Source organism: Rhynchophorus ferrugineus, unplaced genomic scaffold (genome assembly GCF_030347505.1).
Source record: "Rhynchophorus ferrugineus isolate W39M unplaced genomic scaffold, kcgeb_rfMv2 rfM9, whole genome shotgun sequence".
NCBI classification, from domain to species: Eukaryota; Metazoa; Arthropoda; class Insecta; order Coleoptera; family Curculionidae; genus Rhynchophorus; species Rhynchophorus ferrugineus.
Genome location: NW_027472588.1, coordinates 33,671,110 through 33,743,198, shown reverse-complemented (window position 1 = coordinate 33,743,198; position 72,089 = coordinate 33,671,110). Strand labels below are relative to the sequence as shown.

The following is a 72,089-nucleotide window of genomic DNA, read 5'->3' as shown; positions in this document are numbered from 1 at the left end:
AGCTCAGCAATAACATTATACTCAAATTTTCTGTTTATTTGAGATAAAAAATATGTGAAAACTTTGTACGTGCCTTTGAAATTTGAGGGTTTCCCTCGATTTCCCCCCCTCCCCCAACAGATCCTTACTTGGTTCCAATGGGACCACCTCGGAGGTGCACTTTCTCGAATAAAAAAAGAATTTTGAAAATCGGTCCAAAAAACATAATAATTTTTTTAGTAGTAGTGTCAAGTATGGAATGTATTCGCATGGAATATGATGATCTTTTTTAAAGATTGATGACTAATATTCCTCAACGAAGATATATTGTTTGCTATTTTAAGTTTGAGTTAACAAGAAATCGCCCGTCCATCAATCAAATAAATGCTACAGGTTGCATACAATTAGTCACCCGTCAAAAATAAATCGCTTCTATTAAATATAAGACGTCTGAAAAAAAATCCAACGACAGATGCGCGGAAAAAATCAGCGGCCGACGCTCATTGTCATCCTGTGGCATATAATTCAAACAATACGGGCCGATTCGAAAGCAGAGGCGATTTTTGCGTGAACTTGCAGATCGTCTGAACAATGTATGATTCGATTTACTGGATTCTTTTCAAATGTCATCGACGTACGCGGTGATCTGTTAAAGATCATCGCGATCCGAGAGAATCTGATGTTTCTAGATCACGTCGCGAAAAAAATCCGACCATTGTCATTAGATTTCTGCGCTTTTTTTGCGTGTACTGTATATCTTTCCTTCGATTTGGTTTTTCCGTGAACGGCGGCAGAATAAACGAGTCGGATATTTGTTGGTTCTTTCGCTTTGGTTTCGATTAATCGACTTTAAAACGTAATTAGCGATGCTCTTGATGGAACGAGCCGACGGGATAATTGATTGGATGTGTGCGGCGATGAAATTGATATTTATTAAGTCATCTTGACTTATTGGCGGATTGTTCGTTTCTTATGGTTTATAGTCACCTAAAACATTTAAACGTTGTTTAGTAACTATCCAGATAAATATTAATGACTAACAGGTCAATTGAAAAGTTCCCGGCCTATTATAGTAAAACACATTTTTTACCCCATACCATTTTTGTAGTACGATTTGTCCTTTCCTTCATATAGGCCTCAGTTTCGGCGATTACCTCTTCATTCGACGAACATTTCTTCCCAGCGAGCATTCTTTTGAGATCTGAGAACAGGAAATAGTCGCTGGGGACCAGATCTGGGGACTACGGTGGATGAGGAAACAATTCTCGAAGCCCAACTCATAGATGTTTGCCATCGTTTTCACTGACTTGACGGTGCATTGTCTTGGTGAAGGAGCCCTTTCTTTTCCTTCAAATACCAAGGCCGTTTTTCCGCGATTTCGCCCTTCAAACGGTCCAATAACTTTATGTAATAATCACTATTGATGGTCCTCCCTTTTCAAGGTAGTCAATTAAAATTACTCTATGCGCATCCCAAAATACGGACGCCAAAACCTAGCCAGCCGAATGTTGCGTTTTCCCACTCTTTGGAGCGGGTTTACCGTGTGCAGTCCACTCGGATGACTGTCGATTTCACTTCGAAATAAAATGATGGAACCATGTTTTATCCATTGTCACATATCGACACAAAAATCGGGTTTATTACACTTGATCATCTTCAAACGCTGCTCCGAATCATCAACTCGTCGTTGTTTTTGGTCAAAAGTGAAATCGTGCGGCACCCACTGTGCACAAAACTTTCCCATACCCAAATATTCGTGAATGATATGTTGTAAACGTTCAGTTGATATCTTTAGAGTCTCTGCTATTTCATTCAATTTCAATTAGTGGTCATTCAAAATCATTTTGTGGATTTTTAAATATTTCCCTCGCTAACAACCACTTTTAGGCGTCCACTGCGTTCATTTTTTTCGGTGCTCATTTCACCATGTCTAAACATAGCATACCAATCCTTGATAGTTGATTTTCTTAGGGCAGTGTCCGGAAACTCGGCATCAAGCCAAGTTATTGCTTCAACTGTAATTGTTTTTCTTCAAAAAGCAATACTTTATCAACACGCGAAATTTCTTTTTATCCATTTTTTCCACAATACCGAAAAGTTGCTTCACTCAAAAAGCTATAATTCACAAACTAATGATCCGACAGCTGTCAAATGTATACCCGCATCTTTTGAAGGTTAAGGCTAACTAAAAACTATATTCATTTAATTCTAGTAGCGCCATCTATTTGTCATGCCGGGGACTTTTCTATTCACATTTAAATATCGATCTAAAAATAATTGAGTGGATTTTGTTACTGTTAGGCTGTTTGAAAATTCATGAATGTTTAAACATTTAATTTATGCTTACCAAGTGACAATTTGAAATACTTCATTCTTTAATATGGCTTCAAAACTTAATTTGTTTTGCTGACCAATCCTTAATTACAGCCTTTACTACCACCACTTGAATCTTCTTGTCTTAGCGCGAAGAACAATATATCGGCAATGCATGAATTAACAAATGTAACGATTTACAAAACTTAATCAAATGTTGTTCTAAGATTCTTGCCAAGGGTGGCATAATGTTCCACTTGTAACTTACATTTCTCAAAGAACTGCATATCCCTAAGTTTTCTATGGGTACTTTTCATAACAGTTGCCTCTGAAATAATTGTATTAAATAATTATTATATTAAAAAACTACTCAGCGTTTTTATATATTCCATACATTTTGAATAGTCGTCGTCGGCGTGTCATTTCTCTTTAATTTGTGAGATTTTATTTATAGTGTCCATACTAATATCCAGTGCAGCTGCAATGCAATAAAGATCTTTCCAATAAAAAGCCCAACAGTTTGATATATGATATATAATGGTATCCATACTAACACATTTTATTATTAAGAATGCTAAATTAACGTTTTACGGCCTTATAACCAATGTTTAATTAATGTTTTGAAGAATTTTGTAGACATTAGACCGCCCAACAACTGTTGTAAGCTGATTCGGTTACATATTCGAACATATCAGGCAGCATTGTGTCTCTTTTTAACTGGTTTGTTATTAAAACGAATTTACAAATTGTAATAGGCAATACACAATACATCTTGATGATGTAAGTTCACTGCTACTTTGGATATACTATAATAGAATATTTACAGTAAGTGACCAGAAAATAACTAAATAGTTCTCATTCAGTAGTATACTTTAAATTTCTTTTTCCGGGTCTCCTTTAATATCAATTTTTTCATTTTTTTTTTCGTTTGATTCTGTCGGTACTTTAATGCACTAATTTAACAAACTCATCACCATATTCTAGGATGGTGTATTTACTTGTAGTATCTTCATAGTAATTTTTCAGTTCTTGATATCATCTAAACTTTACTCTGCATTTGTCCTAGTAAACACGGATCTTTCACATAGGGTATACAAACCCATATGTTTATAATTTTTATTGCGAACTAATTCCAAAATGATACGGGCCACAAATCAATGAAAAAATCAACGATCAAAAGAAAGACTCATCTTTGTAGTACGAATTGTTTGGTTATAGGGCATTTTGTTTTAATATTTTGATGGTTCTTAAAACGCTAAAACGTTATTTAGTGACTATCGACTTATTTATTTAATATATAAATACTTTGCATTAAAGATATAATTAATAATATAAGTCTAGAATCGTAAGCCATATTAAATTTGTTTACTATCCATTATGGAGTTATAGTTCTTTGGCTCTCTGAAAAATTAACCCTTTGGCAATTTTTTCCTCCAAATGTGTCCAATGGATTTAAATGAAATTTCAAATCTTTAATGTATTAGATATATTATTATATTTTACGTATTAGATGTGTAATAGACATGTATTCAGATATACAAACATATATTATGACATATAAAAATATTATACAAATGGTAACCGTATTTCTTGTAGATGAGAAAAAGCGGAGTGCTTCCACAACCTATATTAAAAATTACAGTAAATGTAAAATTATAACATATAGAGTGAAAAAACTATAATCAAAGCAACCCGTAGAAGACGTTAGTTAACGATCAGTAGGAGGAGGAATACACAAATGCGGAGATATTATCGTACACTTGGATATTGATTCTGATTAACCATAGTAATACCTTTTTAATGCTATTTCAGCAAAATATTTTAAAGCATAGTTGATATTATAATAAAGTGTATTTTATACTTCAATATGTATTTTAAATATAAATCCACCATTATAAAGTGGATTATTCTCTAAGGTGAAGGATAATTATAAAGCCAGTTCAAAGTTGTAATAAAAACTCCAAAAATATTCATAGTGTCATAAAACTATCAAGGATTTTGATACGGTCACTATTATATATAATTACTAACAAGTACAAGAGCAAATAAAAAACACATCATTATTTTTCAGATTAGTTATTTCCTTTCGGGTGTGATATTTTCATTCTCCAACTTTTCAATGTCTTTTTTGCAAAAAGATTTATATATTGCTTTTATTGCTATTTTGTCATAATCAGACAAAAAAAATTAGAAGTAATCATTCCCGTTACTATAAATTTCAATTGACTTGTATAGCAAGTTGGTCGCCAATTCCAATATTGATGATTTTTCCATCAACAGCACGTGCAACAGGTGCCACTCATCTATTTTCCTCCTCATCTTTTTTAAGGATTTCGTTGATACTATAGAAAGTGTATTCTGTATCATATTTAGAATTATTAAAAAGGGATAATATCAATGCCGAAAATTAGAAAAGATAAGACGAACTGATATCTATAGAGATATTTACGATATAGTTTGAATAATAGAGCCATATGAATAATACTGAAAGTGAAATCTCAACGGCATTCGGATAGATAAAAAATACAAGAGAAGCAAGTAGTATTCACAGATAAAGCAATAAATCAACTAGCGACAGTCTTTTCTTGAACATTTTTCTACAAAAATACGATACTAATCTTTGATACCTAATAGAAAACAATCCGATGAGAAATAAACAAGACATCACATTAATATTAATTAATTATTATTTTAATATTAAAAAAGGATAAAATCAATGCAGAATATTAGAGAAAACAAGCCATGTTTCCTGAAACTGACATTGATCCCGTCCCCTATAAGAGATACGATTTTTTTGTTTTATATAATGAGTTATGTCATTTTGTTTAGCAAAAGTACTCTTAGCTCTTGACCTAAAAGTACCAAGCCCAATTCATTACGACAAACTTTTCCGCTTGTCATCATATATTCTCGATTAGCAAGTACTTCTAAGAACATTTATTTATCGTGCAAGCCATCGAACAAATAGAAGCGATATTTATTGGTCCTTCGAACTGTTCGATTTCAAATTCGACTAATTGAAAAGTATTCGGCGTCGTGCCGTGTCTTCATTCGCCATGGCTTCACCTTACCTATTTCGTCCACTTGACATACCGAAAGACGCCCACCGGATTAAAATATCCTCGTGTAATTTATAAAATTCTTGGCAATTGGATTAACGTAAATGATGATTAAGTTAATCTTCGCAATTTTAGACACATTCATCGTTTTATCAAGGATATATGTCACATAACATTAAAATCATCATTTCACTCCTACGGTTATCTCAATGACTTTTAAAGGATTTCTTGTAGTTTTTACATACATTTTAGACGCGTTTCACTGTCACGTAGGAATTTAACTGATTAGCAAGTACAATGGGATGCACTGACACTCTTTCGAAGTACTTTATACAAACACGTTGAATTACACTAGTTATTGGTACTAGAGGAATATTGTTGTGTTGTATAATATTGTTGTATGTTGAGTATAGATTTATACAATAATATCTTGTTATCAAATGATAACTTGGATTTGCGCCCGATAAGCCAATACATTTGTAGAGTTCAAGTCCAAGTTGTTTCCGTTTGGCGAGTATGTGCTTCTTCCAAGTTAGGTGTCGATCTAGGTGCATATCAAGAAAGGCGGGCGTGTTATTTTCACGTTCATTTTAAAGTCAATGGTTTTTTAACTGAATGTAATATTATAATAGAATCATCTGATTCATTTGTTTTTAACACTTTAAATAGATTCCCCAGTTTACTGAGTTGTTATCTAACCTCCTGTGAATATCTAATTGTAGTACATTAATAAATACTTAAGTACTTCCTTAAAGCCGAACTGAAAAAAATTTAAAGTCATCATAAAAAATATATATACCAGTGAACTAGGTTGTATATTGTATAGAACTAGCATCACACAAAATACTAATGGAACCAAAAGAATGATGCCAAGATCTTGGTGATGTAAATTTTTTGTTGTTGATCAATGTTAAATTTTATAGTTTTTAGGTAAAATGTCAATCCGTTAAATGTTGATGTTCTAAAATGTTTAATATTGATAATTTTGTGATTCAAACACAAATAGACATTCAAATAGCGACAGATATTAATAACTTAATTAACAATATTATTAATAGCTTCCGCTTATAAATTAGCACAAACCAATATCGAATTTCATTTGTATTGCCTAAATCATGGCCGTTTTTCTACCAAGGTATTGACCATTCTCAGCAAGACATCTTGTAAAACACGTTGTACTTTGTGTTAAAAAATTTGCCGATACTAGATCAGATAACGTTAGAAGCGTATTAAATTGTAATCATTAAATATTTAAATATCAGTCCGGTTAGCTAGTTTAGCAACAGAATCGCTAGAAAGAGCTGATGGATCATCTTCACTTTGTTTTGAAACCTTGACCTATACATTTAATTATTTTTATGAACGAAAAAAATTGGAATATTGTTTTTTTTTTCTAGAATCTATTAAGGAAATACATGAAAATTTGCACGCTTTCGTTATTATGTTTGATATTACATAAATATTTTAATAAGGCTAGTTCATTCAAACGTACGTAAGTCAGAACATCTAGAGAGACGTCAGGCCTCTTCAATGGCCATTAATGTAATGTTTTCACGGCACATTTGAAGCTTAAGGAAGATATGTTTATGATTAATATCTCAAGAGATCACTTACTCTCTAGTGGTTATATCATTTTATTTATTACTTCAAATATTATTTAATTTTTAAGATTTTCATCTACCTAAATGGCTTATAAAGACCTTTCCTGATTTAATTGTATATGAATCTATAGGGTGTAGAAATAAGTTTTGTTTGAGCCATTTAATTGATTTGAAATGTTATTGAAAAAAATGTAAGTATTTTTATATTTTGAATCTACCACAGGGTAACTCTAAATGCATCACTGATGCCTTAAAATACCATCTATTGCTGGGCTACTGTAAGGTTTTGAGCCAACTGCGTCATTTAGTTTGTATTTGACAGTCATTAAAGCAAATAACCAGAGGATTCAAAAAAAAGTGGGAAAAAGTGATTATCGTATATTGAGTATTATTATTGCGCAAAAAAATCAAGTCAAGGCTCGATAAGTACCAATGGAGACTCAGCGCATTCAATTATAAAGGCCAAGAACTATTTGCTATAAGAATAACTTGCTGAGTTGCTTTGTTGTCAAAACAGCACAAGTGACGCCAAATGTTCAGATCGTCCAAAAGAGGTCGTCAGAAGTGATCATTCATATTAAATATGCAGAAATGGGTAAAACGATCACCGGTCAATATTATTCCGAAATTTTAGACTAATTTTATGTCGATCTTAAGCAAAAACGACTGCATTTGGCAAAGAAAATAGTGATGTTCCATCAAGGTAATGCTTGGTTGCAGACGTGTGCCGTTATCATAGCAAAGATCTATAAATTGGCCAACGAACTGCTATCTTATCGAGCGTATTCCTCATATTAATCTCTAGCGACTATTTTCTGTTTCCAAACCTAAAAGAATTGCAAAATGGTAAGATATTTTGGTGGAATGGAGAGATCATCATTGAAACAAACGCCTAATTTGACAGCTTTTCAGAAAACCTATTATTTGGAAAGAATAAAAAAAATGAAAAAACGCTGGACTACACTTATTGAGTTAAAAAGATATTATGTTGAGAAGTAAAGCGCTTTCTTGTTCCAAAGCATCTAAGTTATTAAAAGATAACTGTCTTTACAAAATTATCCTCGTATTTTAAAATGTAGAAAAAAAATTTTAGGGAAATAGAATTATCGACAGTAAAAATATTAACTAATTATTGTAAAGACCCCATAATTCATATCTGACACTATATATAATACATATATTATCACATCTAATACATTATATTCTATGTGTAACACAAAACATGTTAGTAATAATATTAAAATACCTCAAGATTTAAATAACATTCACGCCAAAGACTGTTCTCAAGACACAATGCTTAACGCCCTTAACTGAAATGTTTACGAAAATTTTTACATAACAAGCATGGAAAGGTATAAAATTTGGTGAATAGTGCGGGTATAAATAAAGCTTTTTATTTCACTATTTCCTTGTTGATTTTCACGGATTTTGATATATTCCCACATTGGAAACATATTTAATCGAATGGTTAAATCCAATAAGAACGCTTTCAGCTTGACGCAGTATTACTATATGTGAATCCTAACATTGGTGGCATTATATTTTTTAAAGGGAAGAAACTTTTTCATACAAATATTTGTTTATTTATATAGCTTCCTATAAAAACAACAACAATAATATTCTCAAGTCATTCTCACCCTCAAATCATCAACCTCCAGCAATACCAGCAAGCAAATATGGCTGATATATCAGGCCCACAACAACAAACAAAATTGGATTATACCATATTGGGTTATGGTACCACAGTAACAATAAACCTTTTAGTATGTTTACTATTAAAAATGCTCAAACAATACACAAGATCATAAATCAACAAAATGTTCTGTAACATACATATATACTCTCAATAATATTCTATATAACTAACCCATACTAAGTTTTTAAATACTATGTTAATAATTTTGTTATTTAACAGTTATAAATACTGTTATTTTTCTATTCTTTATCATAAACAAATTTGGGTTTTAAACTGATTAATATTCTGAGGTTTACATTTTTGTTATTTTCACACACTTTTTGAAGAATCCAACAAAATATTATTATTAACGTATTAAGATAACTAATTATTTATTTTGTTGCATATTGATGATTATATTATAACTCATTCATTGACCGTTAATATATTAAAACTATGTATCTGATATTGCTAAAATAGGATTAACGTCATATTATGGTTGGTTCCTAATTAATTAGACTAATTTTAAAAGATCTGCACCTTATCCTTAAGAACGATCCGTTAAAATATTTAAATGTTAAATATGTTGAACTGATTATAACTCTCTCTTTCTATTCGTATCTCGATCTCTCTTAAATAGAACTGTACTAAGCGATGTCGTTAAATATACAAAAATTTAACATATTCACTATTGTGCTAAGGACTGTACCTAAAGACTTATGTTTAATCTTTATTTGTATTTTAACACATAAACTTTTTTTGTCAATTAACACATTTATGTCATTTTGAAAGCATCATATTCAATTATGGAGCTGACATTTGAAATTTTTCATAAATTACTTTACTTACACCTAATTATCAATCATATAGACACTTTACTAAACCTGAATACAAAGTTAAACCTCCAACTTCAATTTACCATTATTTTACAATATACGTCTTAAAGCATTGCACTATTACGAACTGAAATGTCATTTAATAATACAAAACAATTATAAACATCAGCGAACACCAATGGCAAACTTGATAGTGCGCAAGTGTTATGTGCCTGATCGTATTGCAGATTAAAAGTTATTAGATTCTTTGATGGAAAAACGTTATATCAAAAATAATTGCAATCACTTAGTAGCGCTGTTATAGCAATTAATAACTTCTCGGCTTCTCTTCTTTTTTTCGATGTTGATATAAGGTTTAACAAAACAATTGTTATTATACAACCCTAAAATTACATTTTTCAAAACCCTATATTCATAAAATAGAGTTGCTAAACTAAGATAATGAACCCTCAACAGTTCATAAACCTTTTAATGTACCAAAAACAAATCTTCAATTATCGAGTAATGTTTTTTGGTGTACATAATTTGTATCAGATGACAAACTGTATCAGGTACCTGCAAAAAAACCATGATTGTACAGGATCTACATTCTTCGGGCTACGGATTATGGTAAAAACCGATAAATAATATAAATACGTCAATATTAACGAGCAGGTATTATGGTTCATTTCTCGAAATAGTTTTGACGCAAGGTCGCTGCGATTTAACACGTAATCTATTTTTATTACCGCCGACAGCTCATTGGCAGGAGAAGAGTACCACCACCACCCGGCTTTCTCGAGAAATAACCAATCTGAGTTTGAGAAATCAGATCAATTAGAATACTTTAACTTACATCCAATTTGCATCTATTAATAATGTCATTTAATGGGTTAGTCATCATTAACAGTATCAATAATTAACAGGAAAAATTATGTATAATGGTAATGATTTGATTATATTTTCCTTTAATAAATAATGACAAGATTGTCAGATCAATATGATATGAAGGTAATGAAGAGATGGCTTTGTCTTATTAAACAGTTTAAAAGTCAAAATTATTTTAATGATTCCCATTTTATATATCTTTGAGTTTCCTAAAAAGCACTTACTTTTATTGTGCTAAATATGTCTGTCAATTGCTTTAATTGGACAAAGTATGACCAGAGCCCATAAAATGCTTGAAGAAGTTATTGGTAACTCCATTCAATTAATAGTCCATTCTTTCTATGATAAATCATCCGGGAAATAGTTTCGACATGTCAATTTTGTGGAGGATAAACTTGGTAAATAAAACAATCACAGGTATTATTCACAGATCGCTGTCGACGTGTAATAGTAGTTACTATTTTCAGTCAAATGTACGGTACGACTTTTTTTCAATTCGTGATGTCAGACGAAGATGTACGAACCCTTTCCTGTATAAATTGTGAGAGAGGAAAGGATGGAGATAAATGCTTGGAACAGTTAACTTTATATGCGTTTATATCTTCCAACGGTAGTATAAACGAAATGTAGATTTACATATTCCTTCACGTACTTTAAACAATAAAAGGAAAACATTAATTACTCAATACTGTTAATATGCAATATATAATTTCATTTTAAAAGAAGTAGAATTACTTTTATATTTGAATGTTGTTGGATCTGTAAAAAGGAATGGAATTTTCCTATGGAATGGATTAATACCCCACAAATGTTTTATCGAATTTAAATGTTAATTGCTATTTTAAAATAAGATACTATAATAAATATAGACAATACAATAGGACTTAAACAAAACCTAAAAATTAAAGATGTACAATAATCACAAATACTAAATAAAATTTAAATATATACCTAATCATAGTAAGAAAAATCCATAACATAATTAAAAATGGTCGCAAAATAACTACTAGAGCATTTTTAAATAAAGTAAATGCTTTACTTATTATTGAACGGAAATATTGTTTAACAAAAATCGAGAGAGTAATGGAAATATTACCTATTATTGCCATAAAAACAGTAAAAACTATTTTACTCTTTATCATTCAGAATTTTAATCTATTTTTCCTCTTACATTAACAATCTTGAAAAATAACGCTCCAAAATGGTACTATTTTATTATACAATATATTATTATTTATAAGCAAACTACCAAGAAAATCATAACACTATATATATTACATATAAGTCTATGTAAGCATCAATTAATCATAAAACAACAAAATGGGTACTTTTTTTGTCAGGGTCGCGGCTAGGACGACAGAGTCAGAACGTTAAAAATCAGTCGAATGAAACTAGTAGAATCAAAAATAGTAACTAAAAATACATGACTGCAACAGTCAATAGCAAATAGTAATAAAATCAGTCGGATTGAACATAGCGACTGAAAATAGTCGATAGTAACAAGTAGTTAATTACTAAACAATCGATAGTTGACAACACGCATCTGTGGAAATATATGACTATCATAGGATGTAGATTATGTCAACTTGGTGTCAACATTATATCTATGACATAGAAATACTATAAATGTTTAATTTTGGCTAGCCTCCTTTTCACTAGCCTCATTCCACTTATTTCAATAAAGGAGAAAATTCCACTCATCCATATTTTATCCATATTACAATCTTATAATGGCATAACGAATTTCCTTCGAAACTGTACTAGAAATTTTACAGATTTGCCCACGCTTTATGAATTCGAATTACATAATCTGACGTCACCAATAATTTCATACATTAGCATACGAATTTCTTCACATAAATATAAATCATATATAGATAATATATTCGGAATATGTAGGCAGTTTCCACACCTAACCGTGAGTGCGTAGAAAACTAAAACAGATGAAAATCTAAAGGTCAAGGACATGTCATCACTTTTATCACGCCGTATTTCTTACGAGTAGAAAAACCGACTATTTTTAACAAAGGATTATGTTTCTACAGCTACGAAACCAGCAATGGTTTGAAGAAGGACGAAACAGGCGAAGAGACTCCATCAATTCATGACGCATCGGAGAACGCGGCGTTCGTTAAAGGATCGTTTTCCTTCACCGGCGCTGATGGTGTGGTGTACAGCGTCAATTATTTTGCTGATGAAGCGGGATTCCATCCAGAGGGAGATCATATCAAGGTGAGTTAAACTTTTACGATATTGTCACCGTAAGCGAAATTTAATTGTTTGGATTTTAGATTCCTCTTTTCACTCCTTGGATTCCCGGACAGCCCATTGATGACGGTCAATATAAAGAAGATAACTCGGGGAACTATAAACCAGATAAATCCGGAAACTATAAGCCTGAAGCTGATGAACAAGATGCCTTTATTCCTAAGCCCAAACAGGTATGCCTAATAATACCAAATTAATGAAGTCACAAGTTAATGATCTCTTGGATAACTAACATGAAAATTTAACACAAAAATTAGTTTATAAGATTTACAAGCTTCAATTAGTAATTCTTAAGTTTAATGACCGATATTTTAAGCAGTATATCTAAAATAATCTCGATCATCTTCGTTTGACATGAGTCACCATTGTTTACTACTAGACATCTTATATTTTTCAGACTCTTCGTTCAGCTAGTTATAACTTTTTACCTAATAAGTTTAACTTTTTCATAAATTTGCTATTATCTATAAAATATGAACATAAACTGATTTATTTTTTACCGGCCTCTTCAAGTATCCTTTTCTTTTTTGATCTTCTCTGGTTCTTAGAGTAATGATTCGGCTTTTCGACGAAATGAAATAATACATAATTAGATTCAATGACAGTAATATTTTATTATTTTTAAACATAAATAGTATGTAATAATACGTAATTTATAAAAGGTAAAATTTGAGTAAATATCTTATGAAATATGAAGTATATTTATTAACAAACGTTTATTAATTTGAAATTCTTAGTAAATTATTTATATTTATGAAAAATTTTTTTTAGCTTCTGAAGAAGTATTTATTATTTTTCCACTATATAGAATAATATACTATACTTAAATTCATATGATTAAGAAATTATGTTTATTAAGATAATATATCAGATAGGCTTAGTACAATGTTAATTATGGGATAGAAGAAGACGAGATTATAGATCAGTTGTATGAATAACTAACTTAAGTTAAAGACAACAATAATATTTTTACATTTTAATATAGATTCTTGTAGTCCGGTTCACTTCAATCATCTGATTTCTTGTGCGTTATCCAGTATTACATCCTCTTTGGCGTGATTTAGTAGCTTTATTTCATGATTTATTGCAAAGCCTTCTGGGTCTATATTATTCAGATTATCATTCAATCATTCAAAAAGAACTTTTTTGCTGATACGCGGCGATATGTATTGGCGATTAATCGAAGAACTTTTTTTGACAATGTGAGATTGCTAGTCGTTTTCATAACTTAATGCAAATTCTATGTTTGCATCCCATAAGTCCAAATAGTTGACTAACCAGTGCAGTTATTTAATTTAGAGCTCTATGTACTGATTTTATAAATGAAACGTGTATTGCGATAATTGTAAGTTTCGCACTGAGCAATATAGCTATCGAACTGCTGATCTCTCAAACTCATATATATATATATATATATATATATATATATATATATATATATATATATATATATATATATATATATATATATATATATATCTAGCTGGCCCAAAAAGAAGGGAATATTCAAATAATAATACGTTTATATTTGAATGGAATATATCAAAAGGAATCTACTTGAGTTTCAACGAACAGAATATTTATACGAGTTTCAAGCTCTTAGCTTTATTTCAATATAAGAACAAGAGAAGTTTCGCCCATGTTGATAATAGGATGCACAAAATAGTTTTAGAATATGTTTCTGTCTTTATTGTGTATTTTATATTTTAAAATCCAAAAGTACCGCACAAAATATTATTCATGCTGCTTAACAAAATATTAAATATATCTATGAACCTATAACTTAATTTTAAAAGATTTTCATTCATAGAAGAATCATCATTTATAGAAGAATCAGTACAATGTCTTTTACATCAGTATATGTCTTCAACATAAAATTGATTTAATTCACAGTATCTGTTGTAAATCCTTCAAAATTAATTTATAGGCCTATATTTAAATCAACAATCTAAAATAAAATAATGAACCTAACAGTACCATTCCTTATCAAACATAAAAAACATGTTTTGATTAATTTGAAACCAACTATATTATTTTAACGTTATCTAGGGCGGCAACAACTTCATCAATGGAGAAAGAATCTTAAACGCATATCAAACTACTCCAAAACCACAAACTCCAGTAACTCCACGGTATCTCCCGACGGTGGAACCCAAGTATATCAGCGGAGAAAGGATCTTGGACACTTTCCTCGCCCCTAAGAAAAAGCCTTCACTCACTACGAAATATTTACCAGCCACGAGCACAGAACCTTACCGTTCCGGAGAATCCATCCTCAGCGATTACCAGAAATCAAACCGCGTCACCCCAAACTATCTGCCATCGTCCATCAGCTCGGGAAACGGAAAGTCCGACAATACTATCAGCAAGGATATCATCCAGAAGGCGTATTTTAATAAACCGACTCCTCATCCGGACATTCTTCTTCATTCGACACCCACAGAACCCAACTTAATAACCAGCGACCAATTACCCAAAGCAAGCGAGAATAGATTGATCCGGTTCGACGGTCTTAAAACGAAAATTAGGGTTACCAATTGAGGAGTAGTACAATTTTAGACGCCTTTGTGATGTATTTTTTATACATATATATTTTTGTTATGTTTTTTCAGAGTTTATTAATTTAGAATAAAATGTTAATTTTTAAAAAAATGTTCGTTTATTTCAGTTCAAGTTCCTAGATGTCTGAGGCAATGGAACACTCATCAAATCCCTTTTATTTTATGGAGCCTTACACCAAATACTTATAGTTCAATGACATTACAATTTTAACCAAAGTTCCTTCAGAGTCACCTAAAACTCAAGAAACATAAACTCAAATGTTGATGAACTCTGAAGTTCATTAAAAGCTTCCCCATTCAGAGCATTTAGCATCACAGGTTTACAACTGATAATAAATATATACTGTACCTATTCGACATCAATAATACTACGAAAATTGATCTGAGATAAATATCACAAGATTTACCAAAGAAAAAGGTATAAAGCATTTGATGTTCTTTACTCGGACAAACCTTTACTTCGGACTTTAGAATAAAATGTTAATTTTTTTTAAAAGATTCGATTATTTCAGCTCAAGTTCCTAGATATTCGAGGCAACGGAACACTCACCAAATCCCTGTTATTTTATGAAGCCTTACAAATACTTATGGGTCAATGACATTACAATTTTAACCAAAATTCATTCAGAGTCACCTAAAACTCAAGAAACATAAACTCAAATGTTGAACTCTGAACTCTGAAGTTCATTAAAAACTTCACCATTTAGAGCATTTAGCATCACAGGTTTACAACTGATAATAAATATATACTGCACCTATTCGACATCAATAACACTGTACGAAAATTTATCTGAGATAAATATCACAAGATTTAAAAAAAAAGGTATAAAACATTTAATGTTGTTCTTTACTCGGACAATCCAAACATGAATTAAAATCGAAAAATGTATTACTCACCTTAAATATTGTTGTTGGTTTTCACTGTAACTAAAAGACCTGTACTATATACCCTTTATATATTTGCTTCGTGAAAATTATTAGATTTCGGTGCTTAGCAAGAATGAAGCATCAAGTACTTCTTTCCATATTCTTTTGAATAATCTTGGCTGAAACGGACAACTTTTAGCAATCTTTACAGCTTTGTCAAAAATGTTATTTAAACAATATCAGATATTAAAAAAGTAAGCAAATTAGACAATGTAATTACATCTGTCTAGGTCTTCTTTAGCTTTTGGTCTCCTTAAGAATTTCATGATTTGAATCAATACTATAATTTAACTAAGGCGTACACCATCAACTCACAAATATATCCATATACACATATAAACTACATAATATATACTAGAAATATCAGCCACTGAGAAAAATATCGATATTTCGATATATCCATATATATTCGATAATTTCAAAAAAAAATCCATATATCGGTATTTTTATATGGAAATATGGATATTTTTATGAAAATTAAAATATTTTAAAACTATAATTAAAATTTATTTAAAATGATTTGAAATTACCAATTTTAAAGCCTTATTAAAAATAATTGAAAGGTTTTTTGTAACGTTTAAGATATATATCTAATTTTGTTTGAAAAAATATCGAAAACATCTGCTAAACAAAGAATATCGATATATCGGTTAAAAAATATCAACCAAAAATCGATATTTCTTTCAAAATAAATATAAATGTATTCATATACTGTTCATTTCATTTCAATCATTATAAAAGTATTTCAAGAATAACGTAATAGATAGTAGAAACTAGTCATAATATTAGTTGTATAATATTATATGTATTTTATCACGAATTATATGTATTATGTGTATTTCTATCAGCGATATCTTTTAAATTCGATTGTTTTAACATTTTTTTATAAAATAACAGCTTTTATTTGGTGTCATTGAATCAGCGAATTCAGTGAACCAAAGACGCTCATCAAATGCTCAAAATTGCATTTCCGTTTTCACACCTTTATTACTTTTGATGTACAATTTGAGAAACTGCTACCACGGTCCTTAAAATGTTTATAAATATACTTTGAGGCAGCACCATAATATAAAAATAATAGCTTTTGATTTAAATGTTTTGAACTGGTGATTTTGATGTCATTGATGACCGTGCTCCAAATATCTTCGAAGACAATGGATGTCCAGATTTATTTGATGAAAACCCATCTCAAATTGCCGAAGAACTTTCAAGGATTTCATCAATCAGCTATTCCGGGCATTGTTTGCGTGCGATGACCTTTCAAGTTTCTTTGCTTTCCAGGCAAAAAAAGAGGAGCTTTCCGAAACGACAAATATCATGGGTTAGTCCAAAAGAATCGTTCATATCGACACCGAAGTGGAATTGTCATAGCCATAAAGAGTATTGCTAAGCATATATCATAAAGTATATTGCGAGGTACTGAAACTGAATGAAATCATTGCCAAAATGTCTATCAACTTATTTGAAGAAATTGAACGACGTATTATTGAAAAAAGGTCAGAGCCACACTCGACCACAGGATGCAAGAGTTGTAAAGAAAACTCTTAAATAATAATAAATAAAATATGCGTTCATTCCGAAGTCCAATCGACAGTCATCCGAGTGGACTGCACAGGATAAACCCGCTTCAAAGCGTGGGAAAACGCAACAGTCGGTTGGCAAAATTATGGCGTCTGTATTTTGGGATGCGCATGGTACAACTTTCATTGTCTACCTGGAAAAAGATCGGATCATCAACAGCGATAATCACATAGAGTTGTAGCGACCGCTACGGCCCTTTAGGCCACCACACATTCACCTACAGTAAGTTCAAAGATTGGCAACGCTGGTGGATTGGTACCATGAGGTTTCCGGCTATAAAAGACCACCATAACGACGTCCCACTCTCTTTTCTTTTCTCTACCCCCTTGTAACAGTACCACTTCCACAGCGCTACCGTACTTCCTTTACCTAACCTAATAGCCTCTCCATTCTCCTGTCGACCACATATATCAATTATAATAGAAATAAACAAATATTTCTTCAACCAGTGTTTTTAGTTCTCGTGCTAATTCTTTCCACAAAATGGTAATGAGTGTTCGGACAAACAATCGCATTGACAGCCACACATTCCGACCGACAAGACTAACATTCCGACAACGTTATTGGACCGTTTGGAGCTGAAATCGCTGAAAAACGTCCGCATTTGAAGAAAAAGAAAGTGCTGCTTCACTAAGATAATGCACCGTGTCACAAGTCAGTGAAAATGATAGCGAAAATCTATGAATTGTGCTTCGAATTGCTTCCTCATCCACCGTATTCTCCAGATTTGGCCGCCAGCGGCTATTTCCTGTTCTCAGATCTCAAAAGAATGCTCGCTGGGAAGAAATTTTCGTCGAATGAAGAGGTGATCGCGAAACTGAGGCCTATTTTGAAGCAAAGGACAAATCGTACTACAAAAATGGTATCATCAGTGTGTCACCCTTGAAAGGAATTTTGCTGAATAAAAAATAATAATTTTGCCAAAAAATGTGTTTTACTATGGTAGGCCGGGGACTTTTCAATTGACCTGTTGGTATGATCAATTTGATGCTGAAACCGAATTTATTTTATAAATATATCTCATTAGCACAACATATGTCGTACATGAATTGGTAATAGTTTACAAAACGCTACCTAAGCACGACCTTGCATTTTTCGACTAATAAACTCCTCTCGAATAATTTTAAATAAATAAATGTGCATGGATACTAAATAAAATGCACCAACATTAACCTTTAGCGAACTTAAGCAGTGATCGATCGAGTATTTTAACCATTAAAATCACAATGAACTGACTAATAGGGGAATCTTTCGATCTGTGTGTAAGATCGTTAGGTCTTTATCTGATGGGAATGTGCAAATGCAACATGATGATTTGCTTTTTTAGTATGATTTAGATGAGGGGTACAGTTGAACTTTTAGGTTTTCTTATGATAGTGTCATGATATTTTTTCCGTTGTTGGTGACTTTCACTGTTAGAGTTAAGATATATAGTAATTTTTTGTGTCAGTCTTTCTTTTATACACAGTTTCTAATTTTTTATTATTGGAAAATCTGAGACTATATCATTTTTAAAAGTATGTAAAGACAAAATTGCTTAAATAATTTGGACCAAATATTAAAATACGTGAAATCTGTGAACTACTTACGTTAACTGGAAACAATACTTTTTTAACCAAATGCACCCATATTTTTCACCGACTTCAAAAAAAGAGGAGGTTCTATGTTCGACTGTATATTTTTTTAATGTATGTTCACCGATTTCTCCGTCCATTATGGACCGATTTTCAAAATTATATTTTTATTCGAAAGAGTGCACTTCCCAGGTAGATTCCCCACCGAAAACATATATTTTTTTTAATCTAAAATAATCAGATATTTGTCTATAATATCATTGCTGAACTGATGCGACGAAAGGCCGAAAGTCGTTCAGTGCAAAAGAGAGAAACCATGAGTGCATATGAGAAACCATAGAAATGGACTCGGCTCACATACGAACGTTCGATTCCCGGCAGGTTAAGTTACATTTTTCAAATCCTTTCCTTGCAATCTTAGTTTCTTTATTCCTATTTTTCGTCATACGGACCTTATACCTTATTAGTTGCCTTGCCCACTGTAATATTAAATAAAATAACTACGTAATTTATTAATTATCTAACACTGAAATGAAATAAACAAAATAATTTAACAAAAAAATTGAACCGACTTCAAAAAATAAATAAGGAGCCCATTAAAAAGTAAAACATAACCAAATTTACATTATTAACATAAAAAAAGTTTTGAAACAAAATATATACAAAATAATCATTGTAACAACTAAATAAAAATAATTAAAACCCTTATTTATACATATTTTATATTCTACTATATATATACAATTTAACTAAATACCCACCTAAACATATTTAACTATTTGCAATATTATTTCAACTACTACCAACTGATCACTTCGAAGTTATTGCCGAGCCCAAACAATACAAAAATAATAATATAAATTATCAACAAATGAAATCTAAATTAATATAACTGTTTGGGTTCATCCACAGCTATACCTAAACTTTGCCCTGTTCAACAACCAGTTGTTGTAAATCTAGCTTCAAAAGAATTGTTATATCTAGGAATCTTAGAAATTCCTGTAAAATGGCCAAAGGTCATCGATCAAAATAGCACATGTATCATAATGAATGTAATCACTTTGAAAACATGAAAAACTAAAACTAGCTTTTTCCCAACTTGCTAGTTTCATCATTACATATATCAACTGTAGTTATATTTATTCAATTATAATTTTGTATATCATTTAATAAAAAATAACACAGAACAGAACCGAAATATATGTCTAACAGTCACGTCTTGGTAGTTGTAATTTTAAATTTTATGTGATATATCATATAGATCAGCAAGAGTTTTTTCAATTACGTTGATGTAATTTGTGTTATACATTATCTCCAGTGTATCTATTATCCTGCTTATAAAACATCACATTACATGATTTCATATCAGCAATTACAGGCAATTTCAAAAGTAAATCTAACCCAGGATAATTATAAAAAAACAATCCGACATGAGAAAATATATAATTAAAATCAGTTAAAACATAAACAAATGTATAGTATATAGATAGTATATAATATTTATTTAGATATAGTATGTACAGTTGATGCCTAATTTTATATATTTTTTCAAGGAATTTACTTCATAAAAGTATAGACCAGAACGGACATAGTCTTGAAAATATTGTCCGGTGTTTTCTATCAAACAAATAACAATAAGATAGAACCAAAGCTGATGGATATCTACAAAAGCCTTATTGGGTGTAATATTCCTCATTTACCATCTCACTAAATTTGAGCAGTTGGTATTAAAGGTACCTCTTATGTCACTTTAAATAGAAAAAAGAACCACCCCACATCCTCATACTTTTGAGAACTAAAGTTGATAATCTCGGCATTTGCAAATCGATTATACCAGTAATTACTTTTATATAATGTGGACATGTGGAGAAGCATGTCCAAATCAAATTTTATCATTAACAATAAGGAAGATAATGTTAAGAGTTTCGTGGGATTGGAAACCAGTTGCTACTAAAACGTAGTCAAACCATCAACTCGCCTGTCTACCGCCAACAATTAATGGAATTGGAAAAAGACTCTGCCCTGTCCAACCACAATTTGTTTCTGTCTCAGCAAACTTCTGTTAATGGTATAGAGCTGGCTTCAAAAAAATTCGAAATTCAATTCAAAAAGAAATATATATGCCGGATATATAGATATATGGTATATCATCAATGAAAGCGTCACATATATCACCGATGAGTGTTAAAAAATAAATAAATTCACTTAAGAAAAATTAGGAAATACACGAAATTATTTTCTCCCAGCCCTTTATAATGAAAAAATAAATTGTACAAACAAGTAGCTGCTCAGAATTAATAGATTAAACTTTATGCGCTATATAAAGAACAAAATAAACCAGATTTGGTAGCGTGTGATCATATTTCATTTCCTAGAATTAGAACAATGAATTCTAAATGAATTACGCCTGAACAATTATTTAAGGTAATAAAGGTACCAAACTGACAGATTTTCAAATTCTAGCTTCATTAATGGTAGGGAAAACAAAATACCTTCAACACCCTCACCAGAGACGTCCCAAGGTCGCGTACGAAAGGTCCATTGATACGTCCCGACGCCGAGCGATCGCCGTTATCGTCGACGATGATCTGCAGGTCAAGAAAAATGTCCGGATTAGATCGAACGTCAGAGAGTGCTGCAGACACCTTGCGAAGGTATATATAAGATACACAGTACCAAAATGAAGCATTGTCAGTTGGTGTTTCGACATCTGCAATGAAGGCGGTGAGTTGAAACGATTTTAATCACATTAGGTTCTCGGTGACGGTGCTTTTTCTAACCACCTGGTTCTGGTTCTGATTACCTTTCAGACTGTGCGTGTTATAGTTTCGATAATGGCTGATAATAACACTGTGGTTTAGTGTAGTGATCTTTATTTGGTGACTACCCTCTAATTACGTATATAAATAAATATTATAGTACATATCAATATCAAACAACAATAGTATCAACATTGTTATATTTAATGTAAATTAAACCACTTAAAATACATGAAACTTTAGCATTTAATTTTATTATCATACTTTATACGTTAAACTTTTTAAACAAACTATATTGAAATCAATACAATTTTAGCCCATTAACAGTTACTACTCAACTAAACACACAACAATATATTAACTTTATTATATTTGAAACCGATGAGGAAAAAGAACAATAATTAAATAATATTTAAATTGTTTTTGATCACAACAATAGAAATAAACTATATTTATTTTATTATTGTTAATGTGTGTATGTTATTTTAGTAATATAATTTACAATTAAAACAAGCAATTCATATATATATATATATATATATATATATATATATATATATATATATATATATGCATATACATCTAACTTTTTCATTTATATCTGAAGACCACAATTTAAATCTTTACAAAAGTGATAGTGTGCTTCAACTAAAATAAGTAATAAAAATTTAATATATAAAATGTCATCATTTAAAATTAGCTTTTTATTTTTTCTTCTATATTTTAAATTATTAATATTCTGTAAATAGTTGTGTCCTAGTCAAATATAAATTAAGTTTATTGTTATGGTTATTTTAAATTGTATTATAACGCTGAAATAAACCATATAAACAATATAGTGTACTTGAACTAAATTAAAAAACAGACAAAAATGAAAAAGAGAATTCAGCATTTTTTTCCTTTTATTACACCCATATATATTTCATAAAAACTTAATCTTATTTTATTTTATAAACTTTGACTATATTTTCAGTTAATTTAAGTATAAATCAGTTAATTTATATCGTGACTTTTTATTAATACCAAAATCTACAAGTATTGTGAACAAAACATTAATTATACAAAGTAAGATTTATTATTTCCCATTATGTTCAGATCAGACTATCTAGTTTTAATCTTATATAAATGGTACATCATTGAAATTATTTTTTAGCAATTCTTGAGTATATGTTATTCAATATTTGCCTTATGGACATCTATTTGTTACATAATTAAATCATGATGGTATTTGCGCAAGGAAATACCATTAATACCATGAATATTGCTTTTCATTAACATTTAATTGGTAGGAAAATTAATTGTATCTACTGTCTTGGCCTAATTCGAACGGCGTCATCATTGGCATAACAAAATTTGTTAAGAAATCATCCGTGTCTCACATATATCTTGTCAAGTTATATATGTATATATATATATATATATATATATATATATATATATATATATTATATTATATTATATATTAAATTACTCTTAAATCAGCGCAGAGCTCAACAAGCACTGCTCCTTTCGAGCTACTATAGATCCTATACATCTCCATTTCAAAAATTGAAATGAGAGTGACTCGAAAATCATTTTTAGAGACATTTTGGTAGAAGTTATGTAACCAACTTATTTAGGTTTTATACATGTATTGGGATCTTTCAAAACGTTCAAGTTGCATTAGATTAGAATCCTGTATTAACTAGAATAATGGTTGATACGCAGTCTTTACGACATATAAAACATCTACAAATTAATCCAGTCTATCTAAAAGAGCCATAAAGTTAAAAAAGTTATAATTGTTATAAATAATTGATTGGTGAATTGCGAATTCCTAAACAACACACATCAATTTTGTTTAATATTTTTAACAGTGCTGATTTTATCTTGTATATCAAAAGTTATCTGGACCGGACAGTTTAGATAGCTAAAAGCCATACGAAAACAAATAGGATCTATGTAAATTTCGTCACAATTGCAACATTTTTGTTTGGTATCCAATACCTGTTTTATATAATTAGATATCATGCGATTGCAAAAGAGCAGCTGATCCATCATCGAACAAACATCCATGAAGGTGTGTCACATTCCATATACTGTTCTTTCTTATCAATATAGGTCAATATGTCGTAATTCCTATTATATCATCGGAATATTAATTAAGTTAGACGCCACAGACTTACTCTTGTTGCTCCGATTGTACACGTCATAGATAGTTTTGTTTACTTATGAATATGTAACAGTTCTAATTATGGAAACTGGATGACAATGAATTTGGCTTTGATTTTGTTGCCTGTTGTAAGATAATTGGCCTTATTATAATTATATAATTAGTATGTCAATCTTGTATATGTACACTAATTAGGAGCAAAAACTCTTACTAAATATCCAGCAATAGTTTGTACAGACATTTCATGACCACTAGGACATTTTTTTAGTGAAAACGTATTCCTAGAGTAATATTACATAAGTTTTAATTAGGCTTCTAAACTTTGTAAATGCCTAGTTAAAGTCATTATATGGAATTTGAAATGATATAATCAAATTTATAATACATATTCATAAGCAATATCAAAATTAATATTAAATTAGTAATTATTAGTTATTTGGCTTATTGGAATCTTTTATAATGAACTAGATGTTTTATTTAAAGGGAATTAAGTATTGTAAGGTAGATATTGCTAGAAGTATTATTCCACTTAACCATTTTAATGTCAATTCAAAGAAATGACCTTTGAGGATATCTCGACTATTTGTTGATGTTGGCTATTATAGGACTCTATATTTTATCCTAATGATGGTTTCATTTAGCTTGAACTTGTCCCCTAATATTTTACAAATAGGATTATGTGAAGCAGGTAAGGGAGCAAACTGTTTATGATAAAATCTTTTTGGTATTGTTAGTGCAACCACCGTGTGACATACGTCTTCAAAGAGCAGTGAACATCCACATTATTATTCGAATATGAAGTTGAATTCACGCATGCAGTCTATCACTTTTATATAGCATCTACGTTAATAAATATTAAATATATTTCTGTCACACTTTAACATTTATATTACATAGTTTGTAGATTCAAATGAAGCAGTTATAGAGATTAAAAAACTATTTAATTACCAATATTTTTGACAATTAAATTACAAATATTAATTAATAGAAATTATCAAATTTTAATCTGCTTCAAATCATTTATGGACAGAAATCATTAGAAGTGAACTCTCTTATAGTTTTCAGAGTTTTCAGTTCTTTTCTCAGTCTAATTTTCACTAGACTATTTCTTTTTAACCTATTTACTTATTATATTAGTCCTGTATTCCATCAATTAAAATCACTAGTTCCTTCATTTTTTCTCCAATATTTCATATATATAAAGTACTAAGCAAATTTCATCATTTAGTCCATCATATTTTTAGCCTAAAATATACAATGGAAACCAATCAACATATTGGCAAAGGACTGACTTTTTTATTTTCGTTTTCTTTATTATATATTTATTGTCATAACTTTGTAAATAGAAAATCTTTCCATATCTTTGTAAACAGTAAAATTAAAATGTTGATTTTTCATTAATTTTTGATTGATTTTTTTGACTTTCGTCATCTTGATATTTCAGCTTTCACAAGAACACAACCAATATTCTAAATTTGAATATTTTATGGACACAGCAAGTACAAAAATCTATGGTATTTACTAACATCTGTCAGTGTCATTTTGAAAAATATTGAGTGCATATCTTATAACGACAATCTGTTATTTTATTTATATTTGTGCAATAATACCTAAATATTTAAAATCGCAACTAACTTTATATTTCATTAAGTACACACCTTAAACCATTCTTATTGAAAAAATTGCTCTTGCTATATAGTTTAAATTAACTATAAAATTATACATTAACATGATCAATGATAATTATCTTATACGTATGTACAACCATTCATTTTAAGACCAATTACAACTTAATGGTAAGCATAAATTACGTGGTCATGTTTTGTACCAACAAAATGTATTTTTTCTCCCGCTATCGATATATGTATTGTAGTTTTTTATTGGCCACTTTAAGAAGGAAGTCTTTTTTCTACACGATCAAAATGTAAGATAAAGGACCTCGTTGACAGTCAATAACTATCTTTAAATAAAAATTAATTATTATTTGACGGTCAAGACATCAGTCTAGATTGTCGGTTATTTTTCGTTTTCTTTCATGGTCATTTTGATGTAATATATATTACACGACTGACAATAGCATAATTAAATTGCTATTGGTCTCATATTAACATATTGACATCATTCAAAATTTAAACCTCGGTCTAGAAAAGCCTTTTAGAGCCTCCATTAAAATAATTTCAATCAAGAAATATCACTATTTCTCCAGTATTTGTATATATTTCTTGTAGAGCAATGAAGCTTTGTTTCCATGACGGTTTCTTTAACTATATAAATCTTTCATATAAGCTAAAATAATTTGCTAGTTATATTTGAAATTCTGTGTGTATATATAGAGTTTTTCAGTAAAGACAGATCGACGTTGAAATATGTGTATGAGATTTACGGAATTTCTGTTTCTATTTGAAGGAATCATGTTTACCATTATATATGGAATATAGGGTAGTACACAAAAAGAGGATTAGCAGGATTAATCACAGTTTTCGTCCACTAACTGACATGTAAAATAACCCTGGTTAAATATCATACGATGCCTATTAAAATAGTTTGGAATATAAAAAGCTTCGAGAGTTTCAGGTATACTATGTCTATCTCGAATAGACTTTAGAGCTTGACATCAGGCATAAGAGTGAGAGTATTTACAAGTCACAGGAGGAGAAGTCAAACATGATGGAGAGGCGTCATTAAGAAAATAATGAGAAAATACACAAGGTTCAATCATAAACCTACTAACCAGGGCCTGTTTATATCTCTTAGAGAACGAGGTTAAAGATGCATGAAAATCTTATTTAATTCTGCTATTTCTTCACTGCCATTTTGAGTTGCAGATTTTTTTACACATGACTGGGTACCAAATATTTCTCACTAATATGTCTCTCATGGTAAATTTAATATATGCGAATATATTTTCAATGTATAGATTGTCATTCGGCATCCGCAGTAGTATAAGAACCAAGTTCTTCAACTTCGTTTCAAACTGAAAAACGTATATAACAATGTTGCAAAAAATGTTTTAACTACTAATTTAGGATAATAAAATTTCCAGGGCCGGCTTGCTAGCCTTTGACTTCTGCGATAGTATTTTAGGATGACCTCCGAATTGATTACTCGCCAGTTGCTAGACCTACGTTAAAAGTAGGTCCAGTCTAGATAAACCCTAGTTGGGGTAAAAAGGAGACTTTAAAATACATTTTTAAAAAACTAAGTCACCAGTAAATTAAATAATGGTCACAAAACAGCACAAATACATTGCCTAATGATTAAAGTGTCAAAATACTGACACATTTTCTCAGACAAAGTCAGGTCGTCATATTTTCAACCGATATTCTACTTCCTAGCAATAAAAATCTAACAACCAAAGTTCTTGACATACTTGATTTTTTCATTTATATCTAGCAACCATCGATTACGTAAAGAAATAAGTGTGTCTGAGAGCATCCGTTTTTGATACAACGCCTGTCATCTCTTTATATTAAAACAATCCCACTTATTTCCACAACAATTACGTACGCGTCACTTACACAGTTGCAGATTTTGAAGCGTGTTAAATAAAGCCTATAATTAATCAATTTACATTAGTTGATTAAAACATAAAAAAACCGATCAATCCTCGAGCGATAAAAGGAAATCGTCTGTCGGCAGACAGTGTTCAAGAACAAAGAATAAAAATTAACGACATATTTTTCTTCGCAGAAATATGTGCTGTGTCATTATTAAAATTAAAAAAAAATTATTAAAATACAAAGACTTCCTTGCATATGTCGCTCTTATTGATTGTTGTATCCTTTATTTTTTGTAACATTATTTTGATCTACCAAGAGTTTAATACTAAAGTTGATTGGCGCTAGTTAATGTAAGTATATGACATTAGAATAAAAATGCTTTTAAAATTTCCGGTAAAAACGATTAGCTTTTTTGTTAGTGTTTATTTTTTCTGTTATTTCTACTTCTTTGGTTAACATTCACCTCTTATATTCAGCAAACAACATAGATTTAATTTGATTGATCCTATTAATAAAAACAACCTTTAATACTGCTGATTAGTTTGACAATATAATTACTTATATGTTGATACCAACGACCAACTCAGAAAAAATACGCAAATGTCATTATATAATATAAGCTCCTATTTTTTTCTTTTCTTCATAATTCAGTCAATAAAAAAACACTGTGTAATATTAATTTCTAAAAATTATTCCTTTTAAAGTAGTTAATGATACATTCTGATAGTTGTCTGACCAACCATGGATCACATTCCATCCTTTATCAAAACTTCTTTTGAACATCCGCCATTTTTCAACATCATTAAACTTCAAGTTACTTAATACTATACTCTATCACTCTATAAGTCCATAATATACCGTAAATATTCTAAAAATTCCCATCCAATTACCGAGTAACTAAAGATATGTGTGGTTTAGTGTTGTCTTGATGGTTCTTTTAATCCCAATTAATCAATAATTTCAATCACATTAGTTGTGAATTGTAGAGTCGAATTAATTAGATTAATCTGGTTCGAACACCTCATGATGAAGAATTTATTTCCACTTTCACCAAACGCATAAAAATCCTGACCAGATTATTAAAAGTTTTTCGCTTCACAAGTGCTGAACTTCTTTTTATATGCAGTCTTATCCAAATAGATCAAAACAATTTTATGGCCCATATGTTTGTCTACCTTGGTATATTTAATAATTTCATTGACATTTCTATTGAGTGAATTTCCGGCACAACAACGAGCATATCATTTGTGACACTAACGTTCATTTCTAAGCACTCACTATCATAAAGACGACCCTTTTCAGAAAAAAATGATGAAAATGGTCTGAAGTATCCATTTTCAAATACTTTTTAAAATGTTTTATGGTCTATTATCTTTCAAATAGCCTATAGTAAGGCTTCAATAAATAAGTATTACTAGAGATAAGCAACTTTAAAGCTAAGGTTAGATTAGGAAGAAAGGAAATTACTTTTATTATTTAAAACATATTTACAACAATATTATGTATATAACTACACTTAAGCAGAGTATAGCAAATTACGTTGATGAATTTTCCTGAAGCAAATATATCTATCAAGATCCCTAGATCCCTAGTTAAAATTAATTTTTGCAATTAAAAATTAGAGTTCACACAAATAAAAGACCTCTAGAATATGAATAATATATATTGTTGTTTCTAATGAAGGTTGTATAACCAGTATCTTCCAAATTTCATTTAGGTCAAGATAAATGCCATGGTACTATTATTGAAATAAACAAATAGTGTCTGTTCATTTAAATCATCAGCATCAGTATTACGTATCAACAATTATATAAAAATAATCTTACATTAAATAGCTAACGGCACTGCTTTTAACAGTCCCAGTTACAAATATTATTAAAGAAATATAAAATATATTCATGAACAATAAACACCTGCACTGTTTAATCTACATTTTAATAATAAAATATTCAGTATTCATACATGATAATGTTTCATAAGATTAACATAAGTTCTAATACCTTAAATCTAAATAACAAAAATAGATACAAACCTAAAATGGGGCAAGACTAACAAGAACTGAACAACTAACACCATATTTCCAAGGTTCTCTGAGGTATCATTGGGAATTCCGCATAAATATCACCCACATATAACCTATAAAATATAATCAAGACATTAAAATGAACAATTAATTTTTTGTGTATTTATCACATTGTTACTAGTCTTTGGCGACCTACAATTTGTCTTTACAGTAACTTAAATTTAAGTATATAGGTAGATATTTAGGGACGACACTTCGGCCTTATCTTAGTTTATAGTGTAATAATGCTTATGTATTAATATTGCTGTTTTTCTATTAAATACACCTCACTACAGTGCACTACACAAGATCAAATAATTTGATTATTTTGAATCTGTGTCCTGTTCTGGTGTTATCCAAGAGTTGTATTACTTCGATATAGAGATAAAAGTCGGTTCTCATGTCTTCTTACAATTCTCTTGATTTCTTGAGTGACAGTCTGTATCTGAAGATCTTGATGCAAGTAATCAGTCTGGTCGTATTTCGATGCACCTACTATAATTCTCAGGAGTATATTGTAGAATATTTGTATTGTATTGAATCATAATTGAATTCCATATGTCTATATAGATTTCAATACTTGCTTGTACCATAGCAATTTATTATGTACTGACTTTAATTCTAGTTCTTTCTTTTTCCTCCTTACATGTTCCTTTCAGCAAAGTTTTGCATCAATATTCATTCCGAGATACTTAACGTTGTTGCTATACGGAATAATATTATTTATTGTTATGGGTGCTTCTTAATAATTATATTGCGGTCTAATTATACTGCACATGCACAGATTTACTTTCAGTAACTTTTATTTTCGAAGTTTGTGTCCGCTATTGTCTGCGACAGCAAGAATCGAAGTCATCAGCAAATGTAACCATCTTGATATTTTCCTTTTGTCGTATATCATATTTGTAGAGTAGGTTATGAACTGTCCCCAATAAACTTCTTTGTGGTATACCTGCTTTAACTTCTTTTATTTGTAGAGTAGGCTTCTTCTTGTTTAACTCTAAGCATTCTAGCTATAACTTTCTTCATCACTAGCCCAATATCAAATAAATACTTTCGAGTAAAATTATCTAAATATAGATTGAAAAATACAAGAGAAAGATAGACAACGTTATAAAAAAGTGGAAACTATTTTTCTTAATGGGTATTACAAATTATCTTGACTTCTATAATAATTATACAATTATAATTATGTTTTTTTTTGCAAAGTTCCTGTGTTTATAAACCAATTTAATGCATGTATAAATACAATAGGTAGCAGAAACCATACCATTAATGACTTAAATAGATTAAGCCATGAATGGATGCTGTTAAAGGTCGAATAAATCGCTGAAAGTGGTTTCACAATTTTTAACGCGAATACAGACTCACCAATAGTCAGACTGGATGCATGTTTTATTCATAATATCGATGTTCCTATTGTTAATAATACGTAATTTATAATTGTACATTGATTTATGTCTATGTGGTTCAAACAGACTCGGTAAATTTAAATAAAAAACATACATTCAATAGCGAATATTTTAATAACAAAAAACTATTTTGCAAATAAGTAATAGAAGTAGAACGACGTTATGTAACGTTTTTTTATGACTTTCTATTTCTACCATTTTATTCTTTTTTAACTGATTGTATTCCTAAAATTTAATATGAAGATATTTTTTAATAATATAAATGATATGTGTTGATGCATTAACTTCTTCAATACATTAGTATAGATTCTTTAAAATGAAGTTTTGTTTGTTTTTTTAGGAAGTTTGTTTACCTTCTTTCTATAAATATTTGTTTATCTAAACCAAACAAGTTTCTATAGAACTCCATTTTTTATAAGTAAATAATAATTGATGAGGACTAGATATGATGTATGTTTGTTTGAAAATATGTTTGAAAGCCAATGGTAATTAATGTAATTTTACTAACGAAACCCTAAATATGTGATACAATGTTTTACTAATAGGATATTTTTCTTACCAATATTTCTCCCAATAAGATTTTGCAGCCGCCTCCCTCTAATAATAGTTATTCAATGAAGCCACACTATATCGCGTTTAAAAGGCAATAGTCCTACTGACTAGTAGTATATCAATAGTAGAAATATCTAGATATAAAAATAGAGTCATTCACTTAATCTGTCAAAACTTATCACCCATAGAAAATACGGACTCCCTAAGATACTTTTTATTATTATAGTAAGTTAATTATTCAGTACATTATAGTTTGCAGTACAGAATAAAATCACTGCCAATGGTTCACAAATCTATGACAATAAGTTATCTTTCCTTTGCTATATGTCATAAAAAAGTATTCCATTACTTAAACGCATTTTTAGACAAATTGTCTTCAGTATAGGGTACGACAATCACGATTGGAACCCTTAGGGCATCGAGGTACTTAATATGAACCATAATACTTTTAAATGTTAATATTGACGACACTCCATAGTTGAAATAACCTCAAAACCATGATATTGTCATCACTATGCTGATTTTGAATAATTAAAATTGATCCTTCCTTCCCTCCAATCGACACAATGTTTAAGGTTTGGCTGGGTTTGGGTACTCGACCACTTGTTTTGATGGCCATAATTCCAATTCACGTATTTTATTATAAATTTGAGTATAGCTTTCATTATATTTTTTTCCTACTTCCGAAAAAGAAACAATAAGATTGTTATAGTGCATATGTACATTATATCAGTGCAAGAATATGAAGAAATTCCCGAAGGAAATTGTGGTTCATATAAATTAACGGTGGAAACACAAATGGATAGAGTTTCATTAGGAATCGCTACTGAATCGAAACGATTTCGAGTAAGTTTTATAACAAATGATTACGGACGGCGAAAGTGAATCACATACGACAATAACCTGCGAAAAATACAATAACTGAAGCCCGAAGAAGCTTCACAAATAATTGCAAAAAACCGCATTGATGACAGGAAAGAAGTTTTGACGCATCCACCATATAGCCCGGATTCCGCCTGGTTTGACTACCATTTGCTTCGATCCAAAGGTCTCAAGGCTTTAAAAGTTCTACATTAGCAGAATTATCATATATCACATATATAATAATAAATATATTCATATATCTTCCTATCGACAATTTTCAGACAATATATTCATATATCGCCTTAGTGGTATGGTAATCAAGACAATGCCTCTTTTACTGATGCTGCAGCTGCTGGTTCAAATCCTATAGGCCGCATTTTTTTAGTCTATGTTTGTGATTGTTAACAAGAACCATGCCATTCAAGCTCTAGTTACTGAACTAGATTACCACATATAAGACCCGATGTCTTCTGAGATATATGCAATAAAATCCTTTTGAATATCTAAAATCTAGAATCTAGAATCCTTATGAATATATAAGAAATTTGTAAAATAAAATAATAAAATGTCATATATCATTCTCCTATTAGATCTGATGTATTATTAAGTAACGTTATGAAGCAACATTTTAATCTGAATAGAGACAATTAATAATCAAGTACAGTATTCATTTAACATTCATGCTATTCAAGCTCTAGTTACTGAACTAGATTACCATATAAGACCCGATGTCTTTTGAGATATATGCAATAAAATCCTTTTGAATATCTATGAATATCTAAGAAATTTGTAAAATAAAATAATAAAATGTCATATCTTTCCATTCTCCAATTAGATCTAATGTATCATTAAGTAATGTTATGAAGTAACATTTTAATCTGAATAGAGACAATTAATAATCAAGTACAGTATTCATTTAACATAAGCTGGACCAGTAGATATTAAATACGCAAGAAAATAACTATAGATTCATTAAGACATTTTTTATTATATTATAAAAGTTAAGGTTATTGCATAATACGAACTAAACGCTCGTTGACGGCCATTAAAATGAATTGCGCTGCCTAGGACCAGAACGGAGTTCAACAATTCGTAAGTCACCGAAGACGATCTGCAGGTAGTCGGGCTGGTCGCGTGGATTCGCCTTGACTCACATTTCTCTACTGGTTTTAAGATCGGCGTAAACGGCGGTTATATAACAGAAATTGCCATTAAGGAGAAGGACTTGATGTAAATATTGAATACAATATAGAGATAACGTCACCATTTATGCATTTTAAATTTGACATCGTAATACTTTCACAATATATACAATAGATGTGATCAAATGTATCGAACGTTTGATATGACCAGTTGTTATGTTAATATATTACGACTAAATTTTGTCGAATTTCTGTGCTATATATTGCTTCACAGTACCCCCTTGATGTGGAACCGAAAGGCACATGACTAGGAACATTCTTTCAATCGATACTCTGTGGTGTCGATGTAATGTGTTCCCCGGAATCTATCCAGAACTTTATTATATTTGAATTCTCATAAAATATAAATTTTTCATTATTCATCACATTTTTTCACGAAAAATCTTCTTTTAATACCAGGTGATGAAATAAAAACATGTACGTCGATTTAAGTTGAGTTCACTGCATATAGGATTACTGAATTCATCTAGGACCGGTAGTAATTTTCGGTGGTATTCAAAACAGTTAGTCTCTAGTTAAAAATTTGGTAATTATGAGTTTCATATAACATATTTTCTTATAGAATATATACTCGAAGATTCTGTTCATCAGTTACCATTCTTAATTATAGTAATTTTTATAGAAATTTGCTGAATTTATATATGTTAATAGTTTATAGCATGTTTATACTTTTCTCTTTTTTCCTCTTTCACTTTTTGTTTATTTCTGTATTAGTTGGATTCTCCTACAATCTCCCACGGTAAATCACAGTATTCCTCTACATTTAGATGATAAAAATCATTAAACAATATAGAATTATTCGCATGTTCGTTTGATTTTTTATGTGCCCTGTTTTCGATTTATAATAGAATTTCATTATATGAGCCTAATAGAATAATTATGAAATAAATATTTTAAATATAGTATTTATAGCGTATTTCCAATAAAAGTTGTTACTAAACCTCAATAACTATTACTAATATATTATTAGTTCCATACTAAAATAATATACAATTAAATTTATTAACCAAATTTTTACTAATTATTTAAGCTTTCGAGATTAACCCGTCTTTCTTGAAAAGATCCTACAATAAAATAAAACTAATCATAAAAAAGAATAACTAAACAAATATACATTCAATTATAATTTAGAAAGTTAATGATACAGGCTTATTTTATGTAAAATTAACTATTTGTTCTACAGTGTCATTTTTATATATTTCTGTTTCAGATAATATTATTTTTGGCCCTTATTGGGTTGTCTAAAGCTAGACCACAACTATTCCGCAACACCATCCAACAAGTACGGTTTGTTCCTTATCCTACTATCTTGAGGAACTACTATGACTTGGACAATCCCAGAGGATATAAATATGCGTAAGTACATGTAATGTTTCCAATTATCATCATATTTTATATATTAAATTCATTAAACCAACATATCTTTCGATATACAGTCACACATCAGTCACAAAATTGTATTGTAATAAAAAGAATATAAATTTATATTACCATTTTGCTTAGATTATTTTACAGTTCACAATAAAATCACTGCCAATCGTTCACAAATCTATGACAATAAGTCATATTTACTATGTCTATGGTATAAAAAATATTCCATTACTCAAACGCAATTTGAAAACTTAGGTCATCGGGTACTAAATACGAACCATAACACTTATAAATGTTAAAATTGACCCCACTCATCACTATGCTAATTTTGTATAATTAAATTGATCGTTCTTTGAGATCAAGACATCTAATCCACTTAATTCCATCCATTCCACACAATCTTTAAGATTTAGCTGGGTTTAACTCGACCTCTTGCTTTGATGGTCATAATTCCAATTCACGTATCACTACATAGTATAAAACAAAGTCGCCTTTTCTGTCCCTATATCCCTATGTACGCTTAAATCTTTAAAACTACGCAACGGATTTTGATGCGGTTTTTTTTCAATAGATAGAGTGATTCAAGAGGAAGGTTTATATGTATAATACATGCATAATATACTAAGGCAACATTGCTAATTTTAGAGGTTTCTAACGTGATGTCGTAAATTAACCTATTTTTTTAGGCTTATTTAGCAATTAGCAAAAACGCTGCCTAACCCTACGAGTTAGATCAAATTAATGTACTACAGTATTGTACACCATAAAAAGGTCTGCAAAAAAGTCCGCGATGATATATGTTTATCTTTTAGGGATAACCCATATTAACCATTTTTATTGTTTACTTTTTACGTGAGAAAATGGCTTATTTACGAAGCTATTTTAAGCAATACGGCATTAATCCTTATCGAATTAAGTACCTTAAATACAGTGTGCAATTAATATAGATCAATATGGTTCCTTATAGCATGTAAAATAAACAAATATTTTCGGAGATATTACAAATTTAAAATTTGCGTTTAAAAATGTGTAATGTAATAAAAATTGTATGAATTTAGATATTCCAAAGATAGCAGGAAATCTTCATAGTAAGTATAGGGGAAGAGGAATTGTTTTACTCCAAATTTAATGCGTGCAGGCCAAGGGCACTAATGAATGAACCAAAAATACTGGATCGATTTTAATCATGTTTTCATTGAGTGACACAGGCATATATATTTTATGCCCGTGCAAAGTCGGAGCGGGCCGCTATGTTTTTATATACAACGTTCATATTTTTTCTGTAGTGTATTTAATTTAGTATCAGCATTGCACCCGTGCAAAGCCGGGGCGGGTCGCTAGTTTTATTATAAATCTGAGTCTAGCTTATCTGATCTTCTTTTACATCCGGACTTTTCTGGGTAGTGATGATCAAGTTTCAATATTTATCTCAAACACAGACAAAAATGGAGTGTTTACTGAATTTTTCTCAAAAATTGTCTCTTATATTAGTATTTGTTTTACATATGCCAATTTGCCTCACTCCATAACTAATTTTATCTGTAATAGCATCAAAATTTGCACATTAGTGACAAAATTGCACATTGATTTGTGTTTTAACATACATATATACAGTAAATACATTCAAAACTACGCAGTGACATACATTTCAAAAATTTTGTCCGCATTTTAGTGGATATATATATATATATATATATATATATATATATATATATATATATATATATATATATATATATTAATATATAATTATAATAATATAATTCTCATATAATTAATTACCATTCAAGATTTATAAAATGTTTTTAATGTGAAATTTTAAAACAATATAATCAAACATTCTAAGTAAATGCAAATCCATGTTAAAGATAACAAAACGGCAAAAGAGACATTTTGAATAAATATGTGGACATACAAGTATAATTAACAACAAAAAAAGAAAAACATTCTACTACATTCCGAAGCGAGTGCGCATCAAATTTAATAGACCTGTAATAAGTGAAAGTAATCTATAGCCTTCATTAATATTATGTATGGACTAAAGCACTAATGCCGGTATATTTATAAAATTTTGTTTACAAAAAATAAGAATCACGAGCACTTTCACTAATTTTGGTTAGTTTTTCAGCTAGGTGATATCAAGTTACAAAAAACGGTGTGATTTAAGATAACGTTACGTCTAAGTCATTAAGGATATGATGAAAAAATTATCTAATAAGAACTAATCACTTGATTTGGTTATCGATATTGCCTATCATAAAAACTTGATTAATTATAGTGCTTACAAAACGGAAGCCTATTATTGATATAATTATACGGGTGGTAGATAAAATAATATGAATACCAGGCACTATAGTACATCTTGTTTCATGCTGGCAACACTGCTTTCATATAAGAAACATGACATGAACTGTTCGATTTACATTATCTACCAAGTCTTGTACAGCAATGTTTTATTATTGCTATAATACACAAATAGTGTTATGATTTATTATATTTTAATTGAACAAATAAACTTAATTTGTGCTTCCTATCCACCGACAACAATAGTTATAAAAGATTCAGGTCTAACGCAGGATTCTTGATAATGAGCTAACGGTCTGACCACTAAAACTTTGAGTTGGAATTTTGTATTTATCAGTGGGATGATTATTACTCTTGAATAAAACATTCTATAGTATTCCAATATATTTATTATTTCTTAAAGAACGCTTTTTTCTGTTTTGAGATTCAAATTTACTCAAAAATGCTCGTTATTATCATATATCCTCAACATACAGTTAATAAATAATGAATTTGAGCGAGAAAACAATAAAATTATTTACCCTGTCTCATGTATGTAGATCGATGAGAAAAATATCGATATGGTATTTCGATATATCTATGTATTGGAGAAAAATTATATGGAATTTTTTTTCGCATTAACATGGAGAAATATCGATATTCTGGAAAAGATATATCGATATTAATTATGAAATTATCGACCCTAAAAAATATCGACGCTCTCTAATCATTTTAAAAGTAGCAATATTTTGAATAAACTTTTAAAATGCTTTCGGAAACAGGTCAATTAAAAAGTTCCCGGCCTACCATAGTAAAACATATTTTTTGGCAAAATTAGTTTTTTTATTCAAAATAATTCCCTTCAAGGGTGATACAATGTTTATAGTGACCCTGCAATTTTTCGATACCATTTTTGTAGTACGATGCTTCAAAATAGGCCTCAGTTTCGGCGATCAACTCTTCATTCGACGAAAATTTCTTCCCAGCGAGCATTATTTTGAGATCTGAGAACAGGAAATAGTCGCTGGAAGTCAGATCTGGAGACTATGATGGATGAGAAAGCAATTCGAAGTCCATTTCATGGATTTTTGACACGGTGGATTGTCTTGGTCAAGCAGCACGTTCTTTTTCTTCAAATGCGACCGTTTTTCGGCGATTCCGTCCTACAAACGATCCAATACCGTTATGTAATAGGCACTGTTGATGGTCCTACCTTTTTTAAAGATAATCAGTTAAAATTATTCCTTGCGAATCCTAAAATACAAACGCTATAACCTTGCCAGCCGACTGTTTTTACACGCTAACTTTCCACGCTTTGGAGCGGGTTCATCGTGTGCAATCCACTCGGATAACTGTCGATTGGATTTCGGAGTGAAATGATGGAGCCATGTTTAATCCATCGTCACATATCGACGCAGAAACTCGGATTTCTTACGGTTGATTATCCTCAAACACTGCTCCGAATCATCAACTCGTCAGTCAATCAAAAGTGAGCTCGCGCGGCACCCATCTTACACAGAGCTTTTTTATACCCAAATATTCATGAATGATATGATGTACACGTTCAGTTGATATCTTTAGAGTGTTTGCTACTTTATTTAGTTTCAATTTACGGTTATTCAAAATCATTTTGTTGATTTTTTAAATTTTTTGATCGGTAACAACCTCTTTTGGTCGTTCACTGCGTTCACCGTCTTCGGTGCCCATCTCACCACCTCTAAACTTAGCATACCAATCCTTGTTGGTTGATTTTCCTGGGGTAGTGCCCGGAAACTCGGCATCAAGCCAAGTTTTTGCTTCCACTGTTTTTTTCCTTCAAAAAGCAATATTTTATCAACACGCGAAATTCCTTTTTATTAATTTCTTTTCACAATAACAAAAGTTGCTTCTCTCAAAATGCTATAATTTACAAAATAATGATCCGAGAGCTGTCAAACTTATACACACACGCTTGCCGTCTAGGGCTAACTAAGAAACATATCGATTTATTTCTAGTAGCGCCATCGATGTGTCAGGCCGGGGACTTTTCAATTGACCTGTTATATGAAATTGATAAAAAATATATCTCTATTTTTCGGAATAAAGAGAAAGTGTTAAAAAATCGATCGAAAATCGGACATTCATCACTGAACACTGGCGTAATTAATTCTGATTTGACCAGATAAATATCAATATGTTCGCGATTGTTGTTTATTATCATCAATCCAGTACTACTATATACCTCACAACAATCCGTTATAAAAGAATCTTTGGCTATATGGATATTCAATTACCGACAACAATTTCATCACTTCCGATGTCGTAATCTCCGGTAATCTTCCCATCATCAAAAAATAATTTGACCATCAAAACTGAAAGTGGAAAATGACGACGAGATCTTCACCTTAATGCGTTTTAACCCAATTATTCGATCGCATCTCGTCCATTTTACCAGACCGAAGCTTTCTTCGGTTTCTTCGATTTTTTTCAGATTCTCTCGACGGCACGATATGGCATCATTAGAAGAGATCCGCCTGGGAACGAATATGGATAATAAAATTTCATTCTAATAGTAATCGCTATGTTTAAATCCGAGTGTTTTTGGTTAAATGTCACGGATAACGTGTCGAATTTTTTGTCAACCGTTTCACCTTTTCAGTGGGACGGGTTCAAGTTGAACTTTACGACCTTGCACACTGAAGAAGACACCTTCATATAAAATTTCACAATTTGATCATAACAAAGTGATGTTTTTAACGTCGATCCAAGGATAATTTAATCTCAAATAATTACGTATGGTGATGGTTTAGCATTTCAAATATAAGAAAGAATGGTCCTTATAAATATAAATTAGGACTATTTATAAACAGAATTGATAATTCCTTGTATAATTATTGATAACAAACAATATTGCAAGGTAACATGAATATAATTAATGTTCGTACAGATAGTCATCAGTATTTTATTCAATTGAACCAAACAAATCTAGTATCCTAAAATCTGGGAACCCATAACAGTAACTTGGAGACGATATTGTTAATGAACACTATTATCCAAGCAAACCAAATTTTATTTTGTACCAAAATATATTTTCTTGACCATCTACATTGTTGTCATATATTATAATAATTAAAATAGGTAGTGCCTCATTAATTTAATATCGGAATTGTAAGATATTCCAAGGAACCTTTTGAGTGCTTTGTTATGTAGAAACACTGCAAAATTTTCTGCTGTATCGGAAGATAGTTTGAACTTGAAACTTGATATTGATACAGTTTTATTAACATCAATAAGATAACTGTCCAGCAAAAAAATTAATTGAATATTTCCTTCACTTCATTTATTGGAATAATTAGTTTACATCTTCATGCCTTTCCAAAAACATTTTCATTAAATTTTCACCATTCTTGTCACTAACAGCTCCATAACTAAGAAAAAGAATTAAGGGAGTTGAGAAAATGAATTATTAGAGACGTGTTGCATTCGAACTTTCCTTCACAATCGTGTTATTTCATCGCCAATTTTTCTGTGACAAGTGGATGTAACTCTTTAAAAAGCCTAAACAAGTTGAAAATGTAAAATATGGAGAATACAAAATGTCAATTTCATCTCTAAACCTAGAGTTAAACGGTAGTTTTCATGATGATTTGGAATGCATAGGAATTGGTATGATGGACACTAATTTTGAAAAGATTTACTTACTAGGTCTTAAAAATGCATTATTTGTGTAGAAAATAAAGGTTTTCTAGAAAAAATATGCTTTTTCCGATTTTGTGACATTACAGGGTACAGTTAACTATATAGTACTAAAAACGGAATGTTGGACGCGAAAGCATAAAAATCATTTCTTTTTCTTGTTTTTATAAATTCCAAGGTGTATAAGTGATGTGTGATCCTATATATATGCGAATAAAAGAATAAAATGATCAAAAAAAAGCTGAAATCATCGAAGCTCAAGCAAAACAAGCAATGTTTGCATCTTGGGCCTGTTGAAAAAAACATGTACAAATACAGCGATAAAAATATATCTATATCGAAAACCTATCAATCGCGATATTTTTTCTAGAAACCTGTATACTTTTCAGACCAAGAGATTTCGAAAATCATCACATCTCCTTACATTATTTTACTTAATATCTTTGCTGCTTCTATGTTGGATCCCTGTAGAATTTTTATTGAATTTTAATATAGAGCTAGTTAATAGTTACTTTGGCTACTTTGGCGTTATTTTTTGGTTTATAAAATAGTTATAATTTATACTTTACAGTTACAACCATAAAACTACTATCTTTAATATACAGTAATTTAAAAAATACGGGAAAGATTCGACGTTACGAAGAAATAATAAAATAGAGAAGTTAATAAGAAAAGGGGTGTTTTGAGAAAATAAACTATCAAGAAAACATAAACAAATAAAACTCGCTATTACAATATTTGTGTGTTTTCTTATCGAAAGACAAAATGTATTGAACAACGCAGTAATAAATACTAAAAATCTCGAATTTTATTAAGTATTTTGTATATTTTTTTTCGACGCATACCGTCATAACATCGTTCTGTAATAATAATAATAAAATAAATAATTCAAATATATGAAGAATTCCAAAACCGTTAGACGTCGCGGAATGGCGAAATAGGAAACACGTTAAGTAAGCAGTTTGCCCTTGAGAGTCCGTCTAATCTCTGGACGGAACCACACTACATCCTTTGCTGACAAGCTACTCACAAATTTAATTGTTTCATATTACAATAGTTAATTTTAATCGTTTGTTGTTTTTATTCGCTTTCGGATCGCTCGTTTGTGTGGTAAAATTCGCTAATAAAATCAACGCTGGAACAAATGGGACAATGTTTGGGTTTTCTGTGGGGAAAAGGTTCACGTCCTAGTCGACCGACTAACTCAAACGAGACGATTTTTTATTAAATGATTATTTATGTTCTCCTTTATCTAAATGGATATTTATTATATTAGCTGATTGCGTGTATTCTGTTCTATTTTTTCCCTTTTTTTATTATTTATATCTTACATTAGACATGCTTAGTATAATCTTAATTTACAAATTAAAGTATTACTAGTGTTCTGTTATACTTCCATTAATACATACGTCTGTATTTCCCAAATTAAAATAAAATTAATCTACTTAGGCTGACGTTACAGAATACAGTTATACACTAATCAAGTTCGTGTGATTTGGTTTGCTTCAATCTTCTGATTTCCTGCGTGTTGTCCAGTAGCTGTATTGATTCCACATTGCTGTGATTTATTAATCTTATTTCATTGTTTTAAGGTGAAATCTTCGTGTACCCATTTTTATATGCAATTTTTATATTAATCAACATAATTTCATCAACTATCTTTCTGACAACATGATGTTACCGTGCCGAAAGAACGATTTTGGCTTGACAGCTATCCACTTCTTCAGCATTAGAAACCGTGTGCCAGTCAAACCATACTGCATTGATCCGAACAAGTGGTAATCAGAAGCTACAATTACTGGTAAACAAAGCGTGTCAGAATTTCTCATTCTAGCTGCAACAATGAGGCGTCTGTTATGAGACTGTTGATGAATGATAATGTTCGTTATGTTTGGTTATGTATAGTCTTTTGTCAATAAATTCAAAATGAGTTCAAATAGGTTAACACACAGACGAATTAAAATAGGTTCCTCTTAGAGTTAAAGAACATTTAAATAATATAACGTAACAACAGAATCATAAGAAAACGTATAATAATTCCTGTTTTCAATATTACCTAACATTTGTTATACTGTCTTGTTCTTATTAGCATGGAGCTGAAGGCCTGAACAGATTGGCCTGTTTCAAAACCATCTGCGGAGAAACATGTCTTATAACTTTTAGTGTTTAAACCTCTCAATTTTCGTCCTTTAAAAAAAAATTATGTTTGAACTTCTAATTCTTTTTGAAGATAGTAATATGGGCTAAGGAACTGCTGATTCTAATATTTAATTTGTAGCCCTATTTTACTTTTTGATAAATTAACGTAAATAATACGTGGATACACGTATATTGTGTATTTCAATTCAATTATCGATTTAGATTTTAATGAAAGACTTACAGTTAAAAGTACAATTGGGAATTGCATCTTGATTAAGCAATCATATTCCGCATTTGGGTACATACTGATGAAATGAGTATCGGTCTGAAATAATAAACCATCCTGCTTGAAAACTTTATGTAGAAGATGCATTCTTTTATCATTACTTACTTATAAAAGGCATTTCTGTCCTATAATCCTTTCGAAAATAATAAATTTTTACACATATTATGATTTGGCTTTTAAACAAACAGTATTTAAATGAACTGTTACAAAAATAACGTCATAAAAAACATGTCCTTACAATTATATATAAAAATAGGGAAAAAAACAAACCTCTCACAAAAATGCCAAAAATATCAAATCAAGAGAAATGGAAGAACTTTGCAATCTAGGGTTACAGTTATCCCCATTTAAGTCCCCATTCTATATTTCTATGTTTTATGAACATCAACGTCACTACTTTTAAATCATTCAAATGATAACCGTCAATAGGGGTATAAAGAGGCAGCAACATCATAAAACAACAAAAGTGTTATTAAACTGTTATTTTATAGAAATAAATTCCAGAACCGTAAAATTTTACAGTTGTAATATGTAAGATATCGCGCAAGAACTTTACAATCAAACTATATACTGGAACTATACTTTCTAACATTCTGTCTAGCCTCAACAACATTAACTCAGGACATAAATATACTAACCATGTTTCATTGAAGACATTCCTTCTTTTTTGCTATTTAATTTCTGTTAGTTATTGGTGTTGTTGCCGTCAGTAAATTCGTGTTATTTATATAAATTATCTACATTAATTCATCATCAGCTCAATGCCAGCTATCAATATGATATGTTTATAATTAATATAATGATCGAATGATAAGATTAACTTATACGACGTCAAATACTATAAAACAAATTGTACATTTAAATAAATATGACCAATTATGATCAAAGATGCATGTTATATTAAATTTAAGTGACAGCAAACTGGCAATCAAACGTGAATATAAAAAAACTCTGATGAAACAGGTTGAACATTTTCGTTGTCGAAATACCAACAAACTAATTTGAATTATTATTTTTAGGGTACAAACTAGTGACGGTTTCAACAACGCCGTAATAGGCGAGATCAAGAATCCAGGAACCGATCAAGAGTCGTTGGCTGTCGAAGGTCAATATTCTTATCAAGGACCTGATGGTAAAATGTACACCGTCCACTATACCGCTGACGAGAACGGCTTCCAGCCTAGCGGTGAACATTTAACTGGATCAGCCAATACAAAGAGGAAGCTTGGAATACCATCAGCAGCTTTGGCTTCGTTAGCTGGCGGCGGATTAGGTTAAGATCATCTTCAAACAAACACCAATTAAGTTTCTAAGTTTCTTCTGTAGTCTAACTTGTACAGTCCACTGCCAACATTTCAGTTTTAGATAATCATAATCATGTTTTTTGTCTCTAATTTAAAACAAATCCATCTTCCAAACCTTAGTATTCCCTAGTCAAATTTAACAATTGTATGTATGTATATATATTATTTTATCGAATAATTGCCTTCTAATAAACCGACTACAGAAAATTTTTATTTGTACAAAGTATTGTAATCTCTTTATTTTAATTTTATTTTTCTTTTTTTATATATATTTTTATATACTTTTTGTTTCAAACAAGAAGTAATATTGAAATGTCTCGGAAGACTGTAAAAATCAATAAAGCTTATTTCAGTAACATTTTCGGTTTTTTTTAGTTATCAACCATGTAGAGTTTAAAACATAAACTTCTATTAGTTCGCTTACTCTACCATCTTCCTTAAATCTGACCTACACTTGGAGTCATCCACCCGTCCTGGACCATCTTATCCCTAAGTACTCCACTCGTGCATCTCACATAATTGCAGATCTTCTGTTGGAATTGGCTTGTTGCATCCCCTCCTTGTCATCTACCGCAATTTTCCCCTTGGACCTTCACTAGCCCTTCATAAACATATCATTATGCCAATTTTATAAAACAGAACATTGTCCATACCGTGTTCGGTCCAAGTTTTGTGAACAAGCACATATATACCGATGGCTCCAAATCTCGCAGCGGTCTTAGCAGTGCATTTGTGGTGAACAACCGGGCATTCCGTTTCAAGTATTGTCAGTATTGACCTCTGAACTCTTCGCTATATTAACTGTTTTTAGGAACAAAAGTTCAACCATCCCCTGGTTACCGACTCACTATCAATTATCCGTATCCTCTATCTGAATGGGATCAGGACAAGTTTACTGTGGATACCTTCTCACGTCGGTGTACAGGGAAATGAGCCTTCGGGTAGTTGCTCACCATAACGGATGTTTGAGTCCATACCCACCATATCTCGTTCGTTTCTTGTTTCACAAATAACGAGGTACAACGTCGTTGGTCCCAGGAGGCCTACCACAACAGGCTCCATGAAGTTAAAGATGATTTTTCTCCTCTCTTCGCGTTCCTTCCCTTCGTCACCATACCGTAACTTTGAATCGACTAAGACTTGATGACTTCGAGCCCGCCTGCTCACTGTGAGATTTGTCACCGTGCCCCTATTTCAGTCTAATACATATTGAACGACTGTCCACGGCTCACCTAAATTACAATTAAGTATGCCTTAATAGGAGAAAATACAGACATACTCCTCGAATTTCTACGAGAGATCGATTTTCTCCATCGAATATAGCCTATATTAAGTTTAGTGTTACTGACCAAATAACCAGTACCACTTCGGTATGGGTGCTGATGTGTGCTGTCTGGATAGAACCTCTACTTCGTTACGGTTGTGTCTGTAGTCCTGTATTTGTGTTCAATTTTAAATTATATATACACTATTTATACTTTTAAGCCCCCCGTTTGTGTTATTAATTTTATTTATTTATTAATTTATTATTTAATATAAACACTTATGTCTGTCCCCGTCCCCTTTAGATCAACACCATACTATTGTATAGTAGCGAAATGACGACATCCGTCAAAGCGATAAAAACAAAAAAACTTGTATTTTACTTCCCGATAATACACCTTCAATCAGCATTTGATGACCTACAGCTGGAACTGCGATACTAATGCCCCAATTCCAGTAAGTTAACATATGTCAACGAATGCTTTAAGCAACCGCCGAACGATTGCTTAACCCAACCTCAAACTGTTCTCATCTTCCAAAAGTGAACAGCCTTATGATCACTTCGGAATCATTTTGACTGCACCAGCTATGGAAAGTATGGGATTTATAACCAAATTTTTTGTTAAAATAGTTTTGTTTTAACGGAAGGAAGCGACGAATTGTTTAATCGGGAATACAGGGAATAGTATCGGCCCAACTCAATTAAATTTTTAACTTTTTATCAATTTATATAGGTTTCATTTATGAAAGACCACATCTAGCGTTCTTTAGTCTAAAAATCTAAAAGTCTAGAGTTCATTATATGTTTCCCATAAATAAGATAGTTATTCAGAAAATTAATAAGATTAGTAAATCTAAAAAATATCAATTGCAAAAAAATTTAAAACAAAACTTTATAAATGTTCCTGTGATTAACAAATATTTATTATTCTTATATACTAGTTCTCACTTTTGTATCTTTCACTTTTACTCAAGAGTTTTATATACTTCAACCTTTTATTTTAAATGAGTTCATACTTACATTGCTTAAAAATGATTGACCATTGGCCATATTTATTTAAATTTTATAATATATTAATAAATTTTATAATAAATTATAAATAACAAATAAATTGAATTCGTATAAAATACAATAAAATCAAAACACATAGAGTTAACAGTTAGAAAAGATTATTGCGAAAGCTATATTTTAAATCATATATATATATATATATATATATATATATATATATATATATATATATATATATATAACCAAACTTGTATTATCAACTTATTTTAATTTCCTGTACGTACTACAAATATAACCACAGAACTCTTGATAAGAAAAAACCAAATCGTTAACCAAAAAAATGTTGTGAAAATATATCTCCACATCCTCAAAAATTTACAGGAAGCTTATCACTTATTTTTATATTGAAAATACCGCTTTATTTACTGAAAATATTTATTACTTGTAAATTATACTGTTTATGTAATAATTTAAAATTTTTAAATAAAAGTTTTATTTATTTTTGAACGGAAATATTTTTAAATTACTGTGAATATTATCATGTTCAACTTTTCTCCCGTGAGCTGATTTCTTGGATCGTCAATAATTTGTCCAGATTTTGAAAAAAGTTGTGGAAGCATATTTATATTTTTCGAAATTAGAATGGAAGATAGCTCTTTTGTGATAATTTTTGTATCGCCTAAGCTTAATTTGCAATACCAAATCCTGCTTTTTTCAATCTAGGATCTAAAAATTTGTATTTCTCGCATATCGTATTCATTTCTAAAATTGCCAGTCTTTTATTGTCTATTAGATATCATCAAACATCTAATAGACAATTTTGCCATATTTTCCCCATTCTCTTGTTAAAATACTGGGTTTGATGGAATGTTGCAATCCTCTTATTAACCGCATAATTAAAGACATCGTTGGGATATCTTTCACCAGACAACTCGGTGGTCATTATTTCAATGGGATTTAAAAGTTGAACACATTCTGTTAAGATAGTCCATTCCTTAAGAAATAAAAACTGCGGTGCTCTTCTTAATAGCCAACAAAATAAATTGTTGAATATTAAAGTAGAGTTTTCCTATCAGAAAATGTATTTATTAAATACATTTAATATACTTTATTCACCTCTTTACGGTTAATATCTTTAAAAGAAATTTAACAACTGCTACTGTAAAAAATTCTTCAAATATTTTGGATCTATGAAATTTCTGAAACCTTTGGAACCTAATTTTAGTTTTCAAGATTTTAAGAAAAAACTTTCGACAAACAAGACGCTTGGACAAAAGTCATGAAAGTTTATCAAAAAGTATTACCTATTATACCAGCCCAAAGCATTACCTATTATACCAGTCAAAAGTATTACCTATGATGCAAATCAAAAGTATCTTACTCTTTATCATTTACAACTTAATTTTTTTACCCTCGAAAACTAGCGTTCCAAAACGCTGCTACATTAATTTACAATATATAGTTATTCACAAGCAAAACTACAAAAAAATATAAAACCACATATATTACCTATAAATCTATATAAGCATAAATTCGGCGCATTATTTTCAAGGTCGCGGGTAGGACGGAAAGCCAAAATGTCAAAAATCAGTCAAATGAACTAATAGAACCAAAAATAGTAACTAAAAGTAAATAATTGAAACAGTCGATAGTAAATAGGAATAAAATCATTCGGACCGAAAATAGCGACTGAAAAGAGTTACCAGTAAAAACAGTAGAACCAAAAATAGCGACTGAAACAGTCGATAGTAAAAAGTAGTCAATTACTGAACAGTCGATAGTCGATTTCAGTCGATTGTTCCCAGCACTAATTAAAACCATCATGTGTTCATGAATTTGTGATCTAATTGCTTTGCTGCCACACTTTGGCTATTGCAGAATTCCTCGAAATCTTGCTTGAAACATGTCCAAAGGCAGCTTGCAGCTTCCAACAACGTAACTGCAATACCTGATGAAACAAATGTAACTTTGATTCCATTTTACAACCGAATCGTTGCTAAAATCAATTATATCAAAACGTTTATCAAATACATCATGAAAATTTACAAAAAAAATCGTTACTACCTTCATAAGCGGATCCTAGACATATTTTTGTTGCTAATTTAAAAGGGAAACATTTCTCTGGACGGTTTCTCTCAACACCTCAGAATCCTATTGGGTTTCGCGTCTCAACTCTTCATGAAATACGTTATGCGTTATCATTCCTAATTATATTAATCCTTTATTGGTAAGCATCAAGCACAATGTCCTCAAAATTAACGCTTTATTGCGAATTTCTTCGGTCAAGAAATAAAAATCCATCAACATTATTTATTTACGCGCCAGAAAACAAAACTAAGAATTTTTTGCATCAAAAAGTATTAAAATATGTTTTTCAATATTCTTATATAATATATAATCAGATCGAACTGAATATTCATAACTCAGACAAGACAACTTCCGTTGTATCTAGCTGGTTTGATATAAAAATGACTGTTAAAGAGTATCGCAAGTCTAATTCAATTATCCCGGACAATAACTTAATCACGATAAGAAAACCACTACGTTCCGGATTGAACGATAACAATTTCGTCCAATGTGAGAGCTGATCGTTCCGCGTCCATATTTTTCATTTAATCGCAGCCAGACCTCTCGATGAATGACAGTTTAAAACAAGCTCTGTCGAAATGACGTGCGGTGGTCGAACTTACGTAGTTAACGAAGACGACGGTTTCTGTAATGGGAGGAAAGTGAGGAGATATAGGGACACATCGTTTAGATCTATTGTCGGCTTTATGTTGTTAATACTGCTGTTTTGGGTAGTGGTATCGTGTGTGATATATGGTATACAAAAACATAAAGAAAATCAATCGGTAAGATCTATTTTGTTGTAAATAATTCCGTTTGACTAACAATTACATAATTATTGCTAATTAATTATTTCCCAAGTTGTTTGTATTACAATTATCATTAATGGTATATTCGCAATTAAAGAGATTTGATTCCATACTATAGTTTTAAATAGTCTTTGGAGTCTATTGAAAACATATAATTCAATCATGTTCTTCGTTCTTTTGTTATTGTGCTGTTTTATGCTGTTCAATTTACTGGCTGGCATTTTCATTTCTTCAAGAACTCATTATTCACAATACATTATTTATTGTTGGCATTGTTGCTTGCTTTTACATATTTCTTCGTACATTTAAATCTGAACTTTTGGTTACCAAAATATGATTAAATATGATGCTCAGGCTGAACATATTTTACTGATGATTATGATAAATAAAAAAGTATATCTTTGATGTTTAGATAAAAAGGATACTATATACATAAGTTATATTTTATGAAAGCTTGTTTTAAATTAATAAAAACTATTATTTCACTTAAAAACTGATTTATTCAAGAAAAGAAGAGGCGGCTGGTTGGACGGCGATATAAATCGACACTCTGGGTTTATCTATTAGTAAACAGACTAACCCGTCTCACCAGTCACACAATTATAAAAACGATAGCTGGATAGTCACTATATAACACCTCCCACCTACATAAGTACCACAGGGGTGTACGTGGTCGTTATTTCGTCTGAATAGCTTACAACTGTTATAAAAATTGTTTTTGAGCATCAATTGTACCTTTGTGGTAAAGCATACGAAGGCAGTGCCTTGAAATGGCACTCTTTCTACCCAAATTTTGATGGTACGGAGTGGTCTTCCAAATTTTGATCAGTCCAAATTCCAATAGTCTACGACTAAGAAACTGAGCTACTGCAATCGATCTTTGGTGGCAATTCACCTTGAACTGCAAGCTTCTGTTCAAATTCCAATAGGCAACAATAATTCACAGCAACTTCAGTCCGCCTTTGTCAGCGTTACACTTGCCCGAACTCTACTTTAATTACACCAAGAAACGCTTCGAAAAACTACGGAACGATTGTCAGCCCATAGTCTTATTTTCTTGATAATGAATTTGACCCCGGTAAATTGAATCCTACAGACTAAGTTGTCTTAAAGCTTGAAATAAAAGAAATATATATTATTTTATTTCCTATATTTATTTAGTTATTGAAAAAAACTGAAGAAAGCCAGCAAATCGAGGAAAGACCTCCCTAAAAAGTATTATTGACCTTTTGGTCCACGAAACATTGACAGTGCCTGGATATGTTGCCTTTACGTTATGATAAACGTTGCCTTTGAAACTTTTATTCTTTGATTGTAGAATTGTTCTGGCAGTAAAGGCTGAGTCATCAACATTATGAGAGTTTGTTTAGGTGACGTCCAGGAGCAATAATAATGTTTTCTTCATCTAATTAATCTTGGATGGTCTTTGTCAACCGCTTTTTCTTTTATGGGTCCATATAAAAAAGTCATCTTATCAACTGGTCGTTACTGGTGACATCAGGTAACTACTATTCCATGTAATGCATATTTCTGTCGGATAATGGGTAGTGTTTTGTACTGTATACCAAAATGTACAAAAAACAAAAGGCAGTTCGTATTTGTATTTTGTACCACAGAAAACAGAATATAACATAATGATGTAGAATTAACACCATTCTTCAGATTATATTTCGCTATTGCTTTCGGAAAATTGAAGAGATATGATTTGGATATCGATAATTCATGAATGTTAAAAACATTTATTATTCATTGTCGTTTATATATATAGAAAACCTTAACCATCATTTTACCTAAGTCATTCTTACATTATAACTTTTAATTGTTTTTGATTTTTTAATGTGCCTCTTTTTGATATCATAATTTAAATTTACTTTTATAGCCTTTATTTTAGGCAAATATTCTGTATATAAATCAGTATGTTTTGGCTAGTCGATTTTTTCTTCGTATGTATCATAAATTTCCTTGATATTCAACTCTCGAGATAAACTACTATGCAAACTCTAATGACTTGTTCTTCCACGAAATTACTATATACGACTGAAAACTCTTAGATTGAAGGGCTAAACTCATTTTTTTTCATGTTGACAGTAATTGAAAATGTTTATTGTTTACCAGGACAATATGAGTTGGGCATATTGATATTACAATGTGTCAATGTTTTTCAATGAATATTACTCTCTGATGTCCCATTTATAGCAAAGCACGTTTGGTTTTTGGTTTTACCACATTTGTAACATACAATAGCAATGACATGACATTTTTTTGCTCATTTATTCGCAATATTTTATTTATACAAGTGATACTTCGGGAGTTACGGGTAAAATTGGAATTGTCACTATTCCATACCAGCAGTCTCTAGTATTTCCTATTTCAAGAAAAATATAATTGTTCCAGAAAGATAAGAAGGAATGGGGAGCATTACGTAACAGCAACAATCATATGTGGTCATTGGATTCCCCAGACAGAAAATAATTCTGTAAACGCCGCAATAATAATATAATGTTAATATGTAACTCATCATCTAACGTCGACAATCACTGTATTGAATACAAGTTAGTTGTTATTATATTGTCAAATTTTTATATTAGATAGATATCAGTTGAATAATTCAATTGAATTGAATAAGTCTCAAATAACTTGCAAGAAATTTAACATGTAACCATGTCTACATGTACTACGTACTACATACATAATTTGACTTATGTGTAAAAAAGATCTTATTAATATATCTAAGACACTTTACATTTTCGTTTTGTCTAAGAATAGAGTAGTATGGGCTTGCATGTATTATATTATCAGCGATAGTTATTGGTAAAAATGCGAAAAATCGTTGCAAACAAATGTTAAATTCGATGGCTTATCATACAAATTTAACAACGTATTGTTGACAAAGAGTAACAAGCGCGCAAACTCGAATTGGAACTTCTACCGCACCAAACATACCCACTAGAAATAGCACTTCCCGATTACAACTTGTTCAGATCGATCGATGCTTAATACATCGCTTCCAAATTAGAAACATTTCTCCGTGATATCAAAGAGATGAGAAAAATATTTGGATTGATATATAATTCCCTATACTTTTCCTAGCATGTAACAGTATTTTGTATCAACAGCAGTGTTAGGTAAAGTTTATTGTTTACAAAGAACGGCTATCTTTTCGCCCAAATAGCTCTTAATTCTGCCCTAATATTAAAAAGCTGATGTTAACGGGTTAGCCTATAAATCTATATACTTGTTATTTTTTGTTTTATAGTTAAATCGTAAATTCACAAATAAAAAGCAAAAGTTATGCAGACGTCTTCATGAGTAGTTGTTCATATTGTAATGATTTTCCAGCCGATTTCAACGTTTCAATATTTTTGTAGCATCTCCGAAAGTAATCTATTAGCTGACGAAGTTATGTTTTTTTTTAGAATTTACCTGCATCATCACGCAAAACACCAGAAGAAGCACACAACGACAAATATCTGGCAAAAGAATTTAGAACTACTACACCAAGTCCGCCTATAAAAGTAAAGAAATATGATGAGGATAAAAATGGCATAGAATTCGTTCCAACAGTAACATCTGAAGAAAAAAATAAAAGTTCCGTTTCTACTCCAGTAACTACACCTGCTCATGATGATAAATATGGTCAGTCGCCTAGTTCGAGTGACACACCCCATCATCATCATCCATACAATAATGAAACCACAGAACGTGAAAAATCCACCGAAACTCATCCTGGTAATAATTACAACACAACAGAAAGAAATTTTGAAAAGCAACAACATATTAATAACAGTTCCACAACAGTAGCATCAGTACAGCAAAATGAAACATTATCGCAAACTACACCGGTATATAACAAGGCATCTTCCGGTTATTCTCCCAATTTTACAACTGTAAGTCCGCAAAGCGATACTGCAAAATATCAGGAAAATAATAATGCTGCAGTTACAGAAAGTATTATTAAAAAAGAGCACAAACATGATGACAAGCAAGTGGTGAAGGAGACAGAGGATTCGATGGTACCTGTTACAGAAACGTTTATTAAAAAGACAGCTTATATAGTAGGACAAGAAGAAGAACCAGTTACTGATAAAACATCACCTGAAATCACTACTTTATCACCTGAACCCAATACTACTCAGGAATACATGAGCAATAACACAAAAACATCACAAAATGTAACTTCCACAGAAACAACAACACCACAGAGAACTTTACTGACCACAACTTCTGGGAATATAAAGGAGCAAATATCATCTAAATCAAATTCTAGTCAGGAACAAGTCGATGTTGGCATTATATCTTCCAAGCATCCATCTGCTGCAGAAACAACTACACAGATAAACTTACTGACTACTAATGTTATTATTATAAATGAACAAGTGCCAGCTAACTCAAATTCCAGTCAGGGACCAGTAGATGTTAGTACTATATCATCACAAAATTCACCAACCATAGAAATAGCAACAACAGAGATAAATTTACTGACCACAAGTTCCAATGATTTCAATGAACAAATCTCATCAAATTCGAATTCTACTGAAAGACAAGTGGATGCCAGCATTATAACTTCTGAAAAGTCTTCAGCTGTAGAAATGACAACAGCACAGGTAAACATACTGACCACAAATGTTAACGATATAGACGAGCAAGTGTCAGCTAAATCAAACTCCAACCAGGGATCAGTGGATGTTAGCATCACAACTTCCCAAAGTTCATCAGCTGTAGAAATAACAACACAGACAAACTTATTGACCACAAGTGTCAATTATATAAACGAAGAAGTGTCAGCCAAATCGAACTCTAGCAAGGGACCAGTGGAGGTTAGCATCACAACTTCCCAAAATTCATCAGCTGTAGAAATGACAACAGAGGTAAACTTATTAACCACAAATGCTAACGATATAGATGAACAAGTGTCATCTAGATTAAACTCCAGTCAGGGACCAGTGGATGACAGCATCATAACTTCCCAAAACTCATCATTTATAGAAATAACAACGCAGGTGAACTTATTGACCACAAATGTCAATAACATAAATGAAGAAACATCATCTAAATCAAACTCCAGTCAGGAAGTAGTGGATGTTAATACCATTTCATCACAAAATTCATCAGCTATAGAAATAACGACATCGCAGGACAATTTAGTGACAACAAGCGCCAATAACATAAATGAACAAGTCTCGCCTAAATTAAATGACAGCGGAAAACAGTTCGATATGGACAAGACACCAACAGAAAATCCGGCAGTAGAACAAGGCAAGTTTTCCACAGAACAATCATCCAGCTCAATTACTAACAAAAATCAAATCGATGAATCGACTGAAAGTTCTCAAACCGACAGCGTTGTTCAGCCCACCACTAAAGAAACAGAAACGATTGAAGAACATTCTACTATCGCTAAGGAAATTCAAGAAAAACCTATAGTAAACACAATGAGTGGATCTAACACTGAATATATTACAACGACCATGAAAACAGATGTACAGTCAGAGTATAAAACTACTACTGAAGCTCTACCAACAAGTGTTGAAAATTTAGATACTCAAATAACAACGACAGAGGCTGTACTAGAAAAAACAGCACATATTTACAGTTCAAATAACATCGAAGTTACCACGACAGTTGATAAAGTTATCACCACTACAGAAGACCAACAGAAAATAGAAACAACAGTTAAACCAACAGAAGTGGCCACAATGAAAAATGAAGAATATAGCTCAAGAAAAGTATATGACACTGCTACCACAACAGAGGAAACCCTTAAGTCAGAAACAGAATATAATAAAGAAATACAGGTTACCGAAGAAGCTGCCTTACAAAAAACAACTAGTACATCAGAAATTCCTGATTTACTGAAACCTACCAGTACACAGTTAACGCCGGTTTTCAGGGAACCACCTATCTTAAACGAGACAGAGAAAGTAAAAACCTGCGACACATCGAACTGTAAAATGAAATCCAGCCAAATATTGAAACTGATAGATTACGAAACTGAACCATGTGAAAACTTCTATCAGTTCTCCTGCGGAGACTATCACAGTGACGATAAGAATACCTTAGTTGAAGTATTACTTGAAGCCTACTATACTGGAAAAATCCCAAAAAGAGGCAACCCCAAATATATAACGTCTTTTTTTGAAAAATGTCTTGAATATGAAGAAACCACTTCACTAACCGACAAAATAGAAAAAGGTGAGTAAATTATAATTTATTATTATATTAATGTGCCACAGTGGCGGTTAATGCATAAGCCATACAGTGCTGCAGAGCTACCAAAAAAAACTAAAAAAGCTCTCAAAAAATAATTATGTTATCTCGCTGAAATACTAAAATATTTTCTATTACCAAAAAGCAAACCGCACTTAGTATTCGCGAATTATTGTTGTAATAAGCGATAAAAAACTGCAATGAAATGCAATGAACAGTTGGATAACCTGCTATTGGTTGCTACCGATTCACGCTATCGCTATTATTTATCTGTGCCACACGATCGTGCTCTGCGAGCTCCTTCAAGTACCCACGTGCAACCTGCTTCACCCTTGTCGGTCTAAATGGTCTAAAACAAGTCCAATATTTAAGTGGAGATATTGGCATTTAGGCCAGCGCCGTTTGGCTCGTATGTTAATGCATTACAGAAAACCGATATCTGCATCGGAATTTTACGCAACTTTCGATCAGTTAATAATAACTATATTAATAACTGTGACTAATGAAGTAGACTTTAATTTAATTAGTGTAAAGACATTTTTTAAATATTCTTACGAAGAAATAAGGATCACCGATCTAGGGCACTTAAGCCTGAAAATTAAAAAAAAAAACATGAAAACTCTAAAATCCATCTTCCTAAATGTATGGAAATTGCAACACTAGGGTCAATTAATATTATGACTTAATTAAATTCAGCGTATTGGATAAATATACAGGGATATATACAATGAAAATGTGTCAAAGAATAGGTATGTTTTATCAATAATTATAAAATGCTTTAAACTTTGTGGAGCGTTTGAATTGGCCCTTCGGAGACTTGATGAAAGCGTGCACTTACAATTTTTTAGCTGAACTAGATGTAACTCTAAGTGAGCACCTAAAAAATTTTTTCGTATTTCAAGACACCTCCATAGAAATACAGAACAATATGTTACAGTATATGCTTGAAGTTTGTCATGTCAATAATTCAATCAAACAACTGATGCTGGTGCAAAATCTCAATTGATAGTTATTTTTAGATATATTCGCGATGGTGAGCCAATTGAAGATTTTTGCTGTTTCTCCAGTGTTGTTGGTGCCTTGGGAGAATATGTCACCACTTATTAGTATGGAAATAAAATTTGTTTTAGTAAAATGTGACATTGTTTTCATCCATACAGTTGAGCTAATATTAACCTGATTAAAAAAAAAAGAATTAATATATAAATATTGCATATAATTTTTAGTGAGGAACATTAATGTGCGTAAAGACGACTTGACGCACATATTGAGACATTTAATGGTACACCAGTCTACGCCCTTCTTTGATATCCGACTTGGACCTTTAAACAAGAACGATCCGTATACAATTCAGGTAAATATTAATCTTTATTCGCTTTAATTCAAATAAATGAGCACCAATTATAAAATATTTACATCTTCAAATCTATTATATTAAAATAGCAATACAGATCATGGACAAAATATTATGAACATCAAGTATTGAGCTATCATGTTCTTGTAAATCAGCGTCAATTTTCAATATTATACCAAAGCATCCGCGAACTGGTTCAATGATTCTGAAGATGGGAACCTCTTATAACCGTTCAATTATATTGAAGCCTGATAATTGTGCTAGCCAGGAAAAGAATTTGATGATACTTTCATGCTACTTAAACCTGAAAGACTGAGCACATCTTTCTGGCCGTATGTATAACGTAAGAACTTCATCAAGTGTCCATGTTCTATGATCATTGTCCCACTTCTTTCGCAGCTTAGCGACAATATTTGGTTAACTTCTGTTATCATAATGATGTATCTTGTATTTATATTTATAGAGTAGAATGTTATACAATTGCTATAACTTTTGCCCTTTTTAACTTATATATAAAATGGCTATATTATTAATTTACCATTAACGTTTTACCTTTCCAGGTAGTGCCTCCAAGTAGTGGATACCATAAAGTCGGTTTAAGGAATTGGTCGATAAAAAAACACATTGAACAACATTGCTATCAGTCTTGCATGAGCTATCACTATAAAAAGCAGATAGACTTGAATGAAGTCCATAACAAATACAAAAAATGTCAACGGGATACGTTCAAGAAAATTTCTGAACATTTTTTCACTACGTACAACACATCCGTAAGTCAATTGGTGGACTTCACTATCAAACTATAATCTTATTACTGATTTTTTATCACTTTTTAGGTAAGTGATGAGGATGATTTCCTAAGCTTCTTCCAAAACATAATGGTAAAATATAAATCACTGATACAAGAGAAAATCTCGTTTACTAATATTTACATTTTAGTTTGATACCCCCAATTTAGACATAGAGCAGGAACTATTGAGTAAAAATTACAGAAAAATAACAGTGGACGAATTATCGAAGAAATATGATGTTATTTGTGACTGGATCGGATTATTTAAAAATATAAGTTACGGTCAGTTGAAAGAAAACTCAACCGTTTATGTTTTAATGGAGGATCAGTACTTTAAGCCATTAATGGATATGTTAAAAAAGAGGTAATTTAACAGTTTATGTTTCATTTTTCTTGGTTTATTAATATTAGCTTAGTAAAAGAACGAAAATTCCTCGTTTCTATATAACCATTATTTTATTTTATATTTAGTCAACAATACTTTTCCTTGCTTCTAGCAACATTAAAAATATTTAATTTTGTTCACGAAAAGGATTTTTTGCAAGGAATTTTACTCCATTATTATTTTATAGCTGCCTGAAAGATAGGAAAAATATAGCTTCCAATCGACAGTACTAATAGAGAATATATTATTATAAGAGAAACATAATACTATTAGAAACAAACAAATAGAATCATATGCCACATTTTATTTCTCTACAATTATTGACTTGCGGATCTACTGACCGATGAAATAAAAAAAACTATATTCAAATCTGAATTAACGTACTGTTTCAACAAGATAATGTACCGCATCTACAAGTTGACGAGAACGATGACCGAATTAATTGAATTAGCGGTTTAAATGGTTGTTTCATTCACTGTGTAATGTAGATCTTGTCCCCACTAAACACTGACTGCTTGTAAATCTCAAAATAATGCTTCAGAAAAAGAAGTTGGACGCAAAAGATGAAATAGTTGCAGAAGTTGGGGCCTATTTTAAAAACAATGTCAAATCGCTAAAAAAAATGAAAGCTACTAAACTGAATGTATTACACTTACAGGATACATAAAGTTATATATTGCCTGAACGTTACTTTATTAGTTACGTCTGCAATAATTGAGTCCTTGTAAACATATCTAATCACAACATTTATTTAAACTACATATAGAAAAAATCTGTACTTAGTACCAGCTACCTTTCGAAATAAATAGTTCAGATAAAACAGATTAGATGGTGAAAGATTTTCAATTTATGTTTTATTATAAAAAAATTCTGGTACACAGGATCAGGAACACAGAACCTTCATTAATGATTGTAAAAGTGTCCAATTCGGTACAAACGCTTAAAAATACCTCTTTTCAAATCATGTTGCATTTGCTATTAAGTATTAGTCCAGAAGAATCAAATTTGTCACTTTCAGATTTTCTAAGCTCTGACTTAACCTTACTGATATATCGATATTTTTCTCAAAAAATGTAGTCGACATTTTTTTCCTATATATCGAAAATACTGATATTTCTCGATATATTTTCAAAGAAGTCTCAATAGTTATAAGTGAGAGTACCGAACTTTTAGTTGTATAATAGACTCGCGTAAATTTATCGTTCAGTATTCTGACACCTTTATCAGACCAATGCAGAACTATTTATTGTTTTGCAATAATAAAATATGTATAAATTAAGTCATGCATATATATTATTTTACTTCAGGACGAAAACAGCTTCATATCTTATGGATCACTTGATGACGTACTTCCAATTGGAACTGGGAGAGTTTTTACTGAAGCCCATTGATAACAGAAACCGATTCTGCATGCAACAGACCGTAGAACTGATGCCAGAACTAGCCAACTACGTGTTTGTCCAATACTCGAAGTTACAGAAATCAAACATGCGAGTATTTGAAGAACTTTTTAAAGATGTCCTCTCTCAGTACTACTGGATCATCGACCAATCCGAATTAGAAGAAGACAACAAACTGCTGATAAAAAATAAATTAGATACACTAAAATTGCGGGATTTCATTGACGTAAAAAAAGATTCGGACTCGCTTGAGACTATTATGGAGAGCATCAACTTGTCTGAAGATCATTTATCAGCTGTGCTAATGCTTATGGAAGGTAGGAGGCAGACCTCGTATTCTTTACCAACTCCAATAGATATATATTTCTTGTAAGTATTTTTAGTAATTTCTAGTAATATATATATATATATATATATATATATATATATATATATATATATATATATATATATATATATATATATATATATGTTATATTATAGTGTTATTAACGTCATAAAATATTATATATCAACCAGAATACTATGAAAATATCTCCATATTTAACCAATGAAATAGAGAACCACGAAAATTTTAATAATGATTTTAACTTTATTAATAACTAAGTTAAGTTGACAAACTATAAAAAGGAAATCATTCAACAAATTCCGCATAAAAATTAAGTTATCTCAGTGAGAGAATTACACACTCAGAGTGTTCCCGCTGATTGCCAAACGTGTTATCTACTGGGTAGCATCACCGTGACCATCATCAATTCATAGTCAGAAAATATGTTTGTGAGAAAAACGCTCCCCTTCCATTCAATAAACAAAACCAACCCATTGTAAAGTGAGTCTCTAAAATAACTAAAAAGCAAATAACGTACAAACCTAAACTAGGTTGTGTAGATAAGATTTTCACACTACACCAACCCAATGGTGAAGAATAGAATGTATTAGATGTGGAAAACGTGCGATTCTCCCTTCTATTGGCCATAGCTCTGTTTTCGACTGTATGCTCACTTTGAACAGTTTTTAAAAACAAACGTTCAATATGATGCTATAAAGTCCTTGACAGATCAGATGTTCACTAATAATAGCGCTATATTCATTAATATATAGATTTTGGGGCTTCTAGCTCTACTATATCAACACGAAAACTCTAAACTCACTAAAACGAAGTATTAATAACTGAGATTCAGAAGTTCAAGTATCTGGCATCATAATTTACAAGATGTTAATTCGGTCCGTACTCCTCTACGGATCTAATGTCTACTTCAAGTTTGTTACACCCAACCAGGCTTTAAGTTTTCCAAAACAAGCTCTTCAGGAGAATCTTAAACACTCCATGGTTTGTCAGAAATAATCAAATTCATAGGGAAACTGGAACTCCAGAAATCAAGCACTTCATATCTCAATTCCTTTATAATAATACTGAATATATTAAAATTTCTATTTTTTTTTTCAGGAATTACCTTTTGAATGACCCTTTTGATTCTTTACCAAGATATATACCATACACAGGAAAAATTGGTTAGTAATCAAGTTCACCATCAAAGCTTAACTCTTACTTCAACATAATGTTTCAGTTATTCCCAATGCATACGTATACGATATCAGGAAAATGGAAAAGAACAAAATACCAAAGTATGTCTACACGACAAAAATAAAGTTCCACCTAAGTAGAGCAGTTGCTCTGTACCTGGATGAAGTACTGGCAGACACACGGTCATCATTTTACAGGCAATTCGGCAAAAACCTAGATTATGGCTTGCAAGGAGACGAAACTGTGTTGCAGATACATGATCAACAAATTAAATATAAGGTGACGTCATCTGACGTATTAGTTTTGTATATGTTAACATATTACAACTTTTCCAGGCCGACAATGACGCAATATGGGAAAAAGTATTGAACGTGTCCTTGAGGAATAGAGTTGCCGATAATTTGGCCTTGAGAGTAGCATTTACCAATACTTTTAATGATATCTCACAAAATCTAAATGCACTTCCATGGCTATCAGAATCGCATACGCCCGAAAAACAATATTTCATTTTAGTAGCTCAGGGTAAGTTGATATTAAGACATCATCATCATTGCAGAAAATCAAGCATCAACAAGGTAGACAGTGGCGTAGCGTAGTAGAGGCGACAAAATTTCACAATAAATAATTACAACAGGGAATTTTTCATTACTTATTCTGTGACTAAATTTGGAAATCTCCTTTATTTAAATGAGTCCCGAGCCTAACACATAGATGGTGAGAATTTTATTCGCCATTCACCATTTATTCAGTTATTGCTAACCTTAAAAAAAAAGCTGTTAAACTGTGACGCTCCTTTTGTTATTTTCAAAACAACGGATCAAAAACAATTTCGTGTTTTAATTTTACACTGAAATACCGAAAAAATTCGAGAAAAATACCGTTCAAGCGAAGCAATGGCTTGAAAAGTGTTATAAGGACTCCGCTCCATCAGAAAAAACAATAAAATGCTGGCGTGCTGACTTCAAACGTGGTCTTATAGAGAAACCGATCGTGAACAACGTAATAGATATCCAAATGAGGCGGTAACACTAGAAAACATCAAGAAAATGTACAAAATTGTTTTAAATCGTCGAAAAGTGAAGTTGCGTGAGTTAGATAACACCGTAAAGATATCAAAAGAACGTCTTGGATTTATATTGCATGAGCATTTGACTATGAAAAAGCTCTTTTCAAAGTGATTGCTGCGTTGCTCACTGTTAACAAAAAACATGTTGATGAATCTGAAGCAGTTTTTGGCCATGTTTAAAATTGCCTCTCCATTGCCTGGTTTAATGACAATAACGTAGTTGTTGTTTTGTAATCTATTGGAAACTGTCTTAAACAGCTGTGGTGACCAATTGGTTATTATTTTAGGAAAACATCCCCAGAGTTGTTATAATTTCCCTCTCTTCAATCTGCTCGATGTGGTTGCATGTTGGTGGTGTAAGAATTTAAGATAAAAGTTACATTATCCGTCAAGTGTTCTTCTGTAGTTCCATTTAACTGATTGTTACGGACTACTTCTGAATTATGTGTACATCGACCAATATTTTCTGTCCATCGTTGTCACAGCATTTTGTATTAATAAATACACAACAAATAAATATAAGTGACTTTTAAAATTAAAATTGATTGTAATACAGAGAAATTTCAGTAATATAACTAAAAAATCCATTTAATCAAACAAAATTAACACATTAAAACAAAAAAATTTAATATATTACTGTAAATTAACACACAGCATATAATCCAACTCACTATATCCCATGAAAGTATAAGTATAACAAATATCCGCGAGACTGGATGTGTTATGGGAATTAAGTTAAATTTAGTCTGCCGTTAAGAATCTGTCACAGTTACTTTTAGCACGTTTTACTTTTAATATCATAAATAATATGTCAACATAATGTAATATTTATTTTATTCTACATATAGCAATCTCCAATATTGCAGCGGTTACCAAAAAAATGTCCTTCTGTCTTAAGATTAAATATTGCTGGAATCTTACCGCCGCCAACTACCTGATCTAATTGTGAACCATTCTCTATAAACCATTCTCGAATTCACATCGATAGTCCGACAATTTTCAAACAACAAAATTCTTTTTTCAGAATACTGTAAAAAAACAGACGTAGGCGAGATGTCTCAGAGCCTCTACGAAACATCAGAGCTCACTCCGGCATTGCGAATAGAAACCCTAATGATTCATTCCAACGACTTCAATGAACAGTTCAAATGTACACCAGGCACCGCAATGAATCCCGAGATTGACAAAACGCAATTCGATTTGTTCAAATCCGAAGAATACGAATATCAGAGTTAAATTAAAACGTTTTAACTAAGAAATTAAGACTGCTTATAATAAGTATGTATATTTTATATTGTATCTCACCGAGTTATTTACTACAAATAAATTAAATAACATATTTATAGTTAGTTTATTATATTTAGGATGCTTATTTCTTAATCAACAGTAGCATTTAACTCTTGACGCTGAATATCGACTAAATCACTGTTTGTAGTAATTTTTTTTATTATTTAATTAATACTTTGTTACTAGTCGTTTCCGTCTAACCTACAATTTGATTTGATTAGTTTGATTCTTTTGAGTCTGTGTCCTGTTCTGATGTTATCCAAAAGTTGCTATATTTCAATATTGTGGTACACCTGCTTTAACTTCTTTTATTTTAGAGTAAGCTTCTTCTTGTTTGACTCTAAACATTCTGGTTGTAATGTATGATTTTAATAGTTCAGCGTATTGTTTTGGTAGCACTTTCTGTAGTTTATGAACAAGTCCTTCATGCCAAACCTTATCGAAAGCTTGTGCTATATCTAAGAATATAGCTGAGCATACTTTTTGACTTTCCTAGGCTTTTTCAATAACATCTGTTATTCTGTGGACCTGGTCAATTGTTGAGTGCTTGTTAATAAACCCAAACTGGTGTGTTGGTATTAGCTTTTTACTTTCTATAATCGGTTTTATTATTTTCAACAGGAGTTTTTCAAAAACCTTTGAATATTACTTACTGAAATTTACCTTCAGATATTACTGACAGCAGTGATATAGGTCTATATGCTTTTATTTCGTTTGGTGAGTTCTTTGTGGTATAAGACTTAATTATAATACACAATATAATTTGTAGTGTAGGTCTAAATAAACTAAGCAGTCTTTGGCCATGTTTAAAATTATTAAACAGGAATTTTTGCGTCGATATGTGACAGTGGATGATACATGGATCCATCACTTCTCTCATAAAACTAATTGTGAATAATTAAAAAACTCGATTCACGTTTTCACGCAGCCTCAACTGAAAGTTCAGAAACTTTTTCACCGCATTAGAATGTATTAATCTATTTCCTCCATGTCCACTCATTATCGGTAAAGTAATGTATTACCAGTAATGGTAAAGGCGACAGGACGGTCCTCTTGTTGCCTTTACCACTAGTCGCGGGTTGGAATCCTGCTGGGACATGATCGTAAATGTATATTTGTGATCCCAGTCACGCCAATAATCAGGTTGGGTAAGACAGGATATGGCCTTTCTAGGATATGGCCATGTTGATCACTCTACAGACGGTAGGCTTAATGCAGAAGCCCATGGTTCGGAGCCCACGTTTAACAGTAAGTCCAGTCCGGATGGTAAAAAAGAGATTCTCCTTTCTTGTAGTATAATTGCTGCAAAGGGAATACTCTAAATTACATAAAAAATGTATGATATTTTCTCTAGGTTAGTTATAATTTTCTAATATTCATTTATGACCTACGAATGCTTTTCCAGGTATTTCTAAATTTTTCTAACCTAGTCCTTTCCTAACTTAAATCTAATCTCTATGATATATACTTGTTACACTATGATAATGATGATTACACTATGATATATACAGTATTGTTACTCCCTGACTAGTACTATATATTAACAATTATATAAACATTTGTATAAATATAAATAATATTTTAATAAATATTAACGTTAAATAATGTCGTTAACACTACCAATTTACAATTTTCAAGAAGAAATCTGGTGTTAATACTCATTTAGAAAAATGTATACAATATACAGCAACCAAAATATTTTTTACAATTTTCTACAACTTTATCACCTTCTTCAACAACATGAAGATACCATGTCGAAAGAATTACCTTGGTAGACATTTACAATAAGAGTTTCATTCGATTTTAATAACTCGTAACACACTAAACCTTGTTGACCGCCATATTCACAGTACAACTTTGTGACCATGAACATTCTGCTTCGGTGTCAATGTAGATGTTTCCTCGGTAAATCTAATTGTAATAAAGTTCTCTCCTCTCTTCTTGTTGAAAACTCTCCTTCTTTTGTTTGGTAAGCAATAAAACCAGAATCTTAAAATAATAGGAAATGATACTTGCAATCAATTCGTGGGAAAATTTTCGAACAATCAGTAGCTTAAAACTGATATTATTTTTTGTGATAACATCGTTATTAGATATGCTTAGTACAATCTTAGTTATAAATTAATTTTTTACTACATTACATTTGTACTTGGATTAATTCATGAGCAAGACGAGTGCGAGATAAATACATGAATATGTATTCCTCAATTATAAATTTATAATAACTTAAGCTTTTATATAAGTTGGTATGATTTGGTTCGCTTCAATCTTCTGATATCATGTGCATTGTCCAGTAGTTGTATTGCTTCCACGTTAGTACGATTTAGTAATCTTCTTTCGTGTTTTAAGGCGAAATCTTGGATAACTTAGCATATCCATTTGATTTCCAGGTCACCGTGCAGTTCTTCGTTGGTTATGTAGCGAAAGGTCTTGGTAATTAATCGAAGAATTTTGTTTCGACAGCGTTGGTTGGTTGGATGACTGGTTGATTTTAATTTGAGTGCAGAACCATATTTACACCCCATATGTTCAAATTGCCTTTGATAAATCAATCTCTCTGATTTTAGATTAAGTTGAGAATATCTTCCGACTAACCAGTATAGTTGTTTTATTTTGGTTCTAATGTGTTTTGCTTCTTGTTTAACATGGTGTTGGACAGTATATAGTGCCAATATTTATTTCAGTCCCGTTTTTTTTTCGATACTAACTATCGAAGCTCGTATTTCTTCATTTTTAAGTTATTCTTGTTCGAAGTGTTTTTCCAGTCCAGTAAGCATCATAACCCCGTATTTGAATGTAGTTTTTTTAGAAAAATGTGTTTCCAGTATGAGAGCTATATAAATGTTATTTATTTTCAAGAATAATTCTAGTGCTCTCTTTGATTTAATCCATTTGCTTTCCATGTTATAATTCTCAAGAACAAATTACTCATTTTTATTTTTCTTTAGCTTGTTTTGGGTAGTTTTCTCCAATCCGGATTTCTCCAATTTTTCCATCCTGTCTGCTAACTGACTAAATTTCTGTCTCATTTCAGTCTGGAATATTTTGAGCACTGTTATTACAACTATGAAATAATGTCAGATCAATGGTATATCTAGTATAGAAACGCGTCAAGCAAACACTTTCAAACTATATTCAAAGTACCGATATTTCAAAAATAATCACAGTATAATTAAAGAAATTATTATTTCCATAACTCTTTGTTATTGTCATCATGGCTCAAAGAAAATTATCACATAGTGTAAATACATATAAAATAAATATAATAAATATTATTTTCTTTTTTTACAAATAAATTTTTGGGTTTTCGTTCAAATAACCCATTTAGTTGGCGCTCCATCGTTGATTAATGAGGGCCTGTGGCTTAATCCCGATACACCGTCGGCATTCAGGCGCAGTCAGCAATTTCAGGCTTGTCGTTGCGCCAGACCACTAACTACCGCCTGAATGTCAGCTAATAGCTGATCGGTTAATAACTATTGACAAGTCGAAGCAGGACGATGATGTACGGGTGTACTAAATACGAGAAAACGAACGAACACTATCTGGTTTTATCTCGTTGAAATTAACTAATGATTTAACAAAGCTTAAAAAAATAGTTACTTTAAAATTACTATTGACATAATATATAGTATAAATAGTGTATATACAATTTAAAAATCAAGGCAAATACAGGACTACAAACACAACCATAAAGAAGTAGAGATTCTATCCAGACAGCACACATCAGCACCCATACTGAAGTGGTAATGGTTGTTTTGTCAGTAACACTTAACTTAACATAGCCTAGATTATATGGGCAAAATAGATTTCACGTAGGAATCCGAGGAATTTGTACGCATTTTCTCCTGTTAAGGCCTTTCTAAAATTTTGCAGTTTTTGTTAAAAAGTTTGCTTAGTTCTAATCTGGGTGGGCTGTGGACAGTCGATCAGTATATGATAGATTGAAATAAGGGTATGGTGACAAAATTCACAGTGAGCAGGCGGGCTCGAAGTCATCAAGTGACCCTACGAGAAACGATAGTGGGCCAATCTCAGTCGTCTCGTTTCTAGTGAACATGTGAGACTGTATTAAAAATGTTTAAAAATTAAATTATAATTTTTTATTTGTATGTAATAAAACAAATTTTAAGCTTCGATAGTTTTGAAGATTTTAAAAAGGAAGATTATCTAAATAATAGTTTCACGCAATCCGCATTTCAATAAAAGTATTTATATAGTTTATTGTCGCCTTTTTTTTTCAATACAGCGTCAATTATCGCTTACCTCCATGCCAGAGTACCGTAGTTTTTCCGATCGATCCATTCCATGGCAGGTTTTGGAAAGTATGTTACGTTTAATTTTAATTTAGTACTTATGGTTATTGTACATTTTATTTTTTAGGTCGTGTTTAAGTTCTATTGTATTATCTATATCTGTTATAGTATTATATATTTATTATTATGTTATTTAAATACAGCGACTAACATATTATTAAAATACGATAAAACATTTATGGGGTTATTATTCAATTCCTTTTTACAGAACCACAAAACATTCAAACATAAAATTGTATGGTAACAGTATTCAGTAATTATTTGTTTTCTTTTCTTTTTTAAAGTTAGTACGTGAAGGAATATATACATCTCCGTCTTGCGTATACTACCGTTGTAGAAATAAGTAAATTTAAAATAAATTGCTCCAAGAAATTATCTCCGTCCTTCCCTCTCTCACAATTTGTAAAGTAAAGAATGCATACATCTTCGTCTGACATCACGAAAGGAAAAATACTATTTTCAATCGCTACTTTTTTGACTATCCACTGTTTTACGACTAGCGACGGTTTCGACTATTTTCAGTCGATAGTTTCCACCGTTAGTTAAAACAAATTCTATATCTTTCTCCCTGATACCATAATAAAAATGAAGTAATTCCTTTAAGATACTACAATGAGAACACAGTTTGGGTACAAATTAAAAGACGCAGATTATGGTCTGCACATGTCGAAGGCAAGGAGAAGCAGTTCCTCACAGAGTTCTGACATAGATCAAGACTGTACCGAGATTTAGTGACGAAAATTTGAAGGCAACAATGGCGTATTTGTTGCCAAAAATAACATGATGGTCATGTTCCCAAGACAACTGGTTAGAGTTAACAAAAAATATATTATTACATATACTAGTAAAGAATAGCACAAGGAAATTTTAAACCCAAATAACCTAGGATACATATCCGCTTAAGATCTAAAAAATATCAACCCTATCTTCACTTTTCTATTCCATCTGCGTGCCGACCGCGCATCGGCCGACAAATTTATTCTCTCTATCTTGGCCCCATGAATCAAAATCGCATAAGATATTATAAAAACATATTTCCCGCTTCACAAATTTTATAGTTGCCTCTCCCCCAGGACCAATTTTAACCCTCGCTCTCCTTTGAACGGATTTCCGCATAACTTCCGAAAAATCACTCCCCGAAATCGTTCCCGATGGAACTTTAAAAAAATTGTTTTGACGGAAATATCGGCGATGGTCTATTGAATCGAATTATTCAATCTCGTTTAAAAGAAAACGCTTTTGTTTTACAACTTGCTGAGTTAAATTGGGTGAATATTTTGTCGATGTCTAATTAATAAGAATGGTTTTTACCAAATGTTTTAAATTAGGATAGGTTAACGATCTGAAGGATCACAAGAAGTTACAACACAATGAATAACAATACAAATAATAATACAACACAACACCAAGACGCTTATTGTTTTCTAGGCGTTTACATAAAATAGAGCAGATTCAAAAGAACGAAAAATGGCTACCATACGTACTGAATGAAAATGTCACATTTCGAATCGTTCCAATTTCACAGTGTCATTACTTACCAGGCAAGAACGAACATTTTCTATTGTATTGTATTGTATTCTATTGTAACTAATGATAAAAAGCAGACCTACTACAATAATCTCAAGCGCAAAAAGTCATGGGTTAGTCTATGAGAGTAGTCCATATCAACTCCAACATGAGATATTCAGGGCCATGCTATCCATATTGTGAGATCAGCAAGGTGTAAACTATTACTGAAGAGGTCTACTGATATCAAACGAATAAATTGAACGATGTAATATTACAAAAAATACCAGCAATAACGAGTAACAGAAGCACAGTAATTCCTACTAAATTACTATAGTTGTGACACTGTTGCACCTCAAATAAAAAATTCTGTAAGGTCCAACGTACTCACCATTACGCCTTCTGATAACTACTTCTTCAGATCATTGCAGCATGGTTTGCATTACACCATTTTTTCTCAATAAAAGCTTTTTTAACTAAAGATAAATAATCATAATACATGCAAGCACCTAGTTGTTTTTATTGTTGTTGAAAATGTTGTTCTTATTTAAAAATGTATAGAATTAAATTAAAACAGTAGTAATTTTTAATTAGAATAATATGATAATATACTAATTAGATTAAATTAAAATAATTGTCATTCTACCATACTTATTCCAGATCTAATCGTCAGAAGTTCGAAATCAAGAAACGTGACCATAGACAGATATTTAATTCAAATGATTATTCAAAAATTGTAAACTGCAGTACCAGTGTGGGACATAACCGATATATTTCAATAATTAATATAAACGAAAAAATAATTAAAATAATGTAATTATAATTGCTTAATTTCGATTATATGAAAAACTTAACACAATGTCCAAAACCAACAAAAAGGACAATTTACGGATGTGATACGATTGCTAAAAAATCACAGGTTTTTGGTATGTAAGGCTGGGATAAACTTACGTTCGACTTTTCCTAATACCAGGTGTACCGGAATGTCATTACCGGTTTTTCTAGCAGATGTCACTAGATTAAATATGTCATTTTCCGATTTGTCACATATACCATTTTATTCTACTAGCATCTACCGTTGAAGCTGCACATGTTATATCCTCCAAAAGTAACACAGTCATAGAGTTATACCTCTTCGAACATGTTAAGTATCCTGCCAAAGAAACGTGCATTTGCGGTGCGTATTTTGATTTGCAAGACAAAGAACATTCTGATAGACCGAAAAAATTTGAAAATGTGAAGCTGCAAGAGTTATTTGTTGAAGTCCCAACCAAAACTCAAGAACAATCGACAGAAGTGTTAAATGTGGTCCAAGAAATGATTAACGACCAATTAAGAGCAAAGGGACATCAATTAAATGACAGCCCAATGGAAAATGCTACAAAAGTATGATCTAGAGAAGGGTGATTAAAACTGGATTTATTTTAAAAACCCTAAGTGCAAAAAATCATGGTTATCACCTAGCCATATTCAAGTACCATTTATTCCGTTGCAAATCTCTCTTAAGGGTATTAAAAGAAACGTGTGAAAATTATTCCGTTGACTATTCCGCCACAAAAGTCTCAGAAAAGACTTACTACACTGACTGAATCATAATCCTACCTGAAAAGTTACAATAGCTCTTCGATCAAAATGACAAACAAATCAATGCCAGCCCATTCAATTCGAATGTACAGTTAGGTATTGCCTGTATCAATAATTTTATATTTTCGCAACAATGCCAGTCGCAAGCAAATGGTAAAAGGTTCTGAAAAAGTCAATAATGTTATATTTTTCATTAGAAATGTTAGATGGTGTCTGACATTTCTGTGGGATTTGAGCTCAAAAAAAACTCAAAATATTGCCTTTGTAGTGACCGCTACAACCCTTTAGGCAACCACGCATTCACCTACAGTAAGTTCAAAAGTTTGGCAACGCTGATGGATTGGTACCATGCGGTTTCCTGCTATAAAAGACAACCATGATGACGTCTCGCTCTCCTTCCATCAAGCTCCCGAGTCGCAGGAACTATACACCATGCACTGATAAAAGATCGAAAAACCGGAGCCGTCTTCTTAGATGTCTCCAAAACTTTCAATCAAGTATGGCACCACGGTCTAATATTTAAAGCAAAACAACTGGGTCTACCGAATGACCTAATATCCCTGATAGATTCATACTTGGACGGTAGGTCCTTTCAGGTGAGGATCGGTGACACAATCTCCTCTCGTAAACAAATTTCCTCAGAAGATCCGCAAGGCGCTCCACTAGCCCCAGCTCTATTCAACCTTTATATGGCTGATTTCCCTCTCTACAAACTT

At 31.2% G+C, this 72,089-nt stretch overlaps 3 protein-coding genes across 4 annotated transcripts; all 3 read left to right on the top strand.

The window, feature by feature from the left end:
- Positions 1 to 10,031: 10,031 nt before the first annotated feature.
- LOC143203169 (uncharacterized) lies at positions 10,032 to 15,155 on the top strand. Its single transcript, XM_076415305.1, has 4 exons — positions 10,032 to 10,072; positions 12,376 to 12,562; positions 12,622 to 12,771; positions 14,648 to 15,155. Exons 1-4 carry the CDS (start codon positions 10,032 to 10,034, stop codon positions 15,137 to 15,139), a joined length of 870 nt encoding a protein of 289 aa, XP_076271420.1. The 3' UTR covers positions 15,140 to 15,155.
- Positions 15,156 to 21,829: 6,674 nt separating this feature from the next.
- On the top strand, positions 21,830 to 45,158 carry LOC143203079 (endocuticle structural glycoprotein ABD-5). The gene is made up of 3 exons (XM_076415196.1): positions 21,830 to 21,965; positions 34,955 to 35,100; positions 44,518 to 45,158. The coding sequence occupies exons 1-3, from the start codon at positions 21,957 to 21,959 to the stop codon at positions 44,774 to 44,776; spliced, it is 414 nt and encodes a 137-aa protein (XP_076271311.1). The 5' UTR covers positions 21,830 to 21,956; the 3' UTR covers positions 44,777 to 45,158.
- A 4,527-nt stretch (positions 45,159 to 49,685) lies between these two features.
- On the top strand, positions 49,686 to 68,460 carry LOC143202655 (uncharacterized). 2 transcript variants are annotated; one of them, XM_076414310.1, is made up of 12 exons: positions 49,686 to 49,929; positions 53,370 to 56,145; positions 57,387 to 57,514; positions 58,075 to 58,284; positions 58,351 to 58,395; positions 58,454 to 58,668; positions 59,997 to 60,458; positions 61,537 to 61,601; positions 61,658 to 61,893; positions 61,950 to 62,136; positions 63,705 to 63,958; positions 68,217 to 68,460. In XM_076414310.1, exons 1-11 carry the CDS (start codon positions 49,744 to 49,746, stop codon positions 63,914 to 63,916), a joined length of 4,722 nt encoding a protein of 1,573 aa, XP_076270425.1. In that variant the 5' UTR covers positions 49,686 to 49,743; the 3' UTR covers positions 63,917 to 63,958; positions 68,217 to 68,460. The 2 variants fall into 2 exon arrangements, with proteins under 2 accessions (XP_076270425.1, XP_076270423.1); XM_076414308.1 differs by lacking the exon at positions 68,217 to 68,460 and having other exon boundaries at positions 63,705 to 64,023.
- The last annotated feature ends 3,629 nt before the right edge of the window (positions 68,461 to 72,089 follow it).

Excerpts from the sequence above, each read along its gene's own strand:
- LOC143203079 (XM_076415196.1), top strand. Across the intron at positions 35,101-44,517 it reads CCCAGAGGATATAAATATGC|GGTACAAACTAGTGACGGTT; the intron begins GTAAGTACATGT and ends TATTATTTTTAG.
- LOC143202655 (XM_076414310.1), top strand. The coding sequence starts at position 49,744 with ATGACGTGCGGTGGTCGAACTTACGTAGTTAACGAAGACGACGGTTTC. Across the intron at positions 56,146-57,386 it reads AACCGACAAAATAGAAAAAG|TGAGGAACATTAATGTGCGT; the intron begins GTGAGTAAATTA and ends TATAATTTTTAG. Across the intron at positions 60,459-61,536 it reads CCAATAGATATATATTTCTT|GAATTACCTTTTGAATGACC; the intron begins GTAAGTATTTTT and ends TTTTTTTTTCAG.
- LOC143203169 (XM_076415305.1), top strand. The coding sequence starts at position 10,032 with ATGATTGTACAGGATCTACATTCTTCGGGCTACGGATTATG. Across the intron at positions 10,073-12,375 it reads TCTTCGGGCTACGGATTATG|CTACGAAACCAGCAATGGTT; the intron begins GTAAAAACCGAT and ends ATGTTTCTACAG. Across the intron at positions 12,772-14,647 it reads TTATTCCTAAGCCCAAACAG|GGCGGCAACAACTTCATCAA; the intron begins GTATGCCTAATA and ends AACGTTATCTAG.